The sequence below is a fragment of the Trifolium pratense genome, linkage group LG7, assembly GCF_020283565.1.
Source record: "Trifolium pratense cultivar HEN17-A07 linkage group LG7, ARS_RC_1.1, whole genome shotgun sequence".
Classification (NCBI taxonomy): domain Eukaryota; kingdom Viridiplantae; phylum Streptophyta; class Magnoliopsida; order Fabales; family Fabaceae; genus Trifolium; species Trifolium pratense.
Window position 1 is genome coordinate 11,392,096 of NC_060065.1, and position 71,356 is coordinate 11,463,451.

The following is a 71,356-nucleotide window of genomic DNA, read 5'->3' on the forward strand; positions in this document are numbered from 1 at the left end:
AGCCGTCTGATTGGTCAGACGTCCCTGATATGATATAGGAAGATGCTCTAGGGCCGTTTGATCCGAGCAACGGCTGTTAAGATGAGTATACCCCACCCCTTCAGAAAATCCCATTTTTCTCTTTCACTTCTCTCTCTTCAACTCTATCTTCTTCATTCATCAAGAACACCGTCGGTGTTCATCCTCTCCAGAAAACGACGGCCACGAGCCATCGTACCAGTCCGATTCCGGCGAAGGAGCCACCGAGCCGACCGTCACCTCCGTCGCCGAAAAATCCTAAAATCGCAAAAATTCCCAAATTCAACCCAAAACTCTTAGAGCATAAATATCGGTTCATTTGTATCGTTCTTTAACTGTACACAAACCACTCTTTGTCAGACCAAAGCGATAATTGATAGATAGAATGGGTTCCTGCAGTAAAAACGTCTCTCTGCACACACACGATACTTAACTGCCACATATACAAGGGATGGCTTTTTCAGTTTTTCTTCTTGTTTCAAAGTAGCTATTTCACTTAATATATATATAAATAAAATATATGTTTATTATCAAGTGGGACCGATTTTAAAGTGTTTGATTAGTTGTATGGATATTTAGAAAATGTAGTTGAATTATTTAAATAATTGAAAAGTGTGAAATAATATAAAAAATTAAGTGGGACTCATTTAAAGAACTTAAGTGAGTTCAATGGATGTGGGTGCTCTTATTCATCTCATTCCAAGTACAAATCAAACCCCAAAATACCAAATCTAAAAAAAAAAAAAAAAACAAATATTTATTCTGATTGTTATTCTTCTTTGTTTTTTATGTTTTCTGGTTTTTTTTATTTTTTTTATTATAGGTGGTGATGGTTATGTGGGTTGTTGATGAAGGTGGTTGTGGTTATATTGGCCGGAAATCCAGAAATCTCCTAAATTACTTTCTAAACATCGGCGCTATTTTGATGATTATGAGTGAAAGATGAAGAATGAAGTGTTGCTGCAACCTCTACTTACTATCATTTTTCTGTATACTGTCTTAATTATAAGTTTTTAATTGTACTCTATCACTGTTTTAACTTAGTTAATCAGATTTTTTAGTCTCTCATTATCTATAGCTTCGTACATTTCATGGAAATAGTTAGCCCTCACAAAATTCAGACAAAATTAGGTGCTTCTTGTTTTGAGTTGATTGGCAATGAATTGTATAGGGAAGAAAGATTCCTTATCATGAACCATTGTTAAGCAAAATCATTATACTTGCTCTTAATTAGAGCTTATTCTAAACATGAAAATTAAGATAATAATGCCTAGGCTTAATTAAGTAGTCAGAATAGAAATTATATCATGAACCATTGTTAAGCAAAATCATTATACTTTCTCTTGATTAGAGCTTATTCTAAAGATGAAAATTAAGATAATAATGCCTACGCTTAATTAAGTAGTCAGAATAGAAATTTGAGTAGAGACCTGGAAGTTATTAAGATAATAATGTAATATTTGCTTATTTCACAGTTTCGGGATGTTCGACAATGATGATTTTACTATTAGAGCTTGGATGCTCACAATAAATGTTTTCTTATGCAGAGATCAATATAACAGATCATAAGCAATCTGTTGTTGCAGCAGGTGCTACTTTAGTGGCATTGGATCAAAATTGACCATATAGAAGACGTGAGATTGAAATTGAATTCAATTTCTTAACATCCATTACTTGAACCCAGAGAGCTTTTGTATTAATTTTTTTTTTTGTTAAGTTTCACTAAATCATAAATCATGCTTAGAAAAACTTATACTGTTATAACATGTTCATCACATCTCTTAATAGCACTCTCAAGTCTCAACAAAGTAAAAAACATTCATACGTATTTTAATTTCATTATCTTGAAAATCAATCTCTTAAACAAAGTGCTTGAATCCTCTACTTTTTCCTTATAGTTGCATGATTTTTGCAATAACTTAATGCACCTTAAATAGATAGATTGCTTGAGCAAGCACCCTTAAACAAAGTGCTTGAATCCTCTGCTCTTCCTTCTTCTTTTTTTTTGTAAAATTTTTCTGTGTAAAAATTTTGTGTGGTTTTTTCTCAATATGATTCAATATGGAAAGAAAAAAACGTGAGAACTAAGGGATTGATGGGGTGTGATTGCAATCCATCAAGATTGGGTGAGGAAGGATGAAAGATGATGCAAAACCGAACATGATTGAGAGTGGTGGAAAATTAGAAAGATGAGTTTGATGGAGAAATGGAGGAAGTTGGGGTAGAATGATGCTTGACTCATGGAAAAGGATGGTTTATATAGAAATTTCACTCCCTCAATAACTTAGCAAATTAATGAAGGGAGGAATCAATGCATGTAATTAAATGTAGAGGATCATGTTGGACACATGGAATATTGCATGTGTTTGGAGTAATTAATGAGGAGGGAGAAAGGAGAAGAAGGAATATTTGCAATTAATGAATCTGTAGATGACATTGCCATGTGTAGAGTGTTTGTGAGAACAGAGTTAGAATTAGGTTTGGTATTAGGTTTGAAAAAAGGTTTGGAAAAATGGGTTATTAGGTTTGGTATTAGGTTTGGGTGAATTAGGGTTAGTGAATTAGACTTGGATGGGTTCATAATATATATATATATATAAATCCTAGATAGTTGTGGAATTGCCTATCTAAACCCTAATCCACAAACCAATAAAAACCTTTCATTTAGCCACATCATCCACTTACATCCATTTAATGTGGGGTACTAATTGTAATTATTATTATTATTATTATTATTATTATTATTAATATTTTGGGTTATTATTCATTTTAAATTATTTTTTTATTTTATTATTTTGTGTATTTGATTGTCTTTTTTTCAAAAAAGTTAATGTTTTTGCTAATAATCTTTTGTCCAATCTTTATAAATATAAGGAGTTGGTCGATTGTCAGGACTACTTTCTAATGTTAGTAAAAAAAAGTAGATAAAATAAATTTTACTAATGGTTGTTACGCCCTGTATGATTTTTATCATATTCGATATTTGAGTATGAGTTAAGTTGATTTATCTTTGCTCCAATAAGTTTCAAATTAATATAAATGTCAAATTCGATTATACAGTAGTTTTTTGGTAAGAGATAATGAAGTAGTTTATCCAACTCAGAATCCTCCAATGAGATTTATAATATAAATAAAAACTTATGTTTCAACATCGATTGTCTTCCATGGTCAATTATATGTTATCATTTCCATAGTTATTTTGAAGAATGAGTTAAAGATATTGTTAATCAATGTTAATGAAGAAGATACCAAAGTAACTTCAAATGTGATGTATAAATAAGTTTTTTAAATGTATAAACATCTATATATATATATATATATATATATATATATATATATATATATATATATATATATATATATATATATATATATATAATTCCTAGATAATTGTGCAACCACTAATCTAACCCCAATCCACGTCAGTCACTTATATCCAATTAAACCACCCAATAATGTCACATCACTTCTACTTACATCATTGTCATCTCTATACACTTTTTCATATCATACATTTATATACCTATGACTTTTCATTATACACTCACTCAACTAATAATAATAGGTTTTACTAAATTATACGCACTAATTAATCTTTTATACTATATATTGAATTATAGTGTCCAATTAAGAATCAAATGCACAATGTATGAGTATAACCACAAACCGTTTTCATAGCGACATGACAATTTATGGATTACCAACTTATTTTGGTAGATGCAATAGGATCCATTGTAATCTTTTCGAAATGTATAAACACATCTTTAATATCTATCTTATATTTACATCACTTTTTTTATTATTATTATTTTGTTGTTGTTGATGTTATTATTATAATTTTCATAATAATTATTGTTTCAATTTATACAAATGATTTTTCAACATTACAATATAAAATACCGCATAATACCCGTGCATCGCACAGGTGTGGGACTAGTTTATAAAGATGGAAGATATATTTTGGTAGGAGAATTTTAATATGGATCACTTCAAGTAGTTTTTGGTAGATCAGTATTTAAAAAATATTTAAAATATTAATGATAATATATGTTTGATGTTTGAAAGTATAATTGAATTATTATTTTCATTTTCATAATTGAAATAATGATTTAATTGACACATATTTGATTAAAACAACATATAATAAAAATGTAACTCGTACTGAATTGACGCTAATAATGTTATTTTTTTAGCCGTAAAAATAAGAAGAGTCATAATTTTTATTTTTAAAAAGTATTATGAATAGTCGTTAAATTTTTTGTGATTTTAAGCATGAGTCCCAGTAGCATTAGCCTATTTTAGTAACTACTAAACTATAAATTAACTACGGGACAAATGTGTCCATTTTAAAATATAAAAGATGAAGAAGACTATAATAATTATTAGGCAAATGCTAAATAGTGCCCCCGGGGCACTCTTTAAGCCCTTAAATAGTAAGTTTTTTATAAAAAATTTATCGGAATGCGTAAAGTCAACGCATTGGAAATTGTAGTGTTTAACTTTTTGAATAAAAAGTTTCTTTAAATGGAATGCTTAAAGAGTGCCCTGGGGGCACTCGTTAGCAAGACCCTAATTATTAAACGAATGAAGAGTATTATATAATTATCAAGAAAAAAGGAAAAGAAAGAAGAGTATTATTATATGATTATGATTTGTCATGTTAAAGCGTAAAAATCTAATCCTAGCTAGTGGTGTTATTTGCATCATGGCTAGAGGGGACCATTTTTCCAATGCCCTCAAGTACTTCAGTACCGTCTTCATTATGGCATCCTCACTTTAATTAGTCCCCGTTTCACACCCTATTAGCTTTAATTCAGCTGCAATAATATTTTATTAAGAAAGTTATAAAGAGGGAGAAAGAATAAAGGATTTCAGAATTTTCTACAACCCTAGACCTCAGGAATTTCCTGTTTGGTAACTATTAAATTACATCCATATTTGTATATATATATATATATATATATATATCAACATACTATCTACAAATTTCAACAATGTCATTTAACATGAATACTTTTCAATATAAATCCACATGATCCTTTTTATTTTTAAATATATAGTTATCTCTTATCATTTGATATTTATACAATTATGATTATGATAAAAAAGTACGGGACAAATAGACAAAAGAAAAAAAAAAAGATAACAAAATCTCTTCTCTTTATTTTTTTTATAACAAAATGCTATGCACATAATGCACTATTTTATTTAATTGACTCGTGTTAACATCATAGTGTAGATGAATTATTTTATGGGTCTTGTTAAAGAATAAAAACAAAATAAGAGAAGGTTTTTGTCTTAAAAACTCAAAATTTTAAACTTTTATGACGTTGTATGCGCAATTTTTAAAAAATGATATTTAGATTTAGTTTCTTATCTAGTACTCATATATATATATATATATATACTCCCTCCGTCCCAAATTATAAAGGAAAATAAAAAAATCACACTTATTAAGAAAAAGTAAAACATCAGAATTTGAAGTATGTTTTTGTGAGTTTTTCTTGGAATAAGTTGCATCGGAAGATGTAAAAACAATTTTTATTGGTTGTTGTTTATTGAGAAAATGAGAGAGAATAAATTAAATGCAATTTGCATTTAATTTTATGAAAATAAGGAAAAAACATTCTTGAAAATGATTTTTTCTCTTATAATTTGAGACAAAAAAAATAGGTTTTTTTCCCTTATAATTTGAGACGGAGGGAGTATATGTTAGCCTTTCCCTTATTTTATATAATTTTTTTACCTTATCCCTAATAATTTGTGAGTATTATTCAACAAATAATGAGAACAAGTCACATATATGTGAAGTAAAAGTTCATTAAAAATTAGTTGTAGTCACCACATGCAAATCTATTTATATGACTTGTTCATATTAAGTTGTTCGATAAATATCCTCAAACTATCAAGGAATTGTGTAGACTTCTCCAAAAAACTATACTGATAATTTAAATTTAAATTCTCTCGAACAATTTGTATTTAACTGAAATTCATTAATCACTTCAATCTAATAACTTTGTTAGTGTTTTATGATTAATTTAGAGAAAAAGCTATGTTTGGTCTAATGAGTTGAATGATGCTGCTGCAGTTAGGGGTGGTTCCCATTGGCAAGCAATTATTAAATGGAAATTGAGTAAACTGATCCCTAAGAAGTGGTAATGATCTATATTCTCTCCAAACTTTCTTTAAAATTTTCTCATAAAAGTTGTGGGTTCCATGGTTGGTTGAGGTTGAGTGCATGTGTATCTGTAGGGACTAACAAGCAAAACAACAAGAGGGCGTGAATCAACACCTGGCGTGGGCTCACCAAAGTGTTGATATAATTGGATCATGAAGCAAGCCTCGTGGGCTTTGGTTTTTTATATACCTTTTTCTTTTTTAAATGTTTTAGCAAAGCATTGACAATAATATGGATTGAAGTTATTGGTCAAGTGAAATCCAACTATATAGTTATGATCAAGAAATATTTTTTTTCTTTCTACGGTTGGAGGAACCAAAATTCATTATAGAGGTGTAAAAAATTAGTTGTGACATGTTTAGTTGCTTTCGAGTATGATTTATTTTAGTTTTAGAATTGATTATAATTTTTTTTGGATAAATAGAATTGATTATAATTTGAAAGTAAAATTTGGAGCTTTTGTTTTAAGAATTGTTTTTTAGACTTAAATTTATCGTTCAATTCACTTTAGCACAATTGTAACTAATATAAATTACTTTACCTATAACAAAGGTAATTAAAATGGGAACGGATTAGCCGGTTTCTTTCTTGCAAATGCATGAAATTATTGTCGTAATAATAAGAGTACTGATTCATAGAGACTAGTGAAGAAACACAGTATATGGTTCTATACATATTGGTTATGTTAGATAAAGTAATAATTTGATGGAGATTAATTTGTTTTGGTTTTATATAAATACTAGTGGCCAAACGGGCACGTTCCGTGCCCGTTTGTGTGATCCACAATTTCTATTGTTATAGAAAACAGGAATGAATATGAAGAAGAAATGAAGAGTAGTTGGTTAATTTTGGAAGTTAGTAGAGAGTTGGTTTTATTAGAAGGGAGTTGATTTTGGAAGTTAGAGTTTCAATAAGGGTATTTTGGGATTTTCAAAAAAAGGCTACACCAAAAGAGATGTTTCCCTTTATTAATGTTATAGAATAGATGATATGAGAAATAAAATATAAATAAAAGAACCGATCGTTAGTTGGTTCAGTGGTGATTGACGCTGAATTTGGTAGGGAGGACCGCGGTTCGACCCTCCGCAATTGCGATCGGGAGGGGGCTGGAACCACTTGATGCCAGAACTGACCCCCGAACCAAATTCATCTGGTGGTGAAAAACCAAATATATATATATATATATATATAAAAGATATGCCTTGGAATAATTAGTTTTCACCCAAGAACATATTTCCAACCTTTTTCTTTTGTTATGGAAAATCGATTAAAACACTTCTAAATGTTAGGTAAATAAATATAGCAAATGTTCTCTCTCGTGTAACTAACGGAACAATAAGCATAAACCAAATCGATTTCCTATTTTCACGGCTTACCACTCTAGTAGAATTAGGCATCTTTGCCTCAAACATTAGTCATTCGCCTTTCGGTCTTTCGGTCTTTCGGTCCATGTCTAAGATCGATGTATCTACCATACTTGAATGCAATAGGATTGAATAAGATGTTCAACAATTCCACCAACAAAAGCATAAAGAAATTATGGAAAGTCCGCTTTAATTACTTTCAAAAAACCTAAGATGGAGTGAACTATTGACACATGAGGGGGTGAGCAGTTTCACAATGTGCAACTTTGAAATAAATTACAAGAGTGAGATATCACTTTTTACACGAGAATGAGGTCTTACTTGCAGTCTAAAGAACCTTAATTTCGTGCATATCAGTGACCCCAAGGACATTATTACAGGTAATGTATAGTTAAGAATGACTGAAGAGACGAAAAACTATTGCATTTGTTAATATTGTTTGTCAGCCTGCCACAGCCGTGGTGTGACACCACATGGCCGTGGTAGGCACCTAGTTTATGTAGAAATGTGACTTTTTCATGTGTTCCGCATATAGTATTGGTTTCATGACCATTTGGCTATGAACAAACTTTATTTAAATTGTTTTTTCACCTCCTCTACATTAAGGAATACCTTCGGCTAGTAGCTCAATCAGTAGTGAGAATGGATTGAACACGTACTTAAACCCCAGAGTACGTGGTTCGATTCCCACAAAAGGAAAAAACTCTACTAGTGAGGGGGTAGAGAAGATCACGAGGTAAAGCGCTGGGATTGCATACAAAATACGTAAAAAAAATGTATGGGCTGTTATAGGTAGCATAGGAAGATGCACTAGTAAGAAATAAAAGAGCGTACATATGAGAAAAAGAAAAGAAGAAAACGAAAAGATGAGGCAGTAAAACACTGAGAGATGTGTTGGGTCATTGGGGTTATACACAGAAATCCTTTTAGGATGCGAATATCCCCTATATATTTTAGGATTTTACACGTTCACTTTTTAGAAGGTGAAACTGTTTTGTATTCTAGAACCCGAAATCTGTTTTTAGTAAGACAATTTCGTATTCGTAAGTTGTTTACCCTGTTCAAACATTGATGCTGCTCAAAATTCTCAAGCTGATGTGAAGTTAGACATTGCACCTAAGATTATGGATTATCCCGAGATGATTAGATTGCTGCAATATTTTTTTTTTGAAGAAGTTAAATTAGCCCATCCAAATTGGTGCTAGAGAGAATTGAACTTGAGATCATAAAGAGGAGCACACTCCCATATCCCAAGCCAATACCACTATACCAACTCAAGTGGGTTAATTGTTGCAAATATTTGACTTAACATCAATAAGAGCATCCACAACTTTGTCTGAGTTCGCATCAGTAGAGAATTATGATTAGCATTGATATTAAAAAACATAAACAACTTAAAAAAATATATTATCTTCTATAAAAACATTTTCAAATTTTAGAATCCAAAATATGTTTCAAATTTTAGAAGGTTAACGTGTGTAATCCAAAAAAAATTATGTATAGGGAATGTTTGCATCCTAAAAGATAAACTCAAAAAGAGTATTTTAAAAAATCCTGATAGCACACAAAAATGTTAGGAGGTGCGAAAAGAAATTCCAATAAACTTATTATATTAGGGTGCTCAAATCCAAACCAATCCAAATAAAAATCGAAAATCGATCCAAAAAAACCAAAAACCGCAAAAACCGAAGTTTTTTGGATGTGTTTGGATGTTCTTTTATGAAAACCGCTGGATCGGATCAGATTTCAGATTGATTTCTTAAAACTGATCCAAACCGAACCAAACCGCATACATATATTTTAATATTTATTTATCTTTTTATTAGTATATATATATATATATATATATATATATATATATATATATATATTGCATTAACCTTTTTTTCATTTTAAATTTTGTTAATACTATATGTTAGTTTAGTTTAATTTATTTTAAATTTTGATAATACTATATGTTAGTTTAATTTAATCTATTTTTTTTACTTTTTATATGTTTCGAATATAATTGGTAATTGTCATTCTAAAATATTAATTTTCAATATATTATATGTTATATTTTACATCAAACTTAATATTTATTTTGTCAAAAATGTCAAACTATTATTTTGTAGCGTTTTTTATAATATTTATATTTATTAAAAAAAAAATTACAATTTATAATTTGGATATAATTTGGATATCCAAAAACCGATCCAAATTAAACCGCATAATATTGGATCGGATTTTTTTTATTTGTCATCCAAAACCGAACCAAATCGCAAATGAATTTATTTTTGGATCGGATGAGTTTTTGCCTCAAAACCGATCTAAACCGAACCACGAGCACCCATATATTGAAGTGAAAATTTTGGGCTACCTAACCTATAAGAGCCACTACTTTATTTTAGTTTTGATGTTTTACTTTCCATTTTGTGTGAAAAAAGAGGTTAGTTCATTCATCTTTATTACTAGTAGTGTATTCATTATTCTTAAATTAATTACTAGTATTTTGTTTGTTGATAAATTTTAAATATTTTGAAATTATCTAATATAAAATTTTAAAGGATCGACTATATTAAAATAAATAAACTACAGGTATTGATGAATTATATATTATTTAGAAATTTCAGTCAAAATAAGTTCTACAGATTTTTTGCTTAAATACATAATTATTTTTTAAATACATAATTACTTTATTGACTCTTTTCAAAATAGCATGAATTGAGACAATATTTTTGAAATACATAATTATCTCGACTATATTGACTATACCTGTAAATGCCTCATGTGGGGGAATTTCTAGAGACTCTAATGCAGATTTTATTTATATTTTTTCCTGAACCATTGGGTGTGGCTTTCTCCTACTATGCTAATCTTTGTGGAGTTATGCAAGCAATTGAAATTGCTTTTCGTAGGAGATTGTCTAATCTCTGGCCGTTAAGAAATAGATGGAAGAATGTTTTGGTAATGGCTAGAAGTTTGAACTTCATTGTTTCTCATATTTGCAGGGAAGGTAATCAGGTGGCTGACCTCCTTCTTGCTAATCTTAGATTGTCTTTAGTATCTCTCACTTGTTGGGGGATTCTCCTTTGTTTATTTTCGAATGTTTGAAAAGGAACAAGCTAGGCATGCCTAATTTTAGATTTTGTTCTTCTTAATGGAGTTTTGGTTTGGTCCCCTCCATTTGTGTTTGTTCTTTAATTACTTTAATATATTTTGGGGTGGATAGCTCGTTGCTTCCACTTTTTTGGATAAAAAAATATATATTTCTTTATTTTTTGACCGCCTCAAAAAACAAATTTTTTTTGTTACAAGATAGAAAAAGAAAAAATTACTCCCGGATGAAAACTACACCTTGCGCATCAGTGAGAAGAGGCGTAGAGAGTTCACTAGGAGGTGAAGTAATTTTCACTAATGGCGAGTCAGAGAGAGCACACATCTTGGCCAGCACATCCGTACAAGTATTACCCTCTCGGAGCGTATGTTCCACAACCACATCCCAATCTTTATCAATTAGCTGTCGGAAGCTAAAGATTTCATTCGCAAACTGGTGATGAGCGGAGACTTCTTCCCAAAATAAATTAACTGCCTGAAGCGAATCTGAGAAGTAAATGATTCTTCTGAACCCATTCTCCCAACAAATTTGTAAGCCATGTAGCACTGTCATAAGCTCGGCGAATAAAATGCTCTGAACTGTTGCAACACCGTAAAAACCCAAAATAAAGTCACCATTATTATTATTATTACGCAACAACCCACCATACCCGGCTGTATTTGTAGTGCCCAGCAAGCTACCATCCACGTTAAGACATGTGGTTCCTTCTATAGGCCTAGACCAAGCTACTAATCTTGGATTGACAGAAGTGATCGTTGACGTGTTCGTAGTAGAGAAGACATAATCACATGATTTCTTCGGAGAAAAGATTTTTGCCATACTAGTATGAATACTCTCGGTATGGTTGTTGAAGACAATACCGTTCCTCACGCATCAGACCACCCAAAGAACAATAAAAAAGAAAGTCCAGTGTTTCTTTCCAAGATTCTTATACCAAGAAAAATTATCCTCATCTTGAGAGTTTCTGGGAGAAATATTCAGATCGCACTTAAGCCATAAACGAGCTGAAACTACACATCGAAAAAGACAAAGATCGGTACTGCAGACCCATATGTGGTGCAACACCGCTCGCACCAGAATTGATCCATGAATTAATTGCCACGTTAAAAATTGAATATTCATCGAGAGCTGAAGTTTCCAAATCCACTGCCAGTTTACATGGTCATTTAACGGCGCTGGATTTGATAGCCAAATATAAGCATCCTTAACTGAGTATAACCCCGAGTTGAGTTAATCCAAGTCCAGACATCAGGCAGATGTTGCACAATCCTGGGCTGAATAGATGTAATAGCAGTAACAACGTTGTTAGGTAGAGGCGAATATAGAGATTGCAAATTCCACATATCATTTTGCCAAATATCGTGAATCTTTGCTGCTGTATCTTGAATTGCAACAAAAGGCACAACCGTACACAATCTTTCTTTGAGAACCCAAAAATCATACCAGAAACTCGTTTAGCCATTGCCAATTTTAAAAATGAAACCATCTTTACTTAAATAATTTCTAAATACATAATACCTTTATGTCAATAGTTTTTTGGATAAAATAATAATTTCTACATATATAACTTATTTACTTAAACAATTTCTCTATATAAATATTTCCAAACACATAATTTCTTTATATCAATTTTTTTTATTAAATATATCCAAATACACAATTTCTTTATATAAGATACTTCTAAATACATAACTTCTTTATGTCAATAATTTCTAAATGCATGATATCCTTATATATCAATAATTTTGTGGTCAAAAAAATAAATAAATTATTTCTAAATACATAAATAATAATTTTCTTATAAAAAATTCTCCTTATGAAAAAAAATACATAAATAATTTCCTTATATTATAATTTATTATTTATATTATAAATAATGATTTCCTTATATTAAAAATATACATTATAATTTCTTTATTTAAATAATTTTTAAATAAATAATTTCAATATAAAATATTAAGGTAAATTCTTTGCTGTATACTGATATTTTGTAAAAAACTTAACTAAAAAATAAATTTTATTTTTAATAATACTTTCTTACAATAACTTTAAAATTGATTTAAAAGAGTTTAATGTACATGTTACATTCTTTACACGAACGTCCAATATGAATTCACTATTCCTTCATAACATACCATAAAAGCGGAGTTTAATGAGGTAATTTGACGGAATATATAATTGATATTGATGATACTATAAAAATATTTTACGTTGTCGGTGCATGTTCTATTTTCTCTATTTTACACTACTAGTGCATGTTGCATTTTCTCAATTTAAAATATTGGATATTTGTGTAACCAAAAAATTAATGAAAATTATTCCGTGATCCCCCAAAGCCAAAGGGGGACCAAAAAGTAGTGCAGTGAGAATTAATCGAAGAAAAGCCTAGTTAAAGAGAACAACTAGATAAAGGCTAAAGCATAAATGTATTATAAGCTGTCACTACTTCCCTCCTTTATCTTTACAAAAACATAAACAAATGCCCTTAGACAATAAGAACACATTTCAATATTTCATACTCATTAAGCGCAAGATCTAATGTGCCACAATTGAAGTGCAACACAACAAGTATACTATACACAAAAACCAAAACCAAAACCAAAATTAATTAAGAAGAATGATGATGATGAATAAGGGAAGAGAAGGCAAAACAGCAGCACCCTCTACCGATCTATTAGTATGTTTCCCATCTCGAACTCATCTCCGTCTAATGCCGAAGCCTATTTGCAGCCCAGTTAGGCCTTCAGAGCCTAACAAACGTCACCACCACAATAGTCAACATCAGCGTAAGAGATCAATCTCCAGAACTGGTGGTGGCATTAGTGGTGGTGGCCAAGCTGGTAGTCCTATGTTATGGACTAAAAACAAGTCAAATATGGGCTCCGGAAATTCGGAACCAACCTCTCCAAAAGTCACATGTGCCGGACAAATCAAAGTGAAGCATAAAAATTCAGCTTGTAGGAACTGGCAATCAGTGATGGAAGAGATAGAGAAAATCCATAATGACAAGAAGCAAAAGAAGCGTTTCAATTGGGCTGAATCTCTCGGTTTCAAGAAGGAGATCATGCAATTCTTCACTTGTTTGCGAGCTGTAAGGTTCGACCTTCGCTGCTTTGGATCCTTTTCTGGAACAGATATCGTGACAGAAGATGAAGAGGAAGAAGATGATGATGATGGAGAAGACGAAGTATACTATGAAAATGATCATGTGAATGTAGAAGAGAATCACGACGAAAACGAATCATCAAGAACCGTGTTCTCAAAATGGTACATGGTTTTGCAAGAGGAACACAATACTGAAGCTCACATAGAAGAACAAAAGAAAGAGCAAAATAGCGACGGAGAAATTGCTGTGCCTCCTCCAAATGCATTATTGCTCATGCGTTGTAGGTCTGCTCCGGCGAAAAGTTGGTTGGAAGAAAGTGAAGAAGAAGGTGGAAATAATAATGAAAAAGAAAAGAATTCACAGAAAGAAAAAGAAATAGCACAAACACATGTAAAGAAAGGGCAAAGTTTAAAGTCATTGATGGAGGAAGAAGAGAGAAATAATAAAGAGAATTTGGTAGTGATGAGATATAATTCTGATTATTATGGTATTTCAACTGATATTGCTACAGAGACATGGATTGTTGGTGGTTTAACAGATCCATTGGCAAGGAGTCGAAGTTGGAAAAGATGAATGATGATAATCATCATCATCATCATCCAAGATTAATTACTCTTATTTTTCATTTTGTTTTGTTTTGTTTTGTTTTCAAGTATTAACTATTGTTTTCAAGAATACTTTGGTGTGACAACTGGGAAATTTAATATTAAAATCCCATGTTTTAGAATCTCCTATGATCATTTTGGTTACTATGTTGTACAGCTTTTTGATTTCTTTACATAAGCACCTTGGAAAGTTTTTTACATGTATAAATATGTACTATGTACGTTTATGAATTTGTTTACTCTGTTCTCTAGCTAGATTTTTAAATTACTGTATGGTACGCATCTCAGGTAATATTCATTCAATAAATATTTAAATGCGCTACTATCCAATCCTCCTCTCTTGACAGTTTTCAATTCGGATTCAGATTCACTGCACTTAAAATAAACAGCAGTCACTACGGTCACTAAAATTCACCATTAAGGCAGGGATATCGCACTTTATGTGCAAGAGCCGGGGTTGGAACACCGGACACTCTACTTATTCACCTTTAAGGTGAAATTTCTAAACACTAGGCTAGTTGACAAAAAAAAAATCACCATTGGATAAATCCAACACACTATTATTTTTCCTAAAGTAAAAGAAATCTAATTCCTAAACTAATTCCAAAAATCTGAGTCAAGGAAAAGGCAAGCTCACCAACTGTGGTGGCACCGGCGCCGGTCATCACCGGTCTTAAGAACACTATTGGATGAAGAAGGGGAAATCTTCGTCGAAGGTTCGTTGTGGTCGTGTTATAATCTTCACATCAATCTTCAAGCGGTGGAAGACATGCCAGAAAAAGTAGGATCACAATTGTTCATAATTCAATAGATGACCTGACAAGGTTCAAGGCATTTTACGGTACGTTGCTCATTAACCATATTAATCCAATGTTTTGATTAAAACAATAAGCTCAATTACATAGCTTTTAGGGTGAATTCTAGCATTGGAGATCCAGACATGTCTCTCACTTGTGGGTGATTAAAATACCTATGATTGTAGGTGGAACAGGTAATAGAAATATATATTTTATTTATTTTATTATTTAGTTTTTTACAAAATAAATAATGTTTCAAATTTTTGACAAATTTATATAATTATTAAATACAATACTAGTCAATGTAAAAACATATCATATTTTTTATTTTTTAAAAACTAGTATTATTTTTATTTTTTTGAAGGAAAAGTAGTAAATGTAAAAGAATAAAAATTAAAATTACAAACCTGCTATTATACCGTAACAATAGGTTGCCTATACTGAATCACAACCGCTTAAGTATTTTTCTACCCATCATACGGCTAAAAGTTAATCTCCCACCAATGAGAGACATGACTGGGTTTCCCGAATTCACCAGCTTTTCGTCCCTAATATCATACATAGTTCAATATAGTAATGATATGTGACCCAATAAGTTGATGTCATGATGAATAACCACAATTTTTTTTAAAAAATTCGTAAGGATCGAATCTAAACAAAAAGACCCTTTCCAAGGGATAAACCATTTTCAAGAGATTGATTTAATAGCTTCAACTAACTCCCAAATGACTGATTCCTTTGAAGAGAAGATAACCAAATACTTTTTTTTTTTTTTACAAAGATAACCAAGTATTTTAGTGTGTAATTTATGTCAAATATTTTAAAGCATCTTAGAAATTTGTCAATTTATCATTTTGCATTTGTTTTACATAAATTGTTGTGAACAAATCAGTCCTAAACTTTTGTTTGTTCACACTTTAAAACTATTTTTGTACAATCAGCCAAAAAAATTATTTTTACACATCCACCATCACCATATTCTTTATATTCAAGTATTTGCAGGGTAACAACATAAGTTGTTAGAACCAAGTTATTATATAAGACACCTGCGTTGTTATTCTTGTGGTCAAGTAACATATTGACTCGAGCCACACTTTAAGTAGAGAGAAGTGAAAAATCTCGAGTTCAAACTCGAAACCTTATAAATAACGTATTTCACAACTATCAATTGAGGTACACTTATTAAATATATTTTAATTTTAACCCATTTGGGTTGATGCATTGGTATTGGCTTGGGACCTGGGAGTGTGCTCCTCTGAGGTTCGATTCTCTCTGACAGCAATTTGGGTGGGCTAATTTAGCTTCTTCAAAAAAAAAAATATTTTAATTTTTCTAATTACATTATATTGCCTTCAGTTAAATATAAGAGACAAATTAATCAACAAAAAATGAGATATCTGATTTGAACTAAATAGATTATTATTTATTTATTTATTTATTTATTCATTCGTCTTTTATATATTTTAATGATAAAGATTTATTTTTTAATTTGATTATTGCAAATTCAAAAATTGGTTGGTACTTGGTTAATGTTTAGCTCAATAAAATAACGACACGTCGCCAATAAACTAACAGAAACAACACTTTTTTAAATTTGCAGAGACCAAATTTAAATAAAAAAATTACAAAAAGTAAAATAGAAACACACTATAAGTCTATAATTACATGAATTAGTTTTTTTTTAAAACGGTCAATATTAATAATTAGTGGTTAAGTTATTATTCAAGCACAAGTTAAACAAATTATATATGTACCAAAAAAAAAGTATAATGTACCAAAAAAAGTTAAACAAATTATATTTTGAAACAAAAAAAAAATAACAAGCTAAAAGAATGATTTTGAAACTCTTGTGGACATTTCGCAAATGGTCCTTGTTCATGATTGGGATGTTCGGTTCTGGTGTTCAATGAAAATGGATATTGCATTGAACTAAATGTTGTGTTTTGAAGTTATGCATTTTGGATGAAGATGAATATTGCATTGAACTAAGGGTATTGCTAACCAGTGCTCCCGGGGCACTAGTTAAGGAACCAAAAGAATAAATAAAATAAAAGTTGTGCATGGAAAACATCAAAATATAGACTTTTGTTGTATTGACTACACTATTTTCAAGTAAAATTTTCTAAATTTGAATCCTTAACAAGTACCCCTGGGGCACTATTTAGCATTTGCCTTGAACTAAATGTAGTGTCAAAGTCAATGTGTCTGTCTAAATAAGGAAATTATATAAACAGGAAAAAAATTATCTTTAATCTTAATCTTAATCTATAATCTTAATCTTAATCTAAATACAAATTGTATAAACAATTTCTTTTCAGTTTTCATCATCTACTGTCATAATAAGATTCAATTCCTTCTTCTTGTTTCAGTTTCATTTGAGGTTTTTGCTTAATGGATCATCTAATTTGGGTGTGGCCTAGTGACCATAGGCCTGTATCTTTAACTGGGGTCTGAAAGAACAGCAAATACAAAAGTTAGGACTCAAGTAGCATTGGAAATATAGGATAAGTGTATGAAGCATGGACACAGACGCAACACTGACACGTTGACACCGTTAATAAGTTGAGAAAATAATATAATTAATGTAATCATAAGTGTTGTGTCTGTCCGACACGAAAACACACCTAATTCAAGGACTGCCCGTGCTTCATATTATAGGCATAATTGAAAATTGGTTAGATGCTTACAGGTGTTTTCATTGATGGGAAAACATTCCAAAACCGCAGAGTTTCATCCCCAGCACCAGTCACTATTGTCTGCAATTGTATTATTCATCATTGAATTAAAATTGATGTAAACAAAAATAAGGAACAATTTATTTTTTATTTATATATATATATATATATATATATATATATATATATATATATATATATATATATATATATATATATATATATATATATTAATTAATCATGGTGTTATGTAGACATTAATATCTGACCATCAGGAGACATTGCAAGGTATAGTACTCTCATGCTGTGACCCGTTAGAGTTGCAACCTAATAAAAAAATATCCATAAGGTTAAGACATTTTGTACTTAAATAATAATTTCTGGTTAGAATTATTCTAAAGTATATCTTGAACTTTCAAAGTAAAATACCTTTGCCAGTGATGGATATTTCCACACCATGATTTGATTTTGTGAATAACCATGAGTACTGACTAGCTCATTCACATTTTTTACTCCAAGCAAGGTTACACACCTGCATGATTATGGCATTAAATTAATAAAGATAAGATGCACTCCTTCTTTCTAGACAAAGGAAATCTCTCCACATCTTCAGTCCCAATTGATGTTCCTTCTTTAGATTCGATTAAATTAGACACAGATTCTGATGCCTCTGACAATGAGAAAATAGTTTCTTCTTCTGACTCAGTTACTGATACTGGCTCCGTCGACCCTGATCAAAACTCAGTTATTCAAGAGGATTGGAATAAGAGTGCTGCTATGCATTAGAACGAGAAATTACAAAACTCAGCGCCTCTGAAATTATATATAGGCACTGAGGTAATACAATGTTGTGAAATTATTTTCTTGCTTGAAATTTAGAATCAAGAGACTTATTGTTAACTTGATGTTGGCTTTAAGATGACAGATGATTTTACTTATTGGATTAAAGTTCTAACCTTATTATAGGCATGGAATGCTTTTGATAATATTTATCTGCTTTCTGCACTCATGAATGGTTCATAATGCTGGTTCTCTCTATTTCTTCTCTTCTCTTCATTCTCCTGATTTTTGCCAATTCAAATTTCAAGAATTATGGAAATTTTCCCCATCCAAAAGTAACAGGTTATGATATGAATTGAAATCTCAGCAGACAGCAATGAGGCATTTACGATATGCTCTTTATTATACGATGCTACAGTTATTTCAGTTGATCTCTCACCCCCTGTTATAAGTCACTTTAATATATTTCAGAAATTTCAATAATTATTTTGCTTAATTAGTAAAATGGTCCCTTAAAAATATTTTTGGTTTTAGATTGGTCCCTTAAAGAAAAAAATGTCCAAATAGGTCCCTTAAAGAAAAAAAAGTCCGAATAGGTCCCTTAAAGACATCTCCGTTAATCAGTTTGGTCCCTAAAAAGAGGTCTAAAAGGATCTAGTTGGACCTTTTTTTCTTTAAGGGATCAATCTGAAACCAAAAATATCTTTAAGGGACCATTTTACTAATTAGACCTTATTTTATATATGAATTTAATTGTTGTACAATGTTAGATTGATGTGTAAAATAATTTTATACTGACGGAATATATAAATTAAATTCTTGTTTTAAAGTGGTTGTATAACAAAAATTAAGGTTTGTATGTTGACTACACCTATGGTCATTTTTTTATTTTTTATTTTTTATTTTCTACTAGTTCTATGGGCGAGTGACAAATTGAGGGATTTGGTTTGAAAACACAATTTCACCTTTTGGGAATACGATTGATTTGATAAAAACAGTTTCATTGCCATCAAGTATTTTGTATTGGAAGTTGGAATAAATAAGAAAGAATCAAATAAATAAGAAAGAATCAAGGAAGTTTCAACCTATTAGTCAAAAATATAGGGAGTTACTTTTGTCGTTCTACCGGTTACTCAAATACTGTCCGCAACTTAAGTAGCAGACAATTTTTTTCTTTTCAAAAACACCATATTTTTACATATCTGCTACTTAAGTCGTGGATGTATAAAAATAGGGTGCGCAAGTAACCAGTATGATAGCAAAATCAGCTCTCAAAATCTATGGGGCTAACTACTAACAAAAAGCATAACCTATTAGACTACTACTAGTACTAGTACGTTTGGCGAACCCAATAAGTGTATGTTTGGTTTCAATTCTGGAGCATCCAGAATTGATTCTGGACGTGTAGAATTGATTCTGACTTGTTTGGTTTCTCAAAAGTAGAATTGATTCTGCCTCCAGAATTGATTCTACTTGAAGCTACAAATCGTAGCTTCTGATTCTAGAATTGATTTTTACACTCAAATTTTTTGTTCAACTCACTTTTTCATGAATATATCCAAACATAAACCACTTCAGCTTAAAATCAATTTTGGCCAGAATCAATTTTACAGAATCAATTCTGCCAAAATCAATTCTCTCCGCCGCAGAACCAAACACACGCTAACACTTTTATACTACTCCCTCTATCTTACTACTAATACTAACGTGTATATCTATTACTCGGTCGGTCATGAGTATCACTGGGTGGGTGATAATTTTAAAAAAAGAAGCCGGCCATATGTACTTGTGTTAACCCTATTTCTCTCATTTTTAAACCCTGCCACTGACCCGACCGTTTTATCAATATTTTTATCAATTTGAAAGGTTTCCGGTGGGTCAAAAATATTTGCACACCCCTACTTGGATGTTTGTTTTAACTTTTAAAAAATCAAATTTTTTATTTGTATTTTTATGTTAATTTAATTAAAAATACGAAAAGTTTATTCAAATTCATATTTTTATAAAGGATCAAATTTTCATGTTAGATAGTAGTATTTAGCAACTTAAATATTCATGTTAGAAATTTTCGAAACTTAAATATTAGATTTCCCTTTTTTAAATTAAAAGAGTAATTTTGAAATTCAGCAACTTAAATATTCTTGTTAGAAATTTTAACTTAATAAAAAATTTAACTACATATTTGGTTCCTTGCGTTTATTTTAGGCTTCGATCTGGCCCCTTATGTTTAAAAAGTATCGAATTGGTCTCATGCGTTTCTACTGTTTGCATTAGTTAGTCATTTCCGTAAGTTTTGTAACATGTGACAGACGATTTGCATATGTGGACAGACACGTAGACACTTGGACACATGTATAGTTGAAACGGTGTTAGTGGCAAAACTAGCGCAAATGAATAACTAATTAATGCAAATGGTGAAAACATAAGAGACCAAATTGATACTTTTTAAACGTAGAGGACCAAATTAAAATTTAAAATAAACTTAAGAGATCAAATGTATAATTAAGCTTAATAAAAATCACATTTTTAAAAAAATATATCTCTCAAAAATAAGTTTCAAAAATGATTATTTGTATTTTTTGAAATTTTATCATCCAAAAAAGTTTGTAACAAAATGATAAAATATTTAAAATGACATTTTAAAAGAAACTAGTTAAAAATTTATTTAAAATTAAATATTTAAAAATTTGTTATATAATATTAGTAAAATATAAGTGGAATTATTGTGTTAATTATTTATTGTAAATTTATTTATTCAAATTTTTATGTTTAAGTGACAAATAATGATCCTGTGTATATTTCTAATAAAAAATTAGAAATTTTATTAGGAATATTTAGGATAATTTAGTATGTTTGAAACTAATTAACTTTATTATATTATTATTAACGCTTAGTATTTAATTTTGAAGTAATATTTTTTATTTTTCCTTTATAAAAAAATATATTGTTTATGTTTCTTTTATTTTTTTTGATAAAAAATATTGTTTATTTTTTTTTATAGAGTATTGTTTATTTTTTTTATTTCTATATTCCTATTTTAATGCAGTTTCTTCATATTTTTTCTATATTTTTTTTATAATTTTTTTATTGACTAAAATTTCTAAAAAAAATTTATTGTTTTTTTTTCCCTATTTTTATGTATAAATTGTTATGTGATCTATAACTCTTTTGTTCATATTTTTAAGCATATCATCTTTCAATATTTTTTTAATATTTTTTTTAGTGAAATTACAATGAAAGATATAAAACTTGCAACGTAGTTAAATGTAATAAGAATAAATTAGTAATCAATTTTAATATATTAGTAGTAGAGTAGACTACTTACATCAAATTTTCATCAGAAGATTTTATAAACAAAATACTGTATTTATTTAAAAAAGTATAAAAATTCTGAAAGCAAAGGAAAAGGTGGTCAAACAATTATTTGTTGACTAAATTAGTTTTTGTTGGGAAAAAATGAAAAGTTGTGAAAACTTTTGGTTTTAAACACTTTTTCACTTCAACACTTTGTGCCAACTGTGTAGCGTGTGCGACTTCGATTTCAATCCTCTACTTCGCACTTAGTACAAGTAAGTTCTATACTCTTTCATCCTCTTCTTCCTCATATTATTCCCATTTTCTCCATTGCTTTGTGCCTCTCTGTGTTCGATTTCGAATGTTATGCTGTTTATTTTGTTTTGCACTTTGGAATTTAGGGTAAAAATAGAAACAGAAATAGAAAAATGTACAAATTTACTGTGACAAATGTGTCTGGTAGAATAAATTGGAGGTTTTTTATGGTTTATTTTGAAGAAAAGGCTTTGGTTCAATTGTGTTTTATGTTCCTGTAGATCTAAACTCATTGTGATTGTAATTTTTTTGTATTTAAACCCACTTAGGTTGGTGCATTGGTATTGGCTTGGGATCTGGGATTGTGCTTCTCTTTGAGGTCTGAGGTTCGATTCTCTTTGGCGCCAATTTGGGGGGCTAATTTAGCTTCTTCAAAAAAAAAAATTTGTATTTAAATCTATGAAATACTTGCACAAATATGGACACCGGACACGACATAGACACTAATATATCGACATTTAATGTATTCATCTATGCGTGTTTGACACTAGGATACGTCTAATTAAAGGAGTGTTTATGCTTCATAGATTTAAATACTTTGATCGACATGTTTATTTGTTTAAATTTCTCAATGAAATTCATGTTTTATTCTTGAAAACTTTTTCTAATGCTCCATTTAAGTTTGGGTTTGATACTTATATTTGAAATCAAGTATTTATATTTATTTTAAATCAATACCTATGTCTATGTGTCATTGTTGTGTTTAATAGTGTCTGTGTTGGTGCTTCATAGAGTAGCGATGAGTTGGCTTAATTTTAATTTTGTTTGTCCTGTGTCAATTAGGTGGAACACAAAGTGTTGCTTGTACAATTTGAATAGACACACGTACTAGGAGGTGTTCATGTTGTGTGATTTTTAGGAAGCTAAGGTGATTGGATCTTTGACATCAATTTACTAATGGAGTGCAACAAGGACGAGGCTGTGAGGGCTAAGCAATTGGCAGAAAGTAGAATGCAAACGGGTCAATTTACAGAGGCACTGAAGTTTGCTAACAAGGCCAAAAAGTTGTATGCTGATGTTGATAACATTGCTCAGATCCTTGCAATTTGTGAGGTTCACATTGCTGCGTTGAACAAACTCTATTGTTCTGAAATGGACTGGTATCGAATTCTTCAGACAGAAAGACTCTCTGAGGACGCAATCATAAAGAAACAGTACAGAAAGCTTGCACTGCTACTTCATCCTGATAAAAATAAATTTCCTGGTGCAGAAGCTGCTTTCAAGTTGATTGGGGAAGCCAATAGGGTGTTGAGTGACCAAGCAAAGCGGTCTTTACATGACATGAAGGTTAAAGCCGATGCGGGAGCTGCAGTATCTAAGACCTCGTCCCGTCACTCAAATGGGAACATGTTTGCTGCAAATCAAGTTCCAAATGCAAGTTCTTCAAACTTCCCTTCTCGGAATCCCCATCTGAATGCACAACAGACATTCTGGACAATGTGCCAACCAGAACCAAGTTCCAAACAGAGATTCAACACTCGAAATGATGATGAAAACAAAGATGTCAATGTTCAAGAAAATCATGTTGATCCTTCCAGTTTGAATGTTAGAAGGTCTTCTAGACAAAAGCAACATGTTTCATATGTGGAAACGGATGCAGATGACAATTTTGACATTCCTTTCAAAAAGCCACGACAAAACGAATCATTTAACAATGATGAAGTTGAGGAAAGGAGTGTATCTGAAGAAACAGTTTTAAGTAATACAAGTAGAGATGAGCATTCTGATGTTCAAGAAGATAAGGCATGTGCCACTGGAGTTCGTAAGCAACATAAAGATGAAAAGAGTAAGGATGGCTATGTTCCCGTGTCCAAACCAATGGAGTCACAAGCCTCAAAAAATGTTGGAAGCAAGAGAATGAGACAACCAGAACCAGGTTCCAAACAGAGATTCAACACTCGAAATGATGATGAAAACAAAGATGTCAATGTTCAAGAAAATCATGTTGATCCTTCCAGTTTGAATGTTAGAAGGTCTTCTAGACAAAAGCGACATGTTTCATATGTGGAGTATGCAGATGACAATTTTGACGTTCCTTCCAAAAAGCCACGACAAAACGAATCATTTAACAATGATGAAGTTGAGGAAAAGAAAGTGTCTGAAGAAGAAACAGTTTTAAGTAATACAAGTGGAGATAAGCATTCTGATGTTCAAGAAGATAAGGTATTGGAGTCAGATCTTGATTCTAAAATGTTAAATGAGGAAACCTGCTCTCCACCGAATTCAAATATCCCTTCCAGTCCAGAGATCATTACTTGTCCTGATCCAGATTTCAGTAATTTTGAGAAGGACAAGGCAGATGATTGTTTTGCAGCTAATCAATTATGGGCAATTTATGATCACACTGGTGCTTTGCCAAGGTTTTATGCTCTTATCAAGAAAGTGACATTCCCTTTCAAGTTGCATATCATATGGTTGGAACCTGATCCAGATGAGGATGATGAGGTTGCTTGGTATGATGCAGATTTGCCTATTGCTTGTGGTAAATTCATACTTGATAAATCTCAGAAAACCACAGATCGAAGTATGTTCTCTCATCAGATTCAGTTTATAAAAGGAAATAACAGAGATTCTTACCTAGTGTTTCCTAAGAAGGGAGAAACTTGGGCAATTTTCAGAAATTGGGATATCAAATGGAGTTATAATCCAGAAAATGATTTGAAGCGTGAATTTGATTATGTGGAAATCCTATCAAATTTTACTGAAAATGTTGGCATTGAAGTAGCTTACCTAGGCAAAGTGAAAGGGTTTATTAGCCTCTTTGAGAAAACTGGGAAGAATGGAGAGAATACATTTTGTATTCTACCCAATGAGCTATACAGATTCTCACATCAAATTCCTTCATATAAGATGAATGGTGACGAAAGGGAAGGTGTTCCAAGAGGTTGTTTTGAACTTGATCCTGCTGCCCTGCCAACTGAGATGTTTGAAGCTGAGAAAGATTCAAGGGAAAAGGTATGAATAATGGCATGTTAGATTAGTGAGGGGTAATTAAGAACACCAGTATTAAACGGTGGAGGAAAAACTGAATTCATCAAGTTTTTAATTAAATCCATTCCTTAAAGGTGCTACTTTTTCTCATGTATATATTTTTCTTCCTAGTCTTATGTTTTTTTACAACTAGCTCCTAATCTTGTATTGTGGTTTGGCCTTCCTTAATTGTGTGTTTATGTACTATAATTTCTCGATTTGCTGTCGTATGGAGGATTGCTCCAAACCCAAGTTAATAAGGGATATCAACTAGTAGTATGTAAAAAAAAATTCACTAACATTCAATCACAACTCTTTAATTTGCTACATCATAATTGACGACTTTTATTTTACATAAAAAGACAAATAGATGCTGGTAATTTTTTTTTTATGATGGCGAATTGTGATCGGTTGTTGGTACATTTCCCTTAAGATGAGGGGTCCGGTTAAGGTGCATAAGCCCAAGCTTATGCACCGTCCATAAGCCCAAATCCATTGCTACCCGCACCCCCATCCATTGCTACGCACACCCCATCCACGTATGCAATTTTCAGATTCACAAAACAATCTCTCCAAAACTCTTCATCCCTTCCTCAGATTGCGTTCACCGTCGAGTTCAACCTTCCTCATCGCCGTCGAGTTCACCGTCGAGTTCGTTCAACCTTCCTCATCGCCGTCGAGTTCGTCGTCGAGTTCATTCTCAAAACCACACTCTTCTCCTTTCGCAAAATCTCGCCGTAATCTCGCAAACCATACCATCTTCATCCTCACCGGAAACGCAAAACCTCCTCCTCTTCACCTTTCTGCTCAGAAATCGCACTCTCTCCTCTTCACCATCGCCATCAACCATCGCAAGAACATAACGTCACCGTTTCCTCTTCACCATCTCCGTCGAGTCAGTGCGTTTCATCTTCAAACATCATCATTCATCATTCACCGTCGTTCAACATTCATCACTGAACGAACCAAATGACGAAAAGAAAACAGGTTAACACAATGAATATTTACTTTGATTTTGATTTCAGAATTAGGTTTGATAATTTTGCATGCTTGAATATGTTTAACTTTGATTATGATATGCTATTTACATTTTGAATTTGAAACTGATATTCTACTTTGATTTTGATTTTGAGTTTGAATCAGATAAGCATGAATGTTGTTTTTGCCTGAAACCATTAGGCAAGTATTTTGGTTTCACATTAGGCAAATATTTTGATTTTGATTCTGATAAACTTTGATTTTGATTTTGAGTTTGAATCAGATAAGCATGAATGTTGTTTTTGCCTGAAACCATTAGGCAAGTATTTTGGTTTCACATTAGGCAAATATTTTGATTTTGATTCTGATAAACTTTGATTTTGATTTTGAGTTTGAATCTGATAAGCATGAATGTTGTTTTTGCCCGAAACCATTAGGCAAGTATTTTGGTTTCACATTAGGCAAGTATTTTGATTTTGATTCTGATAAACTTTGATTTTGATTTTGAATCTGATAAGCATGAATGTTGTTTTTGCCTGAAACCATCAGGCAAGTATTTTGGTTTCTGATATGCTGCTACATTTTTTATTTTGATTCTGATATTCTACTACCTTGTATTAATTTTGGAATTTAGCATTATGTAAGTATTTTGAATTTAGCTTGTATTCATTTTGCTTGAAACCATTAGGCAAGTATTATGGTTTCAAAAACAAACTATCAAAACCATAAAACCATGCTTATAGTTTCAATGTTATGTTTCTCATTTTTTAGGTGTTTTGTATATCGGATGTGTTCTCTGAGTACTGTTGTTCTGCATTATTGATTATCTTATTGATGTGGGAATGATTTTCACTGATGCAGGTTGAAAAATCTAAGGTTGTAGACGCACCAACCTTCAGCCTTGGACTAACACAGTCCGATGACTCAAAGGCTTCATCATCGCGTCCTTCTAGACAACTGAAGGGGAAAATAGAACAGACAAAAGCGAATGAAAAGAAGCAGTATAAAAAAACTGTGCATCAACAAAATGATGAAGGAAGTTCAGATGATGGTGAAAAAGTAAAGGGGAAAAAGCTGAAGGAAGTTACTGAGCCTGATCAGAGGTTGAGGCACAAAATGAGTATTCCTAAGGTCTACATCCTTATGCAATCTGTGAATACAAAAAAATTTAAAAAGAAGATAGTTGAGGAATTGAATCAATTTGGGTTTGGAGGAATGTTGCACATATGCAACTGGACTAGGATCCACACATTCTTTGTGGATTGGATAGTGAATAATTTTGAGAAAGATCACATGTGGATCAGATTGAGAAACACAGAGGTGCTCGAATTGAAAGAGGATGACGTCCACCGCGTCTATGAGCTTCCAATGGTGGGAAAGAAGATAAACACCGATCTTTGCTCGGATGCAGCGATAAATAGGTTGAGGAGAGAATTAGGACTGACCGAAAATTCTTCTCCATTTGTGAAGGTGACAGAATTAGAGAGAGTATTGAATACAACTGAGAAAGCAACCGCTTGGGTGAAGGGTGCAATATGTTACATAATTCACAACCTATTGTGCCCCACTAACCATAGCGATGTATCTCTACAATATGCCCACATATTAGTAGATGCAGCCACCGCATTATCCCACAATTGGTGCTCACACATCCTTGAGTATATGAAAGAAGGCCTCCAAAGTCCAGGAGTTGCAAATCCGTTGGCGGATTTTCACTTCCTCATGGTAATAATTCTATATATAAATTCATATTATGTTAATACGTTTTTCAATATGTATAGAGATGAATTTCTGAATTTCTGTTTAAATGGTTTCAATAAGTTACAAACTGAAACCATTAGTCTTGTTAAATGGTTTCAATAGTTTATACACTGAAACCATTAGTCTTGATAAATGGTTTCAGTATGTTATACACTGCAACCATTAGTCTTGTTAAATGGTTTCAATAAGTTTTATTTTTAGAACAACTGATTATGTATGATTTTATTGTGCAGATTAACTACTTGGATAAAATGGGGAAGAGAAGCCCATTTCTGACTGGGAAATACAAGCACCCATCACTTCGTGATTGGGATGTGAAGATGGCAAACCAAGATCTTCAGAAGGTCTATGATGTTATGGGACTCGAGAATGGATTGACAGCTGGGGTCACACGACAGAATGCCACTAATGAAGGACCGGTAGTATTGTGTTTTGATGCTGATACATGTCCACTATCTAAGGTGAGAGAAAAATAACGATATAACTACCATTTAATGCAATATTTTGCCTGAAACCATTAATATTTTGCCTGAAACCATTATAATTAAACTTATTTGCCTGAAACCATTTAACGGCCTTTTGTACTGTGTTTTGATCCTAATACATGCCCACTATCTCAGGTGAGACAAACCATTAATATTGTGCATGAAACCATTATAATTAAACGTATTTGGCTAGTTCATCTTGATCTACTTTCTCTAATAATAATTAAACTTATATGTGCTTTGTATGTGTCTTTGCTTCTGCAAATTCATCTGGATCTGATTATGGTCTTTAATAACAATTGCAGGCAGAAATGCACCTCAAACATTGTAGGGCATGTATACAAATCTACAGTACAAGCGCGGACACCTTGGAACGAAGAATCTCTCAGGCAAAGGGGAAAACTTTGAGGTATAAATCTTCAGCGAAGAGAAAAAAAGTAGTACAAGGAGGAATGCACCTCAACTGATTTATGTCAACAGTTGGGTAAACTATTAATATTCATGGAATATAATGCATTCATGATGATCCAGTATTTTGTAATATTAGCTAGGTTTTGTTGCTTAGCGTGTCTTTGAGGAATGATGAATAACTGAGGAAATGGGTCATCTATTATAGAATAGCTTGCATATAGGATGAACTTTTTTCTGGTTAATGCATGACTTCTATTTTGGGGAGAGGTGGATAAAGTTAGATTACTTCATCTTTTATGGGTAATATTGTTCTGTCAAGCTTTTTTCTGAATGGTTCTAGGTCTAATTTCTCACTAAGCTGAATTTGAAAGGATAGAGTGAACATGGAACTACTGATAATGGTTGCATTTTTACTTGCATCTGAAATTGCTTTCCCCAATTGCTGATGCGGTAGCTACCGCACCCGCAACCGCATCGCACCGCAATTATATATGTTTTTTTGCTGAGTTCCAGAACCCGCTGCAACTCATTATATATGTTTGGACATTTAATACACTGTTGGATTTTGATTAAGATTTATACACTGAAACCATTCCTCTTGGTAAATGGTTTCAGTTTATAACTTGCTGAAACCATAAAACCATACTTATGGTTTCAATGTTACATTTCTCTTTATGTTATATTCTTTTTGATAAATTGTGATAGTTTAACTGCTAGATGGTACATTTTCACCTGTTCTGCAAGTTTGTTGAATGGTTTCAATGTCTTATGGTTAATTAGGTTTTACTCTATTGACTTTGTATCATAATTTGTGTTTGTCTGCTCACTTCTGTTCCTTTTTTTATATGTGCTTTGAAACAGATCATGACACCAACACTCATTGGTAATCCAGGAAGTCACTATGTGTGCTTTGTTGTTAATTTCAAAAGTTGCACATTCCAGTTCTTGAATAGCATTAATGGAGAGAGGTTCCTTGTGAAGTCAGGAGAACCAACCACTTACAAGAAGATGTTTGATGTCTGGTTTAAGGAAGTCGAGGCATTTGTCATAGAATTGTATAAGCATTGGAAACTGGCAATTCCTTTCGACTTCAGCAAATTTAAGTGGGAAACTCCCAAAATGCCAAGTCAACCAGACAAAGACAATTGTGGAGTTTTCTGCATGAAGTTCCTAGCTGAATGGGAAGGTGACAGTAAGACCTCAATGGACTCTTTCAAAAATTGGAACAAACTCAAAAAGCAAGACAAAGTGGCAAAGCTAATGGATTTGAGGATTGAAATATGCTCCACACTTTTAACTCACAGCAGCAATTCAAAAGTGGAATATGTGGTAAACCAAGTAGCTTCTTACTATGAAGAAATGGCTCAAAAGCTGCAACATGATGTCTAGGTTCTGACTAGGATGAAACTTTTTTATGTATTCATTATTCATTGTTCACATATACATGATGTAATGGTTTCAACTCAGTTTTTGGAATAGGTAACTTATCAACGCAAGTAATGTGTATGAAGGCATATTTTATCAACTCAGTTTTTGGAATAGGTAACTTATAAAGATGAGAACTCATATTAACTGAAACCATTACTCTTGATAAATGGTTTCAGTACGTTATACACTGAAACCATTACTCTTGATAAATGGTTTCAGTTACATTTTAATCTTTCTCAACTTAATTATAAATGCATTTGAACAACATTAACTATTAAGCAATTTGAAAATTATCTCAATTTAATTTTGAAAAAACCTTTCGTCACTTTCGAAATTTAATTTTTTTTGTTAAATGGTTTCAGTTACATATACACTTTTGGTAAAAGGTTCAATACATTTAGAGCTGTCAAAATGGGCTAGCCCGAATGGGCCGGCCCGCCAAGCCCAAAAAAATTAAAATAAAATTAAAAATAACTAAATAAAATATAAATATAAATAATTTGTTTTGGATGATTTGAAATTAGTTTGTAATATAAATTATAAAACACCTACTTAAGTAGCAAGAGTAAAAATATAGCACCCAAGAAACTCGTAGATAGCGGATGAGTAAAAATAGGACGCGCGAGAAACTCGTACGTAGGGGATGAATAAAAATAGGGCGCGCAAGAAACTCGTACATAGCGGATGAGTAAAAATAGGGCGCGCGAGAAAGTCGTAGGTAGCGGATGAGTAAAGATATGACGCGCGAGAAACTCGTAAGTAGTGGATGCGTAAAAATAGGGCACGAGAAACTCGTAGGTAGTGGATGACTAATAATAGGGCGCGCGAGAAACTCGTACGTAGTGGATGAATAAAAATAGGGCGCGCGAGAAACTCGTAGTAGCGGATGGGTAAAATTAGGGCGCGCGAGAAAGTCCTAGGTAGCGGATGAGTAAAAATATGACGCGCGAGAATTATTAATGCTATTTATATAGTTGAGTTTGAGCACTAAAAAAAAAAAATTTTAAAAAATTAACCGGGCCGACCCCGAAAGCCCGACTACCTGTACCGGGCCGAGCTCGGGCACTAATTTTGGTAGCCCGGTTTTTTATCCGGGCAGCGTAAGTCTTGATTACCGATACAGTAAATCATTTCATTATGAGTTCAGAATATTTTTAAAAAAAGTATATTCTCATAGTTTAAAATATTCAGATTGTAAGTGTTAAGCATTGTTCAAGGATTTAAAAAAGTGGGATTGAGTCCCACATCGTAAAGAAAAATGAACAGTTTTAAAAGCAACTTCCACCAGTGGATGTTATGTTGTTTTTGTGTCAATTTTCAAAATTTAAAGGATCTGCATTTGGTTAGATTTTATTAAGTAATTTATAGATTAGTAAGATATATTAGGATAGATTTTCGAAGCTCTAATTGAATGTCATCTAAGCAATTTTTTAAAAAACTCTAATTGAATGCCACTTAAACAATTTGTACATTGAAACCATTATGCTTGATAAATGGTTTCAGTACGTTATACACTGAAACCATTAGGCTAGTTAAATGGTTTCAGTTACATATACACTTTTGAAAAAAGGTTCAGGAATTTCCATTAGTTGAAACCTACTTAAGGATGGTCTCCCAACATGAGAAAGATAAGCATGGTCTTCGAATCAACTCATTTGAAGGACGTGCATTTGAATCCAACACATCAAAAAACTCTTGATTTTTGAAAAATGAACAGTTTTAAAAGCAACTTCCACCAGTGGATATTATGTTGTTTTTGTGTCAATTTTCGAAATTTAAAGGATCTGCATTTGGTTAGATTTTATTAAATAATTTATAGATTAGTAAGATATATTAGGATAGATTTTCGAAGCTCTAATTGAATGTCATCTAAGCAATTTTTTAAAAAACTCTAATTGAATGCCACTTAAACAATTTGTACATTGAAACCATTATGCTTGATAAATGGTTTCAGTACGTTTTACACTGAAACCATTAGTCTTGTTAAATGGTTTCAGTTACATATACACTTTTGACAAAAGGTTCAGGAACTTCCATTAGTTGAAACCTACTTAAGGATGGTCTCCCAACATGAGAAAGATAAGCATGGTCTTCGAATCAACCCATTTGAAGGACGTGCATTTGAATCCAACACATCAAAAAACTCTTGATTTTGGTTTTCATACTTATGATTTTCAATATTATAACCTTGATTTTGAATATTATTAACCCATGATGAATTTGTACACTGAAATCATTACTCTTGTTAAATGGTTTCAGTAAGTTATACACTGAAACCATTAGTCTTGTTAAATGGCTTCAGTTACATATACACTTTTGATAAAAGGTTCATAAACTTCCATTAGTTGAAACTTCCATTAGTCTTCCATCAGTCTTGTTAAAAGTGCAAGAGGAAAGTAACAAATGGCTAAATATAATCATAATAATGGACCAAATATAAAAATGTTATTATATTATCAATTTACCAATCAAAGATAATGAATTATCCAAAAATACACAACCATGTCTCACATCCTTTACAAGTTTGATTTTAAAGCTCAAATAGACATACAAATGCAAGCTTAATCTTGACATTTGTAGAGTGAAATCAATCTTTGCTCCACAAAAGGGAATGAGGCGATGGCATCAACCTCTGCTTGCAACCCTGAAATTCTTAGAACCTGGAGATTTCAGTAAAGAATAACATGAGATAAACCAAATATAAAAGCATCAAATTCAGTGGTAAAGCTGCACTCAGTGCAATAAAAGCGCGTAAAAAAAAATGGTCAAAAGGAAACTATAACACTTCTAACATAATAAATCACAATGTAGCACAACCAAACATCAAAATGTGTATTAAATCTGAATATTAAAACAAATTATCCAAACAACTGACACATTGTTATGTCCTACTTCTTTCCATTGGGCAGCCATCAAATTGGAATGAAAAAAGATGTACTAAATCAGATCAAGCATGTTTCTATGGCCAAATTCTGCATTAATAGAACATACATTGTTCACTACTAACTCATAAGCTTATCAAATGAAACCATATACAAACCAGGAAACCAAAAAACCATATAATGTACTCCCTTTATCTATTCCAAAAACTGCAATCATTTCACATACAGCTACTAGGAAGATTACAATTCATTAAACTAAAATATCAAATACATTCATATAATAATGCTATTCAAAGTGCTGCATTCCATTTATTAAACTTTAGATATTACAAGCAAAAACAAACATAACCCAACTGTATCAAGAAATGAATAAAAGAATGCAAATTGAAGCCGAACCTTGGAAGTCAGGAACATTACTGCTGCTCTTGCATTTCTCCTACTGCACTTTTTTTCTTTAAAGCTTCCTCATCTTCTCTCTTTTGTTTCTTTCGCTCCATAATGAGTTTCTGTCTTTCTCTAGCTTTTTCATAATCACTTTTAAGTCGTTTCTTTGACTTAATTGGATTTGGTCTTTCTTTGAACTTTGGTGCAGTGGACTTCCCGGAAGATGGTTCACCAACAACAACAATTGCTTTTGAAGACTTAGATGGCGTCACTGACGACGGGTTTGTACCGATACCTTTAGAAAAAAGTAACTCCTCTGCCTTTTTCCCAGCTTCAATAACACCATCAAGAAAAATTTTAGAAGCCTCCTCATCTTCACAAACACGCGTAGAAAGCTGAACTGTAACAACACAAATTTGTTGATATCGTTGTGCTTGGGTGGTGTCTTCAGTGCCAATAGTGATGGAAGATTTCAGCTTATCGACAGACGGACGCACATCTCTAGTCCAACGCTTCAAAATATATTGTGCAGGTATTGTCTTCAAACAATGATATTGCACAGAACCACCCAAGAACTCCAAGATTTTGAAAACATGTCGACATAAGAATCCCCTGTTCTCAAACATACGACATGTGCAACTAAAACTTTTGCTCCTAATGTCAACTGTGACAACCCTCTCATCAAGTCGATCAAGCTCTTCGAAACTCGGGATAATTTCTTGAAATTCATCAGAATTTGAAGCCCCACCATTATCATTATGAGCATCATCATCATTATGATCATCTACTTCATCAGGATCATCAACCTTTTCAATTGTGAACACTTTGAAAAACTTATTTAACTCAGACCCTTTTGATGTGTCCTCTTGATAATAGTATTTGAAGGAAAGGTCATATTGCCTGTGGATAAATGCAAAAGAAGCTGGTGTGTACTTCTTTACAACGGACCGCATCAGTTGACTGTTGGGGTAATTATTCCTTGTTCTAGTGTTAGCAGCCTTGAAGTCCAACTCAGCATGATTATCCCTCATCCTCTGAACCATAACGTTGAAATGACTAAAGAATTGAACAAGTGAATGGTCTGGCTGCAAAAATCCACGAAGAAAAGCATTGAAAGACTCACTTAACTGGGTCGTCTTCAGACCAGCTGTAAAATGTGACTTGACCCAAGCTGAAGACCAGTGCATACGATTCCTATGAGTCTGGACAAGCCATGTCCAGTCTGAAATAGGCCTTCCATCAAAACAATTTTTCATCATCCGATCCCAATTGTAGTCAAAATCTGATTCGTCTTCTACATTTGAAATCAAAATAGTTAACTCATCAAAAAAGGAACTGTTCGCACGAGTACCGAGATTTTTCTTTGCATTCTCTGACATGTGCCACGAACAAAGACCATGGAAAACACCTTGAAAAATATTCGGAACTGACTTCAACAACGCAGTAGCCTGGTCTGTATATATCGTCTGTGGTTTCTTATTAGACATGCACTTCAAGAATGTGGTAAATAACCAATCAAAAGTAGCAGCTGTCTCATCATACAGTAACGCAGCACCAAATAAGACACTCTTGCGATGATTGTCAAAACCAAGAAAGGCGGCTGCAAAAATAAATGAACCAAATCAAAACAAATTACAACATATATAAAGCAATCATAAGTAAGTTATATACTGAAACCATTTACCAATATTAATGGTTTCATTGTTTACAAAAGACATTATAATTGAATCAAAATCAAAATCAAGATCAAAAGCAAAACCAAAATTATACACAACTAGCTAGCTATGTATGGTTGGTAGGGGGATATACAAAACACCTTAAAAAAAAGAGAAATATAGCATTAAAACCATAAGTATGGTTTGATGGTTTCAGCAAGTTATAAACTGAAACCATTTACCAAGAGTAATGGTTTCAGTGTATAAAATACTGAAAGTCAAACTTCAGATATTTTCCAGTTTTAAATGAACCAAATCAACTCAGTACTAATTTAAAAGCAAAAAAATACTAACCTAATGGACGATATTGATTGTTTGTTCGGTACGTTGTATCGAAACTGACGACATCGCCAAATAAAGAATAATCCAGTTGCATAATTCCATCTGCCCAAAAAATGCTAGCTATGTCTTCTGCAGCATCAACTTGCATATCATAATAAAAAGATGGTTTCGACATAGCTTCATTCCTAAAAAACTCTTGAATTACAGTTGCTTCACCCCTTATCATCTCCTTTGAACGAATTGTCATCAAATAATTCTTTAAGTCCGAAAACCGAAATGGGAGATTCTCCGTGCCTCCAACTCCCTGACCCATGACTTCATAAGACGTCCTCATCGACATTCCAGCTTTAGAATTAATTAAAGCAAGTTGTCCTTGAACTTCATTTACTTCTCGGAATGATCTGAGGTAGCGGTGATGCTCTTTTCTATGTAGTTCATGACAGTGTGTCCCTTCCCATCTATATATCTTATAAACATTCAATGTTTCATCCAACTTCAGATATATTCCAGCTTTACAACCAACCCTTTCCTCTGGTCTCTCTTTCACTTTTTCAAATTCAATAACAACCGGACTGTCTGATCTTGGCTTGTTGTTCGGATTAAGCAAACTTCCTTTCTTAAAACCTTCTTTGTTACAAACATAACGTAGGTAATGTATCTTATCCGACTTCTTATTCTTTGAATTATTCTTCGACTTCAACATACTCCTGATTGAAAATCCAGTTTTATATGCATACTGACCATAGAAATCTTCAACCTCTTTAATAGAATGAAATACTAAAGTGTCCCATGATTTCTTAATGTCAGGGTGGCAACATTGAGAACTATCAGATGAAGTCAATGGTTCACTTCCAGATGCTTCAGTCGAAAGAATATCACCAATTCCAGATGAAGTGGACGTTAAATCCATTTAAAACACAATTGAATCAAAACATATACAAAAACACAATCGAATCAATAAAAATCAAAATCAAGAACACATTCACTATACAAAAACCTAAAAAAAGAGAAATATAACATTGAAACCATAAGTATGGTTTTATGGTTTCAGTAAGTTATACACTGAAACCATTTACCAATATTAATGGTTTCAGTGTATATTTGTTTCTATCATATGTAGCTAGACATGTGTATATTTATTTCAATTATAAAGAACTACAATCTAATTGTTTATAAAAGACATTATAATCTAAAGTATAGACAGAGAACTTCACTCCACACTAAATATTATCCTATAAAATTCAATCATACAAGTTTCAAGTTCATTGTCCATCAAGAGTTCAATGAACAGCGTTTCCCTTTTGTCATCACACATCACTCTTATAGTACAGAAACATAAAATACTATGAGCTCAAACTTATATCTCCACATTTCTTAATTGTGTTGCACACCTGCACCGCCCTAAATTTTATCTAAACATGATCACAAAATAGCCTTAGTAAGATTTTTATCTAATGCACAAACTAATGCACAACCCGGATAAATTTTATCTAAACATGATCACAAAATAGCCTTAGTAAGTTGATATGGATCCAAACTAGCTAACATATCAACAGATTCTGAAAGAAACATGCTGAATGGTATTGCATCAATAGCCTTAATAGCGTGTATTTGTGAAGTTGCAAAACGCATACTTTTATGCCAATTTTGATACTAAATTGAACCTAATTAATCTTCAAGCTCGTGGAACATAACAATTTAGCTTCAATAATGCTTCAATTTAGCTTCAAGCTATAAGAGATTGAATCAAAATATTAAAAGATGGAATCAATACCTAAAAATAACAAATAAGAGTTGTCGTCGGCGTCGGAGCGAGCTACGTCGGCGGCAAGATACGACGACGTTGGAACAAGCTACGTCGGCGTCAGATAGCAGAGTCGGAGCGAACAGTTTGTGAATCCATTGAGCTGAGAGAGAGCGACGTTGGAGTGAGAGAGAGCGGCGTTGCAGTGAGAGAGAGCGGCGTTGGAGCTGAGAGAGAGTTCAATCTGAGATGGGGAGATTATTTCAGTTTCTTATGGTACTTGCAACTATACAAGTCACAAGACGAATAAGCATTTGCACTGTCTGCAAGTGATAAGGACTTCGGTAGAGAAGCCAGATGCTGCAGATGAATGGCAAGCCGGTTGCTTCTTTTCCCTTCCAATTGTAATCTAAGGCCAGTTACTGGTCTATTACCTACATCTACCTGCCATCAAGAGAAAAAATGGAGCCAATGTTATATAAAAAAAATTATGAAATATATAACCACAATTCCACCAGTGTTACTAGTAACTAGAATGATAGTAATGATATTTCACATTAACTATATCAGAGTAAGATTGCATTTGCGGAGCCTCACAGTTTACTAGCACATTGAAAGCACGGGGAACATCAACTCGATAAACATTAAAAATACAAGATGGAAAACTTAATGGAATTATATTTATGTAAAGCTTAGAACCAAGATACTAAGTCGTAGCCAATTGTTCACTTCATGCTTCCAGTTAGAATCAAGATGTATCAAAATATGTATTGTACTTTCGAACCATAAGTCAGCAACTTACGTATGATTGCCGCAGCTTGATCCCTGATTAATCCCAGCAACTTACACAACTAGCTAGCTATGTATGGTAGGGGATATACAAAACACCTAGAAAAAGAGAAAAATGACATTGAAACCATAAGTATGGTTTTATGGTTTCAGCAATTATTCAATTCCTAAATTATTCAATTCAACATAATCTTCTTCTGTCAATGTGAAATCAATGGTGATGAATGATGAAATCAAAATTCAATTTAGTTTAACCTAATCCTCAAACTCAGAATCAAAATCAATGGTGATGAATGATGAAACCTAATTCTCAAATCAAAACAACATTCAGTTCAGACAAAATCAAAATGAATATCAAAATCAGAAGAAGCTTACTCTAGTACTACAATGAACAGACGATAGAGAGAATGGAGAAGACGATGGAGAAGAATCTTTGAAACGGCGACGGAGAATAAGCTTACTCTAGTACTACAACGAACGGACGATGGACATAATGGAGAAGACGACGAAGAAGGAGCTTTGAAACGGCGAAGACGATGGAGAAGAAGGTTTGAAACGGCGACGGCGTAGACGAGCGATTTCTTTGAAACGGCGAAGACGATGAATAAGCTCTGTGATCGTGTGTGACAAGGCTCACAGTGTCACGCATTCAGATCGTAACACGTGGCAAAACAATTCCATGATCAAGTGGCTAAAATTGACTTATGTACTGTGCATAAAAAACCCCTGCATATTAACTTCAGCCGCATTTGCATTGTGATGTTAATGGATGTGACTTGAGAATAGTAGATGATTATTTGCTGATATCCATATATTTTATGAGATCTCTGTCCCTTTTAGTAATTACTAGGAATAAACCCGACGGGTTCGATTAAAATATTTAATTAACGTAGTTTTTGTTTATATTTTAATGTAATAGATCTTTTATAATTTTTATAAGTTTGAAAGGATATATCATATTTTATTTTAATAGTGTAATCATATAAGATCTTAATTTTCTTTATGAGTTGCAAGTCTCATGTCACTTTGCTTTTTATTTTTTATGTATCCCTTATTTTTTTTAATAAGAGTTGGAGGTATATACATACTTATAGTTGCTGACAATATTGGTCATGAGAAATTTGGATTAAATCAATGGTTGTGTAGTGATATTTTATGACCTTAGAAATATATTTCAAGTTACAGAAGGTGTAGTATCCATCTGATCTGCAAAGACACAATAAAAAATTCCAAATCATAAAACTTGAATGAATATTTTACAAAACATTAACCATATGTCATAGCTAAATTGAAGCCTCTTAAAGAGGAAAAGCATGCAAGCACGGTATGCTGGAGCTTAGTGAGACGCATTAGACATTTTTTAGAGTCCGAGTGTGATTGAGAGATAAAAATTCAACACTCCTATCGCGAGGTTAATAAATGTGTTGATACTAGTTCTAGTGCCCGTGCTAACGCACGGAAAACATCGTCTTTTAGTAATTTTGTACACAATTATCAATTTGCAAATGCTATATAAATTTGTGATAAATTAAATGGCAAAATATTGTTTCTTAGCTTCACCCTTTAATTTAGATAAAATATTTTTTGCTTACCATTACCGGAAGAATATAGTACAAATTAAATCGAATCAAATAGTAAAATATTGTTTCTTAACAAAGTTAATATACGCATAAACATAACACTTCTGGAATGCCCTGCATTTTTTCTAAATATAAAACTTGAAACTTAATTATCATAAAATTACATAACATCATCATCCCTTTATATTATTTAACAAAGTTGATATATGCATAAACATAACTCTTCCGGGACGCATCCCGTGTTTTTTCTAAATATAAAATTTGGAACTTAATTATACTAAAGTTACATAAACAATGTGTATTTTGGTGAAGTTAACAATAATATTATCTACAAAGACTATTTTTTGGCTTGGTGTTTCAATGCCAAATATATTCAACTAGCTTATAATAACAGCCAACAAACTAATGGCTAATATATGAAGTTAAAAATTTGGTATATCGTTTCTACTTTAGTATCATTGGTGATCTTACTATCTTAATAAAATTATTTTTATGTTGCATTCCAGCAAAGACTATTCTTTTAAGCAAGGTCATTTGGTGTCGAGTCCAAATACTACTCCGTCCCAAAATATAAGCAAAAGGAGGTCAACAAAAGTGAATGTATCTGGACTAAATTTTAAACCAAATACATCAACTTTCATTGACCAATTTTTGCTTATATTTTGGGACGGAGGGAGTAGTTTATAAACATTTGAATAAACTATTGCATAAAAGAAAATATATACATACTTTAATCCACTATTGATAAATTCCCATTACATATCAATCAAGTCAAATGTTAGACAAAAGAAATATGGAAAATAATATTGCAAAGTACTTTGAGGGATCAATTCCATTAGCACCATGACCCCTTTTGATATTCCTTGCAAAGCTTAATATCTCGTGTTTCCATCACACAATTGCAAACAACTCTTCTTCAGAATCCCTTTTCTAATAAAGGGCAAGCTCAAACAAATATGCATGAATAGCTATTGATAAGTGTCATTAGCAAACCTAGGCAAGTATACTAACACTTTTTAGTTATCATGAGGAAGAAAGCATATGGATATACTTTTGAAAGAAGTCCAGAAATCCTAAATTAATCAACGACAAAAAATGCAAACCTCATGTAGATTTTTATATTATCTTTAAAATACAAATCCTAACATGAAAAATATAAATTTTTATAGTGTGGAGTTTCACTTGATCTTATAACTTTAAGGCAAATGATTCAAATTTAGAAAGTTTTACTTGGAAATTGTGTAGTCAATACAACAAAAGTCTATATTTTGATATTTTTCATACACAACTTTTATTTTATTTCTTCTTTTGGTTCCTTAACTAGTGCCCCGGGGGCACTAGTTAGCAAGACCCTAACTTTAAAAGAAATCTATCTCTAAGTTGAATCACCACTATAAGCTCAATGAATATGTTAGTTGCTCAATGTTTCAAAAATGTATTTTTGGAGTCAAAAGAAACAAAAGTGAGCAAAGATTAGTCTCAAAGAAAGGCATATCAACATATAGAGTAAAGCTTCAAATGTATCAAGAAATCAATAAATCTTAATATGCCAAAAATATGCCAAAAGTGAGTAGTTTTCAAACACGGTCATAGTTCAACTGATAAAGCATAAATGAGTCGTTTTTTACTTCAAACTAATGAGTAGTTTTCAAATACAATCACTAAAGTAAGGAATTAAAAGAATACATAAATTTGCTTTCTTTCATATATGATGGGCCAGATCTTGCTGTTTCTTCGAAGATCCAATTTTGCAAAGTAAGCCAAAAGAAGAGGGAAAATTCAAATGTTTGAAATTTCTTCCATGTCAAACAACTTATGTGGCAACAAAGTTTAATATGGCAAAGAAATAATGTTTTTTAATGATGATTTAGCAACAATGTGGTTAGAGGTGGACAAATCATCAAGTTTTCCCTAACATGGGTTTGAGTTTGTATATTATTAAGATTAAGATTAAGATGTTAGCTAACATAGGATGCGATACAAGAGGGTCCTTGATTTATTATGAGTCTTGTCCGGATCTTATTAGTTTACTCTTTGCAGCAGATTTGTCAGGAGTTGCTACCCCTCATTTAATTTCCTTGTAATTTTTTCCTAGGGTCTTTTGACCCTCTTGTCTACCAAAAAAAAAACATTGCCAAATCATTTAATTTCCTATTTTAATATGTTAAAATAGGATTATAACTCTTCTAAAGTATAAAAAATTCTGATTTTGAAATCGGAATCTCCAATTTTAATCGGATGGTCCAATCGTATTTATTGCATGCTGTCATTAGTGCAACACCTAATTGGGATCCCTATGGTGCCAAAATTAACAGTGTCTTTACACCACTAATTAACTTATTAACCATTTTGAAATAATATTCTATTCAAATTGAAAAGAATAATTTTTCTTTGTTTTTTTTATAAAATTTGGTATCCGAAATTTCAACCAAAGCAGTCTTCAGTTTCAGTGATAATCTTCAATTTCAATCAAACCATCTTAAACCAAAATTGAAAAGGGGGATGTGGCAGGGAGACACGGCGGCGGCGCGGCGGTGAGGAAGGAAGACGTCTTGTCGGCGACGATGAGTGAGAGACACTATGATAGAGAGATGGAGATGCGGCAGAAAGATTGAGAGGTGACGGAGAAGACAAAAATATGAGAGAGAAGTAGATGGGTTCTCGTGACAAGGAAGAAGAAGAATTGATATTCCAATCTAATCTGAACCATTAATTAGTTTTCATCCATGTGTCACGATCTGAGCAAGATAATGAAAATATAATGGAGGATAAAATAATTTAGCATATCTGAACTCCTTATTCAAATATCTACTAATCTGAAAAACAACAATTTTGCAATTTATTAATGGGAGTTGATTTAAAGTAATGTCTCAAGCTTTCAACACCAAATTAACTCATGTGGTGGGTTTCAAAACAATTGAAAAAGGGTTAGAATCAAGTTTAGTTGATACACAATGATAAATATTTCATAAGTTTCCATATTGCACAAAGACTCTTCAATTTACAGCAATTGTGATCCTTTGATTACATTAATAATTTAAAATAACAAACTATGAAAAATCACTCCTCTAAAGAATACATATATAACTTATACATATAAAAAAATTGTTTGGGTTTCCCAAACCAATGTGCATTACACCAAATATGGGGTATGAAGAATTAAAGCCTAACCAAACACCCAAAGGATTAAAAGAATCAATTACTAACACACAAAAATCCCCTTTTCCTATAAATTTTCCTAAAAGCTACAACAATGGTATGCTTCTTCTTTGGTTTCTTCAGCTGCTGTATAATTTAATTGATCTTTCTAGCAACTCATGGTTGTTGCCAGAGATTTCTTTTACCCTTGATCCATTCTTGTATATTTTGAATGCTGGGACAGAGTTCACACCTTCTGATTTTGTCAAGTAAGGGTGGTCTTCAATCTCCACCTGAAATTGTAAATCAATTATAAGAAACAAAGCATTTTTTTTTTCAAATCCATAGTCAAACTTTTTCTTTGTTCCCATTGAATCCGGCTCTATGAAGCACGGACACAGACACCATACATGACATGGACACTGACATGTCGACAACTATAATAATTCGAGAAAATGACATGATTCAATGTAATAATAAGTATTGGCGCCATGTCGGTGTCAGACACCAGGACACACCTAATCTAAGGAGTGTCCGTGCTTCACAGATCCGGCTCCTCTAAAGTGATCAATTCCTATGCTAATACCATCCTAATAGTCTATTAGATTTTAAGATACATTATTCAATTTTCAGTTAGTAACCCAACAAGTTGCAAAGCCTAAAGATTAAAAAATTACCAACCTTAAGGAAATTAACCGATGGGAATCTCTTGCAAGTTTGCTCCAACACCAACAAAACTTGCTTATGAGTAACCTTGTTGCAAAAGAGCACCACAGACATACCTGTCCAAGTATACACAACTAAATAAGTGTTTGTTGTGTCACAATCGCAATGCCAAAATTCAATTGAATCAAACAATGACTTACCAGGTGAGGTTACATAATGTCTAAACTTATCATTGGTTGATATACAAAACAAATTTGAACCAAATTTCAAGTCCTTAGTATCTTCGCCGCGCATAATTTTGAGTTTTAGCTGGATCTCAAACAAAGCCCTAGCAACCTCCTCATCCCCTGGCTTTTCTCTTATCAACATTTCATAGTCTTGAATTGCAGCTTCCCATCTTTCCAACTATTATATGTGAAAAACAAAAGAAAATAACTTGTTATTAATGAACCGAAAACAAGTTTATACTAAAAATTTAATAAGTATTAAATTTAGATATTAAAGCACCTTGGCATTGCAATTAGCCCGTCGCAACACTGCCTTGCTATAACTAGGCTGAACAGTAAGAGCTACGTTGCAATCTTCAATTGCCTTCTCAAATTGACCTAGCTTAGAACGGCATGCTGCCCTGTTACATAGAAGAACTGAGTTGAAAGGATCGTGCTCTAGTCCTTCATTGTATACTGCGTATGCTTCGGTGAACTTTGATGCCTTGAAGAGCAAGTTACCACTCAATCTTGCTGATGTCGTGGCTCTTGCCCTTCGTACCACTGCATTCACATCACTGTTGCTTGGATCAAGTTTAGCTGCTTGTTGTGATGCTTTTACAGCATCCTCAAATCTGTCAGCACATAAAATGCAAAACAAACAACTTAGGGTCATTCTTAACGAGACTAAGATAATGTGTCACACCAATTGTGTTTCAATTATTTGTATTAGTCAATATGCAACATTGGCGCAACTGCGATTGGGAGGGGGATGAAACCACTTGATGTCGGAACTAACCCCCGAACCAAATTAGGCGGTCCAGTGGACCGAATACTGGTGGTGAAAACCCAAATTAAAAAAATGAGCGAATCTGTTATCAAAAAGGGAAAGCCTGATATTCAGCACTTAGCACTAATTACTATGCTTTTTAACACATTTAAAAAAAAGTATGCTTTTTAATATTTCAATGTGGTCCCTTATTTCCTAAATTGGTGTTCATTCTTTATTAACATATGATTTTAAACACTTGAATAATTTATTAAACACTTAAAAATAAAGCATTTTCACCAACCTGCCGGTTGCCAAGTAAACTTGTGCTCCTATCATCAGAAGGTAAGCACTAGAAACAGGTCCAAATAATTTGTTACACCAATCAAGGTCCAATTTTGAAATTTTCTCGTAGGTGGCATAAGCTTCTTGATGCCTTAAGAGCTTCAGCAAGGCTTCAGTTTGTAAAGCATAGACCTGGTAGACATAACAATTTTTAAATCAGCATAAGCATAATTTATCATCTTTTCTATAATGGAACTTACAAATAAAAATAAAGGGAAATTCTAACATTTGACCAAGGAAACTAACCTTTGGAGCTGAATCAGCACCTAATGATATTGCAGACTTTGTTTCTTTCAATATAACTTTCCAGTCATTGCCTTTCCTAGCTTCACTGCATTTGTCAAGGTGAATTTGAAGAGCCTGAGCTTGGTGAGCAAGTTCTGAATCAAAATATGGAGTTTCTTTATTGCAATTCAATGCCTTTTCAGCTTCTCCCAACCTGCATTAAAATTGATCATCGTTACTTTTAGTACTAGTCCATCTAAAATTGAACAAAGAATTTTTATTTTTTTTGGTTTTCACCACCGGTATCCGGTCCACCAGACCGCTTAATCTGGTTCGGGAGTCATTATGGCATCAAGTGGTTTCAGCCCCCTCCCGATCGCAGTTGCGGGGATCAAACCGTGGTCCTCCCTACCAAGTTCAGCTTCAATCACTACTGGACCAACTAAATATTGGTAACAAAGCATATTTAGTTTTTATTGAGTACCTGAAATATATTGTAGCCAAACGGCTATGAGCTCTAGCATAGGAAGGTTCAATCCTAATAGCTTCCTCACACTCAACAATTGCATCCTTCAACCTTCCCAAACCAATTAAAGCAGCACTCTTATTGCAATGATAAGTTGCCTTATTGGAATCAATAGCAATAGCTCGTTCATACAAAGCTAAAGCCTCAGAAAATCTTCCTTGTTTGTATGCTTCATTTCCCATTGATTTCAACACCTCAGGGTCTACTACTCTGTTGCTCCTAGGACTTCGAAATTGCGCCACCCCATCACCACTTTTCCTCATTATATTCCCCATTACACTATTATTCAAAGAACATGGCACAGAATTTAACTCTTTATTATTCTTTGTAATACTTGTTCTTGGACTGTTATAGCTACTATTTGTAAGCAAATTTCCAGTTAGTTTTATAGTACTCAAATCTTTGCTTGGTGATTTGTTTTCATTCTCGCGGGGGCGACTAGAAGTGCTTATTCTTGCAAGTCCTGAAGAATTACCATTAGGCTCTTTCTGTTGAATTGAACTTCTTGCAGAATCTGTAGGTGTGTGAGAAAAAGTGATGCTTTTTTGTGGTTGAGGCTCTGTTGAAATTTTCGAGTCGTGATTTGGTGACCCTTTGGATTCTTTTTGTTGTGGATTGTTAATTGTCTTTATGGGTAGTGAATGAACAGATGATGAATTTCTGAGCTTGTTGGTTTTGAATTTGAAGATTTTTCCCATGAAATTACAACCTAATTCAACTTTTTCCACCTTGTTCTTATTGGTTTTTCCTTCCATGACTGATTCTGAATTTGATTTGACACTCCTTGAAGAGAAGAGAGATCAAGAATTATCACAGAAGCAAAGAAGAAAACAGAGAAGGTGAAAGAAATATGAGAAGTTTGTGAAAGTGAAGTGATTGCTTTGCTTGAATATTAATATTGTGATGAAGTTTATATACACAAGATTGTAGTGCTATTTGAATTGTGCATATTTGTTTATATATATATATATATAAAGCTTCAAGAGTGGCTTCCAAGAAACTCACTATAGCTCTTTTTGTTTTTTAGGCTTTGGAGAGGGCAGTGGTTAGGGTCAATGATGATAGAAAAGAATAGTAACACATACACATGAATTTGTATTTTTGTCACATTTTTCTTTTTTTTTTTTTAAATAGAAAATACCTAATCTGGTTGGGATCAGGTTTGGTATCAAGTGATTTCAACTTCCTCCCGATCGCAGTTGTGATAGATCAAACCGTAATACTCCCACCAAATTCAGCGTCAATTATCACTGTACCAACTAACAATTTTGTTTTGATAACCATGTTATTAGTAAAAAGTATTTATCAAATTATTATTTTGTTATGCTATAAAAAATACAAATAGAAACATGTATTTGACTGATCTAGTTAACATGATAAGTCAAATTTAGATTTTCAATGGTTAATAAACTAGATAATCATTGCAGCTCTCTCTACCTTTAAGTTTTACCCACTAGGCCTAAGGATTTGAATTTGAAGTAGTAACTAAGTCACACGGTTGTTTATCTTAACCGTTCGATTTAAAATCAACTATTGAAATTGATCGTAGCTAATTTTTTTTTTTTTTTTGGTCAGGTAGCCTAGTGGCTTGAAATTCCACATTTAAAGATGGATAAGTGGAGTGTCCAGGGTTCGAACCCTGGCTCCTGCATATAAAATGCTGATGTCCCAACCTAATTTTATTAATATATATAATTTAAATTGTCTACTTTTTAATCAACGGCCGTAATTTAAAACTGTGAGAGAGTATGTTTGATCTTGAAGTTAACTCAAATAGTCTAATTCTAGATAAGTTACCTTAGAGAAAAGGAACTTTTTATAAATAGAACTGGTGAACATGCATCTAGTTTAGATAATTTTGTCCAATAAAAATGATACCATTATTCAAAAGTTTGAGGAGTCATATAGCGATAAAAACATTTTAAATATGCAAGTTTTAAAACAAAGTTAAAGGAAAGTAATATATCCAATCGGATATGCCAAGGAATATGGAGCTTAAAATTTACAGCTCACAGTTTTGAATATCATTTTTGTTGGTATATATATGGATCATCAAGTAGATAACTTCTAATCACCACGTAGATTTGCATCTTTGATGTCACTAATTATGATGAAAATTATGACATGTGGACATTTTTGTTTTGTATTATGTGTTAGAATCAATTGGTTAAAATGTGCTCTCAATCCATCTCAAGGGCCCAGGCTTGATTAATATAATTCAAATTAAAAAGGAAAGTTTTGACGGATGATAATTAATATTGAACCTTATGCTGCTATCATTATTAGGACATTAGGACAAAATAGAAGCATAATGGGACTTTTTTTAAAATACATAATAAAAGTACGAATAAAAGGTAATCAAGTTTTTTTTTTTACAATATTAATTAATTCAAATTTATAGAATACATCAAATACAACCATATATTTAACATCATTCAAAATGTAAATGATGAATTTGCGATCATACTCACTTCATCCAAGTTATTAGCATTTAGCACACAACGACAAAATGTCTACTATAAATACTATGACAAAATTAAAGTAATCGAAATATTTATGCATTCAGATGTGCAACATTGATACCCTCATGATTAAATTTATAATTGTTGAAGCGCATCTTTCAATAGGAATCAAATCCAACACCGCAACAAAACGGAAAAGAACGCACACACTTTGGGACTAACCAACCAAACAAAAGAATGCACACAATTGTTGATGCTTCATAGAACTTTAGATCGAGTTAGTCGATTGTGCCTAACCAACCAAACAAAAGAACGCACACGCTTTGGGACTACTAATAATTCTCCGTTTCACGACAAGGATATACTACTCATATTGAATGTAAAGCATCAACAACAATTTTAGAATCACTTTCAAACATCACATTGGTCCATCCTTGTGCAACCGCTTCACGACATAAATAATTTCATTCTCCTTCTTACCTATGTTGCGAGGTCATACGCATGTAACATCTATAACTATAACCGGAGCCAACTGTGTAAATACCATGTTTTTGGTGTAGCCATACCTTTAATTCATGATTAATTAGTAGTAACATTGAAAATTGAAATGGGAAGAGCACACTGACTTTATGGTAAATTTACAAACATTCACGCGAGCATCCCTTCAAATAAATAAACAAATAAACTAGTACGTAGTATCACATTTTCCTTACTTTGGACTAATTTGGAGATAATTAATTGTGATCAACCCTGCCATTTTCAATGTTAGTTACTCTAATTTAGAATATGTATTGGATAGATCATGATCTCAAGTCTTAGTTAAATTGATTAAAATAAATTAAACTAGTGAAAAATTTGTGTATGGTATACGTTTGGTAGGTTGATTAATGTGACATAGACTTTGAAATAGTCATATACTATATAGGATACTTGGCATGAAACTTCAAGATGAAGGAGCTTAGGTGTAAACTATTACATCATTCTCTGTATTAGATAATTGAAGTTGTTTATTTCTTTAATATAGTCGTTTATGCTCATCGTATAGTATAGTATAGTATATATGTATTCTATTTTATTTTATTTTTATAAAATAAAAAAGAGGTATTGGTGTAAGCTAGAAGACAAACCTTTTTGACTAAAAAAAAACATTGAAAAGCAAATATATGATTTCTCCTAATCAAGAAAAAATGAATTTTGTGTGGTAAAACAAAATGAATTGATATAGAATAATAATAACACGTCGGCAAATTAACCATCAAACATGATTAATTGTTATAATTTGTATCTTTCCTACCCCTAGAAAGTACTGAATGACAAATTTGTTATAATAGAAGCTATATGCTGGTAGTAATAGTAACAACTTCCCCTGTAGAAAAAAGCTCAAGATTTGGTGATTGATGTATATGATGACTGTTTTGATTTGTCCCCAAGCCACAACCAACCACTGTGGCCTTTTCCAAATTCAACTTTTACATCTTATTTGCTTTATTTTTCTTTTGTAGCTTTCCATTAGATTAAGATATATTATATTATATGGCAAGAAAATAATTTTTGTTTGGCATCAAGACCCCACCTAGAAGGGATTTGCATTCAATACAATTTTATTTTAGCAAAAGTAAAAATATATTAAATAAAAATAAAAATACAGAGACCGGAGAACATTAAATTTGATTCAGCTACAATGCAAGTGAGATAGCCCAATCAATTCTAACAAAATTAACACTTGTCACATTAAACCTGACTCGGCTACAATTCAAGTGAGATAGTCCTAATCAAGTCTAACAAAATTAACACTCGTCATGCTGCAAACCAGCAAACCCACGTACGGGCGCGAAATCAAGTTACAAAAAAAAAAATGAAGAGTGAGAATCAGCAAAGATCAAAAAGGGTTTGAGACTGGCAAATCGATCAACGGCCAACACGGAGAAGGATCAACATATCAACAACCCTTGAACAAAGCAGCAAACATAAAAGCTCTTTCGAGCATTCAATACAGTATGACATACACCGCCAACATATTTGAACCGTCAAATTAAAATTAATTTAAAATTAGAATCGTCTGATTTTAATTGTTCTGATGTTGGTGAATGAAGTTAAGTTGTGACTTAAAAGAGGAAGAGACTTTGAAGCTTCAGCCACGTATTGAAATACAATTGGCCAATAGTACCCTTTTTGTTTTGCTTGCTTCCTTCCTTCGTTTCTATTCCATATTGGAGGTTGGTGTGGGTGGGGGATATAATATATTCTTCTTCTACCTATTGATGATTTGGTGTGAGACTGAGGCAATGCATGGATGATTGATTTGGTTCATTTTCATATAAAGTATTGGGACCATACAATAGAATTAGAGACAGTGTTGAGATCTTATTAGAGATGCAATTGGTCAAGTTTACACACATTTTGTGTCGTCTACTGTTCGTCGGTGCCGGCTTCTAAATACTAGTCAAAAGCCAGTACCACCCGGCACAACATATTTGTTTTTTTTATTTTTCCTTTACTACATGATCAACTAAAGTATTTCTACATTATTCATCTATCCAATAGATATGTAAACTGAATATTTATTTATAATCGTGTCTGGAGGAGAATTATTAATGTTTTGGTATGTCAAAATAATTTTATGTTGTTTGAAAATCCATGTTAAGGGTAGTTATAAGCAACATTTGTACCCTTCAACCCAATAAAACGTCGTTTGTAAATGAAAAAATTGTGAGGACTCATAACACTAAAACGGACGCTAAACATAAAGTGTTGTAATCTTGAGGTTTGAACAATATTGGTGTTAGATATAAGCGCATAAGCTACATGTCTTTTAGCCCCATAACCTCGATTGAAGGACTACTATATTAGGATAAGAAACACATTGAGAAAAACACATATACCAAGGATGCTTATTATTTTTATTAAAAATTCTAAAATATTATGTGTTATTCCAAAACTAACCTTGGTAATGTGTTTGTATAATTAATGCATAACATTGAAATAAGTTGCATTTTATACAATTTAATAAGGGTATACAAGGAATTATCTATTTAATAAAGAATAAATTTAAAGAGTGTTTCTTATAAAAAGGACCAAATTTTTTTTCCAAAGTGTTTCTTATATATAGGACCGGAGAGAGTAGTAATATATTATTTAGAAATTAAAGTTAAAAGTAGTTTATATTCAAAGGACAAAATTGTGATAACTCACATTAGAATCAAAATGAACAATACTTCAACATATAGTATCGTAGAATTGAAGTCGTAACATGCACAAAAAAAAAAAAAATTGAAGTCGGAACAAGTAATAAAAATAAAAATTCTTAAATTTTTTGAAGAAGCTAAGTTAGCTCATCCAAATTGGTGATAAACTTTAGTTTTTAATAATTTATGAGAAATACTCCCTTCGTCTCTAATATTTGGTGGTTTTATCTTTTTAATTATTTTTGTTTCAAAATTTTAGTTCTTTTAAAAAATTAAGGTATAATTAATAATATTTTATTATATTACCCATACCAAAATTAAAAGCATTTAATGATTTTTTTTAATGATACTTACTTCGCGGAAAATTCAGAATTATTTAAGCCTTCTTTCTTTGAGAACCAAATGGTTAATTAAAAAAAAAAAAACTAAAAGCCATATTTATTAAATAAATTTTACTCTTTATGTTTTTTTTTACTTGAATAAAATAATTTTACTCTTTCTTTTTTGACGCAATTTTTACTCTTTCTTAATAAATTAAAGATATAAAAGACTTCATTTATCAATATTTATTATTTCTTAATTATTTATATGTCCAACACTAAAAGGGCCAAAGATTGGAAATAAAAAAAAAAGACAATTTAAATCAACTATTGATTGAAATTTCGTACCTTCACCCAAATTTTGAATTGCCAAGGATCCCTCCTCTAGATCCAAGACATAAAAAATAAAGGATACCAAGACCTGAAAATTAAACGACATAGAGACAGTTTGTAGACATAGGACGGGCATGCACCAAAAAAAACCGAGGAATTTGATTAAATTTTAGGCCAGTATGAAGTTCAAACCTAACACATATTGTACAATATATGTCTAGGTAACAAAACAAAGAATATATCATTGTCGTCGGTGCCCATCATAATAATTTGTGGTGGGTCTAATTGTAACAAAAAAATATATAGGAGGAGTAGGGAGGGTGGGGAAGAAGAAAAGGACATGAGAGACTATAATATTATTATTAAGATGAAGCTTTTGTATTCATTTGTTTGGTTTCATACAATCCATTGAACCAACTAACTTAATACATTTTGCTAAGGTCCATTAATTAATTAAATCACTTAATTCTCCTTCCTATCTCTTTCTAATTTCTATAAATTAATTATAACCACAAATTTAAAATGTTGAAGTTCATCCGTGTGCAATGATAGGCACGAATACCATATTCTCATGTCTCAACCATATATACTAATTTAACACATGTTCTATTATTGTTCTCCGTAGCGTTATAATATTGTCACCAAAAAAAGAAGAATGAATGAATGGCTCATTGTTGACTAATAACTACTACGACAAAGTACTCATCACCAGACACATCAATACATCATCTAAAGTTTTAAGAAAATAAAACTAACCATTGAATTTGAAACTTATATATATTCATGAAGTAATTAAGATATATGTTAACTTCTCAAACATTTTCTTATTCAGGGTGTGACTAGCTCATTTAGTAAAGGAAAACAACCCAATGAAAAAACAAATGTGAATTATAAGTTTTCTATTAATAATTGTACAAGTCAATTCACAATTTATATATATAACGTAACCATACCGATACGTTAAAAAAATACTTGGTTACTTAGAACATACTTTATTTTTTAAACCCTCGATCTGGTTTTTAAAACTGTCACAAAACATACTTGTGACACTAAAATCGTTGACCGTTATAAAACCGTCGCACTGTCACTTATAACTGCAACTAGAAGCGGACATCTGAAGTGTGTTTCGAGTAGTCTCATAGCGGTGACCAAACAAATTTTGAATACACTTTAATATTATATTTATATTTTAACTTGAGTCTAATTTTTCCTTACAACATAGATTTTCAATTGAATTGTCTAATTTGCTTCTTACAACATTAGTTGGGAGATTAAAAACAAAAATAAATTCAAATCAACACATAAAAATGTGTTTTTTTTGTTACAGGAGAGAAAAGTTAACATAAACAAAAACAAAAAATAAAACTAATCTCTAATGAAAACAACTCTCCAAGCATCAGCAAGGAGGAGGCTAGACAACTCAGTAGGAGGGGCTTCAAGCTTCATAAGAGGCTAAACAACCGTTTTTGACGAGAGTAACAGTTTGTAAGGAGTCGGAGAAGCAAGAGACACTCCAGAATCCCTTTTCCCAACATAACTCTAGCCCGTGTAGCATTGCCATGATCTCCGCATACAAAATACTCGGTTGAGACGCAACACCATAAAAACCTCCAAGGAAAGTTCCATCATTATTGCGGATAAGCCCGCCAAAACCTGCAGATTGAGAGGAGCCCAACAAACTCCCATCAACATTTAGACAAATAGAACCCTCGAGTGGTCGGGACCAGGTAATGAGGTTTTGGTGCGACACATGATCAGATACCTGCAGGCAGTTATCAAAGGCCATAGAGCAGAAGTACACCATAGAATGAATTTTAGCCATACTCGAGTGCACCGTAGCTCTGTTGTTGTTAAAGATGAAATCATTTCGTGCACACCAAATAACCCACATAATAATGAAAATAATATTTCCATAGGACGCACCAAACTTTCTACACCAAGAAAACAAATCCATTCCCTGAGCGAAGCTAGGGATATTTTCTAGTCCAACAACTTTCTAGACATTAAATAGGTTCTGTTTTGACTGATTTTTAGTCAAAAATGTGTTCGAATTGATGAAATCTCTATAAATTCTTTTTTATTGTTTTTCATAAATGAAACCAAACCAAACAAATCGTTTTCTTCCGGTTCAGTTGATCGGTTTATAACGTTTTTTTCCGAACCATATATTCATCATTTGTATTATCTACTATCATTTTTTCATTGTGTTATTTGGAAGAAGTAAAGCATTCCAAGATTGGCACATCTCGTTGGGTGTGGAGAAGCATTGGGAATCTCCATTTTTTCCTTCGGAGCCGTTTCTTTTCCCGTCCCCCCGCCCCGGCATAGCGCTTCGCTTCCGGTTCTTCGGAAGAATTATCAAATACAAATTTCCAAAAATACCATGGCACAAGCAACTAGAGAATCTTATCACAAAATAATTTATATTAATTACCTTCTAATCCAATGCTAAATACATTATGGGTCTTCTTTTCTACAGAATACTGTGTGTAAATAAACTAAGCCTTATGCTCAAACTGTTCTATTTTCTTAACAACTAATTAACACATGGATAGTTTGAATCAGAAGAATCGTGTGTTATAGATGAGGAATGGTAATGTTGATCGTAACAAACAATGAAGGTAACACTTTGCCCTTACAGCAGTTGCCGTTCTCCAAGTTTCAGTGAATGGTTTTAGCACCTCTGCAGCCTGCTGATAGGCTCAAAAGAGGTCGAGATTAATGTGTTCAGTACTTCAATCAGTACTTCAGTTGCAGAAAATTTTCAGAATTCGATAGAATCTTTATCATTAATACACACAACAAGCAGAGTGAGAATAGACTGTAATAGGCCTTAGTTTTATTTTCACTGTTTTTTTTGTTTATATGCTAAATTTAATCAGTTGAGTGATAAAGCATATTCTTATTACTCCAATTACTTACTAGTTACAGAACTGTCATAGTTCATGATGCATCAAATGCTAAAAAACCAATAAAGTAGAAGGCTCAAACGGAGATGTTATGATATTTACAAATAACTTTTGCGTCATATTTCTCACACATCATCATGAATAGACACTCTTTTCGCCATCTGTCGAAACTCACCACTTTTTCTGTGCAAAGTGCTGATCTTCCCAATGAGAAGAGTAGTTTAAGGCTTTAGCAAAATATGTTATGAAGGAAGCACAGAGTGCCAGGAAACTCAAACCTTACTTAGGCTTTGTGGCAGAAATCATCACAAAAAGCCCATTTCTAATGCATTTAAATCTAACCAGCCCGCACGCCTTGCAGAGAGCTTCAAGTTCACGTTCAGAGAGAACGGTATAGATCCCAGATAATTGCCTTATACTCTAAAATGAGAAGCAAATTGGCCACTATTCAAAACTTGATAGAAATGAAAAGACTAATAAAAAATTTATAAACATCCATTTTCATGTTTGACCATAACTTTGGACCTGAGTTGGTGTCCTTTGGTGCATGAAAGACATGTGATATCATTTTAGCCTCACAATCATGGTAAGAAATATCAAAATCATTTTTCTGTAAAAACACTACGAATGTGATGAGAAGCTAAATTGATATCAATTTCTTTGAAGAACTAAAATTAAAGTAACTCAACATTTTCAGAGACTAAATTGATGTCAAAATATTCTTTCAGGGGTTGGTAAATTGGCCCATTTGTCTAATAACTTGAGTGATTTTATCTACTAGACAAAGTAGCTCTAGATACTCTCACTCAGATTATCAATTCCAACAAGCATGCCAAATACAAACACAAGTTTTATACCTGACGAAATGTATTTAAAAATGGGACAGCTCTAAAAGGCCCATCCAGTATGTAAGTGGTTGCAACAAAGACACCTCCAGGTCGTAAAACGCGACTTATCTCAGCTACCTGCAAAATCAGGTCATGGAAATTATAGAGGAAAGGAAGTGAGACAGGCTAAACCGAAGGATGTTGTTACGCATGACCATCTGACAAAACTATGCAAATGCACTGTGACATGAAAATTCCATAAGTAGTTTATATTCAAAATCATCATCGTTAAAAGCATGAAACATGTTCTTCATGGTTGCCAACACAATAAAATACAAGTATTTTCATATAAAATCCAAATATTAATAAATGGTTAATCACTTACAGCTGCTGATGGTGAAGGCCAACAGTGAATAGCTGCTCCTGCATGCACAGCATCAACAGAACTGGAAACAAAAGGAAGTCTAGCTATGTCTGCTCTAACCAAGATGAAGTTCCTAGAAACAGAAATGTTTATGAAATATAAATGTAAAATGAATGAATAAAAGTTTTTTTTGAACAGTTCCACTAAAACATCAAGTACAAAAGTTTGATATGATAAAATTCAAATTGATTTAGAAATTTGTGTACTCTTTTGGAAAGTTATCTTCCTGCTGAACGAACTCATAACATTGCCTCAACATGTTCTCTGAGTAGTCTAGAGCCACAACCAAAGAAAAAAGTCCACTTTTTGCAAATAATCTTGAAAATAATCCACTTCCACAACTAGCATCGATGATATTTCCACCCAATACTGGTTTTAGGAAACCCTTCATTAGTTCAAACTGCAATAAATTCAACAGAAGGGGTTTAGTAGTTATTACAACTTACAACACATGAAAAGGAAATGAAAGAAAGTACCCAATAACCCATGTCTCAACAAGATAATTTTAATATTTCTTTAGAAGTACATAGACCAAATACATCAATTATTCAATGAACCTAAAAAGTGAATTGTTTCTTATAAAAAGGACCGGAGGGAGTATTTCTTTAGAAGTATATATGACAGACAAAATGTAGAAGACAAATCAAATAAAAAAATTTAACAAATTTCAAAATGTAATGCAACTCCATTTCCATGTTCATATTCTTCTAATCGATCACCAACCGATAATCAAGACAAACTGATTGGTATAATTCTCAAGAGTAAAGACACCCATGAGCTACGTTGGGGCTTATATGAGCTAACTTGGAGCTGGATGTACCGACAAAAAATAGCTTACCGAGTTCACATAAACTACTTTCAGCTTAGGTCGATAAGCGCAATGATATAGCTTACAACAATTACTAACAAGTTAAGCCACAATCTGGTCGTCTGATAAGCTGCTTAGGTTAAGTAGCTCTTGAATTATTGAATCAGTTTATGATACTCCTCTAAACTCTTAACATACCTATATAACAAAAATCAAGAATCACAATTCTTCCAACGGGGTAATATCCCTACTGAAGAAAGCGGAAAGAAAAGGATAAAACAACCAATTTATACATAAGAAACCATTTTGAGAAAAGAAAAATAATTGTGTCCAACAAGAGGAAATCTTCTTTAGAAACTGAGACATTTAATTTACCTCTTTCTCAGGACCTGGAAAACCACCCCATACAGAAAAGGTTTGACGCCAGCCCCTCTCATAGAGAAATGATACCAACGGCAGCCTAATTCAACAAATAATCATTATGTATAGAAGTGGCAAGTTTACAACATTTAGACAACACATTATATTGTTGATCAGCAGTATATCATTTTCTTTTATTTATTTTTTTGGGTAAACCAAAGGTATCCTCTGCACGCAACTGCAGAGACTAACCCCCTCGAGGTAACTGAGATCCATTTAAGGGGTTGACTTCTCCCAACAAATGTTTCTCCATACGCTCCGGCCAGGGATCGAACCCGGGACTAAATGGTTAAGGGACCCAAATATGTACCACTTGTGCCACACTATGTTGGTAGCATCATATCATTTTCTAACAAACTATTTATATGAATTGAACAATATATCTAGTATCTAAGCTTAAAGCAATTTTTTTTGGCAACAGCAACGTTTCATTGTTTATATCTATGTAACTGGTACCTAAAATTTTTTATTTTTTTTGAATCGGCAAAATTAATTAGCCATCCTCCGATATAACACATATTAGAGGAGCAGTAAACGAAAATTCTTACACCAGAAAACCAAGAAAAGGCTACACCTAAAGCAAAGAAAAGGTCCCTGCTTACAAAAACAAACAACAAGCAGCACCTTAGCAACAAATGCCTACAACACAACACAAAAGCAAGCCGAAAAAATACATCAGGACATGCCAAAAACAACAGCGCAGCAGCCCGATCTTGGAGCCTCCAACAACTCATTGAAGGAAACACTCTCCAGGGTCCCATGTCCATTCATAAAACATACATGGCGATATTTTTGTTCGAGCTAAGCACCATTTCCAACTCAAAACTTTAATATCATCTACGATAGCCTTAGGGGTGAACGAGCCATTAGCGAAGATGGCGTTATTCCCCGCCCTCCAAATCCTTGTGACTCCCCTCATTATCTCAAAGAGCAAAGATAAAGAAGGAGGGATCACAATAACCACACCAAGCCACCGAAAAATATCATACCACACCACCATGGCACTCGGACAATGCAAGAAGAGATGAATGGAGGATTCCACGCTCCCCACACACTCCCAAGGCATATCCACTCCTAACAACCCACGAACCTTAAGATTCTTCCTGGTGGGAATTCGATCATAAAGTAGTTGCCAAGAGAAAGCAATAACTTTAGAAGGAGCCGGGCTATCCCATAATTGATCAAACACCACGGCCATCGCGTCGTCCAACTCTTCACCCGACCAAAGTTCACCCACCAAAAGATTATAGGAGGATTTAACCGAAAACACCCCCTCCGGATCCGGCTTCCAACTCCAACAATATTCTTCCAAAGAGAACACCACTGGTTCCAACATATCTCTCAACCGCACAACAAGGTCTTCCTCCCATTGGAAAAGCTCCCTACGCCAAGAGAAGGTCCATCTCACCGCCTCTCCTCGTTGTTCGTAATAATCCCCCACCATGCTATCCTTATGGTTTGAAAGGGAAAATAAACGAGGGAATACAAACAAAAGAGGAACCTCGCCTATCCAAATGGATGACCAAAAGGAGGTCGAATTGCCATTTCCAACCTTTCTAACCACCGATTCAACCATCCAATTTTTGGAATCCACCACCTTATCAAGAGAGCAAATATCGTTCCACCACTTTTACGCCGATGTAGGGGTTCTAGCCACAAGAACCTCTTTCCAAAGTGATCTACCCGGGAGGAGGAGACGCCACCGCCACTTAGCCAAGAGACTTAGATTAACAATTCTAACATCTCGCACCCCTAAGCCACCCTTCTCCTTTTCCTTACACACCACCGACCACTTCACCCAATTCACCTTATTCCCACCCTTAACTCCACCCCAAAGAAACTCTCTTTGAATACGCACCACTTGTTTCCACACTTTAACCGGCATCTTCAAAAAAGAGATAATAAAATAGGAATAGCATTTAAGACGTCCAAAGATTTTCTACCGAAGCTTCTCCTATGCACAAAGTGTCATCCGCATATTGGAGATGAGAAATGACCACCGGATTCCGTCCTATAGAGAACCCTTTGAAAAGATTCAACTCCCCCGCTCTTCGCATTAGCCCACTCAAGCCTTCAACTACAAGCAAAAAGAGAAAAAGTGCCAAAGGATCCCCTTGTTTAAGACCCCGTTGGATATTTATTTCGGACGTCGGAGAACCATTAACAAGCACCGATAAATTTCCGGCAAAAACACACACACGGATCCACTCGATCCATTTCTCATCAAAGCCACACCTCCCAAGCATATAATCAAGAAAGCCCCATTCCACCGAGTCATAAGCTTTCTCAAAGTCAACTTTAAAAATTAGGCATTCTCTTTTAGAGAGAGGACAGAGAACAAAACGTAGAGAGAGAAACCATCTTTTTTTTGTTTCATGGTGGTAACTGGTACCTAAAATTGCTAAAACTAAATACCAAATGTACGATAATGATAAAAAGACGAAAAATGCAGAGCCTAAAATTGTATCCTAAACTCCGTATAAAACAATGCAGTGCAACAACTCTTACACTCAGCACCACTCATATTTTGAACAGCCATTGCGAAATAATGTATCTGAAGCCAAAGATGTTCATTTTGGAAAAACCATTGCAATCCACAAATGAAAAACAAAAACCACTGGATATATGATGATACCTCCATTTAGATTTATTATATTGGTCTAATAATTCGATCGTATGCACATATAACTGGGACAAAGACTCAACGTTTAGTAGTTAGTTCATATGAACAAAGATTTTCAATACTTGGTTTAGCTATTGGTACTTCAAACCTTTTCAGTTTCTATCAGTATCACCAACATAAAGTTTTAAAAAAATAACTAAATACAGTTAAAGATTAAAAAGGGAAAAAAACACATTTTATATCAAGGAAAGACAGGGAGCATGCATGCCTGAAAAGCTCAGTGGAAGCTGGCATGGATTCACCATAGTTCTTAGCACCACTTATTGTCGTGAGATCAAGATGTGTTTGGTTACCGATATATGTTTTCTGACAGGTGCTACATTGTAAACTAGATTCAGGAATAGTATCTCTGCATCAAATTATCCAATGAAGAGACATAACCCAGTTAACAAGCTTAAGCACATGTGAATACATATAAACATCAAAACAAAAACAGACAAATCCAACCATATAAGTACATGTTTCGACACATTTCTGGGAGAGTCAAAAGTGATTCTGAAAACTTGTTTGTGGTTACTCAGAGTGTGTTTGGTTAAAGGTGAGTTGAAGGTTTAGTAGTTTCTGTTTAGATACATTTACATAAGAGTGAGTTGGACAATAAAACTGAGTGTATGAACCACAACTTCAAGTTAGAATCTGTTAAGAAGTCCCACATTGGATGTGAGTTGGCCTGGACAAGGGTTTGTAAGTAAGAGGCAATCCTCACCTTACAAGCCGATTTTTTAGGGTTGAGTTAGGCCCAATAACCAATTCTAAGAGAATCAACTGTTGAGGCAAAACCAATTGTATTCGAGAATATCCAAATATGTCAAAATCAATTTGTGCCCCAAAATTGATTTTTATCTCGTCCAAAAGTGGAACTAGACATACAAGAATTAATTTTGCATCTAAAACTAATTTTAACCCAACATACTAAACTCACATGAATGTATCATCAAAACATAAATGATTCATTTTTAAAACCCTATAGTTCCTAGGGAAAGGGCCTAGTAATGCAGGGTTCGGCTCTGAGGTAAGCTAAAAAATTGTTCCTCTATGAAATCGAACTCATGTTTTCCCGAAGGATTTGTCCTAGGTGAAATTCGTTTAACCACTTGAGTCTAATAAATCATTTTTAAGTTTGGTAAAAATAAAAAACATTTTTAACTAAAATAAAGATAATAATAGATTAAGATAATCAATCATGAACATCAACAACTTACATGGACAAAGCAGGATGAGTGATCCATGTCAATGAGTTATAACATACGGGACAAGCCAAAGGATTGCTGCTCCGAGTAATTTCCTTCTCAGCTACGAAGGAATCCTTAACACAAAATCACATTACTTAATTAATTAACTAACAATTTAACATGTTTTTTTTTATTTTTTTTATGAACTGCATAAATGAATGGAAGGAAATTGATACAATAATAATTATTAATAAGAGATTGTGAATTGGATGAAGTAATATTACTGCTGTTTGGTTGGTGTCAAGGAATGTCGTTGAAGAAGAAGCTCGAAGACGAAGTGGAAACTTAGCGGTGGGTGAGAAGAAGCGCGTGGGGAGCCTGAATGAAGAGAGTGGTGGAGTGAGCGTGTAGATGCTGGTAGTAACTGCTATGCCTACTACCATAGTTCGAATATCTGTCTGTCTGGCAGTGGCACCGCCTTCAAAGTTCAACCTTCCTTACAAGTTACAACGGGGTTGGATGGACCGTTGACGTTTGCTTATTATCCTATTTTTGTTTTTTTAATTATTTTTTTCTGATTTTGGAAGAAAATATCTTTAAAAATATAATTAGACTTATTTTTTGTTTTTAGCTTCTACTCCCTCGGTCTCAAAATTATTGTCACAATTTGACTGTCTGCACTATTTGACCATATTTTTTTACTAATGTATAAAGATAAATATTAGCATATGAGATATTATTAGATTCTCGATAAGTACTATCAAAATATCAATTTTTCATAATTTTTAGTAATACATAACTAAAGATATTAATGACTAAAATTGTGCATCGGCAAATATGCAGTATTAAAACGTGACAATTATTTTGGGACGGAGAGAGTACATTTTTTTCCTAATAAATATTAGGCATGGTTCTATTTTTTGGGTACATTCTACCTCCCCTCATTCTTCATCTTCATAAACTTAACAAAAAAAAAAATAAAAAAACTCAGATCATCATCATCATTTCAAGCAAGAACAAACATCATCATCATTTCAACATCATCATAGTTTCCAAAAAAAAAATCATCAACAACAACAACAATCTAGAACAACAACATGACACTTCATCATCAAAATCAAATGGTGTCCTGTTAGATAATCTAATGGTTTATTTTTCTTCAAAAAGATCTTATGGTTAAAATTAAAAAATGTATTGAGGTATATGGTAGACCACCTACAATATTGGTCTACTTAATATATTTTGTGTTAATAAATTAACAGAAAAGACCAATGTGGGTAACAGTAATATCAATAAGGGATCAATCCGGACCTTTTTTTTCTTCTTTAATGGATCATTGTAAAACCTAAAATGTCTTTAAGGGACCAATAAACTAATTAAGCTTTTTTTTTAAAGAATCTAAATAAATATGATATTAAAATAACTCAACAATATGTATATAACATATCACATGAAAATGGTAATTATATATGAAAACGGGGGAATGAATATGAGTGATTAGATTAAAATAAATGGTTGAAATTAAAACGGTTTAAGTGAGTCAAAGTCACGTGTCACTCAATCCTCGTAACCACGTGCATCTCTCTCATTATGTTAACCCTGTTCTCTTTGTTGAATAATAATAAAGGCATACACACATGGGCCACCAACCCACATTTATTTGGGTCACTCCAAATAGGAGGTATAACACAACATTTTTTGGAAATGTTTGGGTATTGTGTTAGCTCTAGTGATCCTGATAGTGATATAGAGAGTGACAATAGTAGAGGTAGAAGTAGCGACTTTGTAATAATTTCCTCTTCTTTCTAATGGAAGAAGCTAACTTTAATTCGCCCTGCAACCCACTATTATACTATATCATTAGTTAACTTAAAATATTTAAATTTGTAGAATTATATTATACCATTAGTTAACCTGCGATTTAACAAAACAACATTAAACAATGAGATTGAGATTGTACTAATTTTCCATTCCATTCTATTATTTTATTTTTATTTTTAAGATAAATAAAATAACAAGTTATTGAAAACTCACACATAAAAGTGAAGAAATGGAGTTCAAACTCTGGTTATGACGTTAAACCTATCAAATTGACTGTCAATTAAGATATGATTTGTGGACATTTTCCATTATATTATTACATCCCAATTTATTTTAATATTTTTAGAGTTAAATATGTTTTTTGTTCCTATAAATATCTCAAATTTATTTCTAAATATTTTTAGAGTTAAATTTATTTATAATATTTTTAGAGTTAAATATGTTTTTTAATATACTTTCTATCATAATTTTTTGTCTCTGTATACTATTTTAAATTGGTGTATATTATTTTAAATTTTAATTTTTGTTTCAAGGACATGTTTAATAAATTATAGGAATCTCTCTTGCAAAATTTTAAATTTTATTTAACAATGGATGAATTAAATATGAATTTTTTTTTAGTGTTTTGCACTTAAAAATTTATAAATAATTCATCTTAGACGGAAAATATTTTTGTGGAAAAAGTTTTTCTAGTATTATAAACGTGTGAAAGTACACAAGAGTTAATTATAATTACGAACCAAAAGTTATGACGGAAAATATTTAAGAAACCAAAAACTACTGAATTTTTTTTTTAACTAACCTAGTGGTTTGAATTTCACCTACAATAAGTGGGAGTACAAGTTCAAATTTCGATCCCTACAATAATTTACAATATTCCTACCAATTGAATTATATTCGTAAGGACGGCCGTTGAATTTTTTTATAAAAACTACAAAATTTCAAAATATTTATAAGACCAAAAATTTATTTAACCCTATATTTGAAGTGGTGATTGATATCTAAGTATATTGCATTTCATCTCATACCATTAATCCAAATTCCAAACATTATTTCTTTTTCTTTTTATAAATTATAAAAAAACAATCCAAAACGTATCTAGAAAGTTATTTTTTTTTTATTTTTTTTTATGATAAGCACGTATCTAGAAAGTTGCTTTCGTAATTGGAAATGGGAAATTGGATCATAACTCCGGAAGGTTGCTTTCGTAATTGAGCCGCAAATGAATTTTAAATTTTGAAATATTCCCTTAATTAGTGACTGTTTGAAACCGGTTGGATTTTGCGTTTTTCTAACGGATAACTATTGTTGGATTTGATAGTACCGTTATCTTCCCATAATCGCCACATTTTTATTTTGAGAGACCAAAATACCCTTGCAACTATTTTTGACACAGTTTTTTTTATTTCATTTTTGATATTTAGCAATGTACAATTAAATTTTTGCCGTGCTTCAAACAAAAAATAATTTTTTGTCGAAGAAAGTAAAATGCAAAGCTTGTTGGTTATAACCGATCATTAATTGATTCAGTGGTGATTGATGGCTGAATTTAGTAAGGAGGATTACGATCTAATCCCTATACTGCAATTGGTAGGGACTGAAACTACTTGATGTCAGAATTGACATATGAACCAGATTCGACGGTGGATTGAATACTAGTTGGATACATACATGTGAAGAGGGAACTTTCGGATCCGGATTGAACCACTTTATGGCTGTCCGATCAAGATCAGACAATCATGATTTAACAAATGTATTTTTTGACTGTATTTATTTAAACCATCCGATCACAATCGGAAGGCTATTAAGTGACTGCACTGAAAATTCGAATGCATCTAATCTAATCCAATTCTGGAAACTTTCATCTCTGAGAACACCAAGAGGATAATTATGAATCACAATGATGAGAGATGGCCATTACACACACGTGAAACCTTTTCATGGTTTTTGCTTGTGTCCCACGAATGGTTTCAATCAAATATAAGTAATGTATAAAAGAGAATTCTAGTTCAATCTCGTAATTCTGGGAAAAGATAACTCACTTGATTGAATAGAATCAAATGCCTTGTTGCCAAGAATAATGAAATTTTATAAAGTCGCAAATTAGTTGGCAAGTCTTGACTTTTTGAACATGAGTGTCACGAGATATCTGATCAAAGGAATGTATACTTTGTTCCTAGAACCCACTAGTTAGTAATAGTACCACCATTTGCCAACAAGCTCATGTCATAAGTATCTTTCTTTTTTTCCTCTTGCTAAACATGTAGCTAGCCACAAGTATGCATGTCTTTTTTAAGTATGATGATAATTGATTACTAATGTTTGCTTTAGAAAAGGTTTATGACTCAGTAATATTTAGTATTAAGGTTTAGTCCTTATAAATATTTATTTTTTATTTTAGTCCTTGAAAATATATGTAATATTTTGTTTTTGATTCTTTTTGTTTTGTTTCGGTTCGGTGTCCTTGCAAAATATTTTGGCTTAAATATGAAATTTAGAATACGTCTGCAAGATAAATAAAGTTTGATAAAAAATTAAACTCGAATTTACCCAAATCATTAATGTTATGAACTTATTAACTATTTGAACCGAATATTTTAGTCTTTTTTATTTACAATAAAGATACAGAACCTCTAATATATTACTTCTACTAGAGCTCAATTAGCCTAAACATACACTTTTATTTGAATATAACGTTTATCACTTTTCTAGTGTAGGTAGTTAGGTGATGTGGTTTTTTGTTTTTTCTTTTAAATTTGCTTATGTGGTTAATCTTTACAAAATTTAAGACAGAAAAATGTTGAGTTATCATCATCATAATCACAAAAGGAAAGATTAGTGGGAAATAAATAATGAATGCCATAATCACAAAGGGAAAGATTAAAAGCGAAAGAAAGCCACTAGGTTTGGTCTAGTGGCGAGGGATTTGGCTAGTATGTTATAGGTCATGGGTTCGATTCCCATTTATTGTAAAACAAAAAAAAAAGCGAAAGAGAAAAAAAAAATAAAGAAAAAAGGTGAATATTGACATTTGAGTTAAGGGCAAGAAAGTAATAACACTAATACTCTCTCATAACCACCGACACCTGGCGGTACATGCGGCGCACATGCTTTACCGTCTAAATCCAAAATTTAAAGCTTATCAAAAAAAAAAAAAAAAAAATCCAAAATTTAAAAACAAGCAAAAAAAATATACGAAAAATACTAAAGTAACGGTTTTTTAAATTCAAAAATGACAATGAAGGAAAATTAATAACGTAACGGAGACATTAATTAATTACGTTATTATTTATTTATATAGTTGTTGGCAATATTTGTTTGCTTTGATTTGAAACAGAAGAAGAGTAGCTTCTACTTGTTCTATTCTTCTATTCTTTTCTTTTCTTTTCTTTACTCTCTCCACACTCCACTCAACTTAGCTCTTTCTTTAAATATTAAAAACCCACTCTCTTCTCTACCGTTGAACAAACCTCGGAGATCGGAAGGTGAGGATATCCTAGTCATTTCTATTCCGGTGATTTTAACGTAACAACCTCGTATACCTTCCTCCATTTTAATATTGTTTGCTTTTGTTGCTTTTTTTTTTTGCTTTATTTTTATAAAATAAGGATGAATGAAGAGTAATAATAATGATTTTTTGATTTTGTTGGTTGAAATTAGTTTAGCAATATGGAGAGGAACACTCCGGTGAGGAAACCACACACTTCCACCGCAGATCTGCTTACTTGGTCGGAAACTCCAATCGCTGATTCTCCAGCTCCTCCTTCTTCCGCCACTCGTTCTCACCAGGTAATTGTAATTTTTTTTTTCTGGGGTTGTTTGGTAATTGAAAAAAATATGATTTTTTTATGGGGTTGATCGGTAATTGAATAAAATTGATTTCTTTTTCTTGGGTTTGTAGTTAATTGAAAAATTTATGATTTTTTTATGGGGCTGATTGGTAATTGAAAAAAGTTATGAGTTTTTTTTTTGGTTTGATTTGGTTTGTGTTGTAATTGAAATTTGTGGGATTGGTGAATTTTAGCCGTCGGATGGGATCAGCAAGGTGGTTTTTGGGGGTCAGGTGACAGATGAAGAAGTTGAGAGCTTAAACAAACGGTGAGATCTAAATCTTTGCTCTCTCTCCTTATTTTTAGCTAATTCAAATTTTGAATTTTGAAAATTGAAAGGAGCTATATTTATTTATTTTTTATATATAAAATAAATATAAATAAAATATCTGTCACGGTCTGTGTGTTTTTTTTTCTATTGTTTCAGACTTTGTTTGTGTTATTGATCTGTCATCAATATGCATTGTTTCTTTTTTTGGACATATTTTTCTACTGACAAATTGAACTATTTATTAGCTCTTGTTTATGTTGCTTCTGTCATATTTACCCTTAAATAGAAAGCTGAGATATATGAAAAGGAGGGATTTGTTTGAGTTGTTGAATTCCAATAAGCGGATCTATGGTTAAATCTTATTTCAGTTCAGCTCAGTTACTTGAATACTACAAGTTGTTTTTACCATCAGAATAGGGAAATCACATTTACTACAGAATTAGGCTGGTTAAAAATAGTAATATGACTCTTGGAAGTACACCTCACATGTTAAAAGGCTGCTTGTTCATTTGACATGCTGGAGCGTGGGTTCGAACCCGCTGTTCTTCATTTCTCAGCACTAATTGAGTGTTAGTTTCGCTGATAGACTCTTAATAATAAAAGAAAAATAGTATGGAAATTTAGGTAATGACATTTAAACTCACACCTTTAGCAATCATTTTGTGTGTGTGTGTGTGTACACCTCTAGCTTTAATATGTGTTTGTAGAAGACTTGTGTGAGATGCATTCAAGCTCACTTTTCATATCATTTACTCTGTGTCTTTTATTCTATGTGGCGTCTGAATTTGTTTGGCTTTGGAATTTCCAGAAAGCCTTGTTCGGAGTATAAGATGAAGGAGATTACCGGGAGTGGAATATTTGTAGCAAACGGAGAAGATGAAGCCACAGAGGATGGCAGTGCCAACCCTTCTGCAAATAAAACTGGAATTCGCTTGTACCAGGTATTGTTTCTATACGAAAAGACAGATACTTTTACTTATTGAATTTATCATGCTCATAGTTTTGCAATTGATCTCCGCTAACTTGTGCTTTTATTGTCTGTCGTTGAAATTTGAAGCAAGCTATTGCGGGAATCAGTCATATCTCCTTTGGCGAGGAAGAGAGCGTTTCACCCAAAAAGCCTGCTTCATTGCCTGAGGTGGCCAAACAGCGTGAGCTCAGCGGAACTATGGAGAGTGAAGACAATAAGTTGAACAAGCAGCTTTCTGATGCAAAGTGCAAGGAGCTTAGTGGTCATGACATATTTGCTCCACCACCCGAAATCAAACCCCGGCCAATAACTCCTCGGATACTCGAGTTGAAAGGAAGCATAGGCATTGGAGATAGCCATGTATGCACCACTATAAGTTGTTAACCTGAATTGTTTTGGGTGAATACTTTCAAATTTTGATCTCTCAGTCACCATCAATTTTAAGATTTCGATCATACTTCAATAACCCGTAGCCAAACACAATGCACATGTTATGATTTTATCAGAAACAGAACCGTAGTTATTACATCATGGCATGAACGTTTTATATCAAAATAGTTCATGCATAATGCTTATAAGTGATCCTTTGATGTAGCATTTGTCGATTTTTTGTGTATTTTTAATAATATACTATGTCTTGTGTTGTTATCTTGGTTAGGTTGATGGAGATCAAGGTGCTGGTACAGGGGAACCTGTAATGAAGACAGCAAAGAAGATTCTTAATCAGAAATTTGCAGATCTTTCAGGAAACAACATATTTAAGGGCGACGCTCCACCTTTGTCTGCTGAGAAATCATTGAGTGGGGCGAAACTCCGAGAGATAAGTGGGAGTAACATCTTTGCTGATGGGAAGGCGGAGTCTAGAGACTATCTAGGTGGTGTACGGAAGCCGCCGGGTGGCGAGAGCAGCATTGCATTGGTATAATTTGTTAGGTCTAATTTTGGTTTTAATTAATTTTTAGTGGGGATGTGTTATTAATATTATTTGACCTTTTATTTCTGGGTTTTGGGAATTTGCCTTTTAGGTTCGTTGATTAATATCTTGACCAAAAGGATTATTGCTAATTGGTTGTTTGTCCATAATCCTGTGTTTTCTTCTGGGTTTGCTTAATGAAGTGATTTGGACTGTTTACTCCATTACTTGTTTGCTTTTTTAACATAGTGGCTGAAAATTCCACCGATAAGGGAGATGACCGGGGTTCGAACTCCGGCCCCGTGCATATATAATGCAATGTTTTGCCAACTTAGTTAAACTCATTTTTTCTTTGGTACATCTTGATTACTTGTTTGCTTTAAATGAACACAATTTGAAATCTTCTATTGCATTTTGAGTGAACACAAATTTACCATAATTTTGATAAAAACGTAAAATAATTACAGGTATAACAAATACCCTCTTTGCTCAAAACAATGCCATTTTTAGGTGTTAGTCGACACAAGCAAGTAATGTAAACTGCGTTTGGCAAGGTCAATATGCTAGTTAAGTTTGTTATTATCATAGAAATGTTTGGTTAGTGATGTTATCACACTATAAGTTATAACACTTTGATCCCAACATTTTCAAATAAATTTAAAACTCTTAAACATGCTTTAGTAATCTTCCTCATGTGCATACTATCGGGCTTTGATGGGGAGCTTTATTAGACTGTATCAGTACATTAACGTGAAATTTTAGACTGTATCAACATCAACTCTTTCATTCAACGTGAAATTTTAACTCATACTATGTCAAAACATACCTTTCTCATTATCTTTAAAAAAAAAAAAGTGTTTGTGGTCCGTGAGCCCATCCCATAACACACGTCCTTTGATTAGAAAAGATTAATAGTAATTTTCACCCAAAAAAAATAAGAGTGAGGATTATATCTGATTACTAATCATGTAATGAAATATTAGTCAGATTCATTCCAATATGATTTTTTCTTTATAAAATAAAGAAGAAATCAAATACCCTATAATCTATTTTATTTAATTTAATTTTCTTGTATGTCAATGGAGTGGTCAAAAAGTTGATGACCAATATATCGGATCACCACAAGACAAATTTTGGACCCATGTTTTTATCTCTCTTCTCCTACAATTTTGAACAACCCCATACAAAAACGCGTTACAAAACAAAGTAACCCCTTTTTGTTTTTAATCTTTCTGCCAGTTTCTTTTATGTATCGGTATCTCCTTTTTTCCTTTACGTTTCTTTTATATTTTTTGGGGTTCTTAAAAAAACGAATTGTTGTATTTCATAGTTTTCTTCATGAGGTTTGATGCATTTGAGAATATTTGTTAGTGACTTCAGTAGTAAGTATGTGTTTGCTTTAGCGTTTTACACTTCAAACTTATGATGAAAAACCTCATTGCCACAGAAGATTAATAGTAAAGCTTCTATAAACCACGGTGAATGCAATGCGCGTTTCCTCATTTTTGCCGCATAATCAAACATAGCTACTGTTTCGCGTTTGAAGACGAGCCAGGTTCTCATAAAAACAAAGAAACTGAAGACAAGGGTGAGGCATAATTTAAACAAAAATTGAAGAATATGATAAAAGTCAAAGCGTTTGTTAAGACAGGTTAGTTTTCGTTTTTGTTTTTCCTTCTTCTATTTCCTTCTTTTTTTGATAACAAGAGGGGCTAATGACACTTAGGAAGGAAATTACAACAAAATTAATATTTTTTGCAAGTTGATAAACGCACTTGGACAAACATATATAATATTTTTTGCAGCCAGCTACCCTAGTACAACCATAGTTAGCTGACGCGTCAGCACATTGGTTAGCTTCACGATAAGAGTGTCTAACAAGTAACAACCACCTGCCATTCGAGTTGAAGGAGCCTAAAATCATTTCAAAGAGGATCTACCACTCATGCTACCACTACCTGTAGAATTTATTGCTTGAACGACAATCATAGAATCTACATGTAACTCCACTTGTTTAAAGTTTAGCCATCTCGCTATCTTAAGGCCTTCAAGCACTCCTCACAATTCCGCAACATAAGCACTCCCTTTACCAATAAATTCGGAAAATCCTCCCAACCATTCTCCTTCGCCACCTCGAATAATTCCTCCATATCCTATTTAACCACCGTCCCTACACGACCCATCTGTGTTTAATCTCACCCAACCACCATCAGGAGGGCGCTTCCATTTAATATAGGCCAGCACACTCGTTGTTGCATCTCATTATTATTATTAAAATCTTTTTCTGCAACATAATACTCGCTCAATCTCCTCAAAACAAATTGTACAGGAAGAAATGGTCTGTTAACACTCTCATTATGTTTCCGAAACATTTCCACAATAACAACATAACTTTGATCTCAGCCCCATCATGTGTTTTCTGACATTCGTTAACAGCCTGCCATGATTCATTAACCCGACGAAGTAGCACACTCTCTCCGGCATTTTGAGCTTCC

At 32.8% G+C, this 71,356-nt stretch overlaps 7 protein-coding genes and 2 long non-coding RNA genes across 25 annotated transcripts in view; 4 read left to right on the forward strand and 5 right to left on the reverse strand.

The window, feature by feature from the left end:
* Nucleotides 1-13,076: 13,076 nt before the first annotated feature.
* On the forward strand, nt 13,077-14,619 carry LOC123896965 (amyloid-beta-like protein). Its single transcript, XM_045947421.1, has one exon. It carries the CDS (start codon nt 13,275-13,277, stop codon nt 14,334-14,336), a length of 1,062 nt encoding a protein of 353 aa, XP_045803377.1. The 5' UTR covers nt 13,077-13,274; the 3' UTR covers nt 14,337-14,619.
* A 2,857-nt stretch (nt 14,620-17,476) lies between these two features.
* Nucleotides 17,477-17,924, reverse strand: LOC123896966. Its single transcript, XR_006804711.1, has 2 exons — nt 17,853-17,924; nt 17,477-17,615 (listed from the first exon to the last, which is right to left on the reverse strand). It is a non-coding gene; the product is annotated as an uncharacterized LOC123896966 (long non-coding RNA).
* A 4,152-nt stretch (nt 17,925-22,076) lies between these two features.
* LOC123896967 lies at nt 22,077-30,363 on the forward strand. Of its 10 annotated transcripts, none has more exons than XM_045947424.1 (7): nt 22,095-22,189; nt 22,499-22,555; nt 23,013-25,184; nt 27,039-27,902; nt 28,172-28,399; nt 28,729-28,902; nt 29,696-30,363. In XM_045947424.1, the coding sequence occupies exons 3-6, from the start codon at nt 23,127-23,129 to the stop codon at nt 28,888-28,890; spliced, it is 3,312 nt and encodes a 1,103-aa protein (XP_045803380.1). In that variant the 5' UTR covers nt 22,095-22,189; nt 22,499-22,555; nt 23,013-23,126; the 3' UTR covers nt 28,891-28,902; nt 29,696-30,363. The 10 variants fall into 10 exon arrangements, with proteins under 10 accessions (XP_045803381.1, XP_045803386.1, XP_045803380.1 ...); XM_045947428.1 differs by having other exon boundaries at nt 28,729-28,832; XM_045947422.1 differs by having other exon boundaries at nt 22,499-22,548.
* A 2,319-nt stretch (nt 30,364-32,682) lies between these two features.
* LOC123896968 (protein FAR1-RELATED SEQUENCE 5-like) lies at nt 32,683-36,468 on the reverse strand. Of its 2 annotated transcripts, none has more exons than XM_045947434.1 (3): nt 35,538-36,468; nt 33,541-35,128; nt 32,683-32,906 (listed from the first exon to the last, which is right to left on the reverse strand). In XM_045947434.1, the coding sequence occupies exons 1-2, from the start codon at nt 36,433-36,435 to the stop codon at nt 33,558-33,560; spliced, it is 2,469 nt and encodes an 822-aa protein (XP_045803390.1). In that variant the 5' UTR covers nt 36,436-36,468; the 3' UTR covers nt 32,683-32,906; nt 33,541-33,557. The 2 variants fall into 2 exon arrangements, with proteins under 2 accessions (XP_045803390.1, XP_045803389.1); XM_045947433.1 differs by having other exon boundaries at nt 32,683-32,922.
* A 357-nt stretch (nt 36,469-36,825) lies between these two features.
* LOC123896970 lies at nt 36,826-38,754 on the reverse strand. Its single transcript, XR_006804712.1, has 3 exons — nt 38,434-38,754; nt 38,072-38,157; nt 36,826-37,713 (listed from the first exon to the last, which is right to left on the reverse strand). It is a non-coding gene; the product is annotated as an uncharacterized LOC123896970 (long non-coding RNA).
* A 3,884-nt stretch (nt 38,755-42,638) lies between these two features.
* Nucleotides 42,639-46,586, reverse strand: LOC123896971 (inactive TPR repeat-containing thioredoxin TTL3). Of its 2 annotated transcripts, XM_045947436.1 has the most exons (7): nt 45,472-46,586; nt 45,009-45,201; nt 44,722-44,894; nt 43,950-44,283; nt 43,643-43,847; nt 43,458-43,558; nt 42,639-43,069 (listed from the first exon to the last, which is right to left on the reverse strand). In XM_045947436.1, exons 1-7 carry the CDS (start codon nt 46,266-46,268, stop codon nt 42,917-42,919), a joined length of 1,956 nt encoding a protein of 651 aa, XP_045803392.1. In that variant the 5' UTR covers nt 46,269-46,586; the 3' UTR covers nt 42,639-42,916. The 2 variants fall into 2 exon arrangements, with proteins under 2 accessions (XP_045803392.1, XP_045803391.1); XM_045947435.1 differs by having other exon boundaries at nt 43,458-43,847; nt 45,472-46,467.
* Nucleotides 46,587-54,624: 8,038 nt separating this feature from the next.
* Nucleotides 54,625-61,595, reverse strand: LOC123896972 (uncharacterized methyltransferase At1g78140, chloroplastic). 2 transcript variants are annotated; one of them, XM_045947438.1, is made up of 8 exons: nt 61,341-61,594; nt 61,087-61,190; nt 60,093-60,233; nt 57,157-57,241; nt 56,180-56,373; nt 55,935-56,046; nt 55,580-55,687; nt 54,625-55,142 (listed from the first exon to the last, which is right to left on the reverse strand). In XM_045947438.1, the coding sequence occupies exons 1-8, from the start codon at nt 61,497-61,499 to the stop codon at nt 55,002-55,004; spliced, it is 1,044 nt and encodes a 347-aa protein (XP_045803394.1). In that variant the 5' UTR covers nt 61,500-61,594; the 3' UTR covers nt 54,625-55,001. The 2 variants fall into 2 exon arrangements, with proteins under 2 accessions (XP_045803394.1, XP_045803395.1); XM_045947439.1 differs by lacking the exon at nt 60,093-60,233 and having other exon boundaries at nt 61,341-61,595.
* A 4,488-nt stretch (nt 61,596-66,083) lies between these two features.
* Nucleotides 66,084-69,088, forward strand: LOC123896973. 5 transcript variants are annotated; one of them, XM_045947444.1, is made up of 6 exons: nt 66,084-66,362; nt 66,538-66,666; nt 66,902-66,975; nt 67,787-67,919; nt 68,036-68,308; nt 68,607-69,088. In XM_045947444.1, the coding sequence occupies exons 2-6, from the start codon at nt 66,547-66,549 to the stop codon at nt 68,871-68,873; spliced, it is 867 nt and encodes a 288-aa protein (XP_045803400.1). In that variant the 5' UTR covers nt 66,084-66,362; nt 66,538-66,546; the 3' UTR covers nt 68,874-69,088. The 5 variants fall into 5 exon arrangements, with proteins under 5 accessions (XP_045803400.1, XP_045803398.1, XP_045803399.1 ...); XM_045947442.1 differs by having other exon boundaries at nt 66,199-66,362; nt 66,543-66,666; XM_045947443.1 differs by having other exon boundaries at nt 66,202-66,413.
* A 1,082-nt stretch (nt 69,089-70,170) lies between these two features.
* The window catches only part of LOC123896974 (sugar transport protein 5-like), a 4,877-nt gene continuing 3,691 nt past the window's right edge, over nt 70,171-71,356 (forward strand). The window contains exon 1 of the mRNA XM_045947445.1: nt 70,171-70,512. The gene's annotated coding sequence lies outside the window, so the exon portion shown is untranslated. The remainder of the gene's footprint in view (nt 70,513-71,356) is intronic.

Bases quoted from the DNA above. Each gene is read 5' to 3' on its own strand.
- LOC123896973 (XM_045947444.1), top strand. From the start codon at position 66,547: ATGGAGAGGAACACTCCGGTGAGGAAACCACACACTTCCACCGCAGAT. The intron at 67,920-68,035 runs GTATTGTTTCTA...TGAAATTTGAAG, and splicing joins CTGGAATTCGCTTGTACCAG to CAAGCTATTGCGGGAATCAG. The intron at 68,309-68,606 runs GTATGCACCACT...TATCTTGGTTAG, and splicing joins TAGGCATTGGAGATAGCCAT to GTTGATGGAGATCAAGGTGC.
- LOC123896972 (XM_045947438.1), bottom strand. From the start codon at position 61,499: ATGGTAGTAGGCATAGCAGTTACTACCAGCATCTACACGCTCACTCCA. The intron at 56,374-57,156 runs GTAAATTAAATG...AATTTATTGCAG, and splicing joins TTCCAGGTCCTGAGAAAGAG to TTTGAACTAATGAAGGGTTT. The intron at 55,143-55,579 runs GTATAAAACTTG...TTCTCATTTTAG, and splicing joins TTTTAAATACATTTCGTCAG to AGTATAAGGCAATTATCTGG.
- LOC123896971 (XM_045947435.1), bottom strand. From the start codon at position 46,268: ATGGAAGGAAAAACCAATAAGAACAAGGTGGAAAAAGTTGAATTAGGT. The intron at 45,202-45,471 runs GTACTCAATAAA...ATTTTAATGCAG, and splicing joins TTGGCTACAATATATTTCAG to GTTGGGAGAAGCTGAAAAGG. The intron at 44,284-44,721 runs GTTGGTGAAAAT...ATGTGCTGACAG, and splicing joins GTTTACTTGGCAACCGGCAG to ATTTGAGGATGCTGTAAAAG.
- LOC123896965 (XM_045947421.1), top strand. From the start codon at position 13,275: ATGATGATGATGAATAAGGGAAGAGAAGGCAAAACAGCAGCACCCTCT.
- LOC123896968 (XM_045947434.1), bottom strand. From the start codon at position 36,435: ATGGATTTAACGTCCACTTCATCTGGAATTGGTGATATTCTTTCGACT. The intron at 35,129-35,537 runs GTTAGTATTTTT...TTATTTTTGCAG, and splicing joins CAATCAATATCGTCCATTAG to CCGCCTTTCTTGGTTTTGAC.
- LOC123896967 (XM_045947425.1), top strand. From the start codon at position 23,127: ATGGAGTGCAACAAGGACGAGGCTGTGAGGGCTAAGCAATTGGCAGAA. The intron at 27,903-28,171 runs GTAATAATTCTA...TTTATTGTGCAG, and splicing joins CGGATTTTCACTTCCTCATG to ATTAACTACTTGGATAAAAT. The intron at 28,400-28,728 runs GTGAGAGAAAAA...TAACAATTGCAG, and splicing joins ATACATGTCCACTATCTAAG to GCAGAAATGCACCTCAAACA.